General features: G+C 42.7%; 2 protein-coding genes across 4 annotated transcripts in view; one reads left to right on the top strand and one right to left on the bottom strand.

Moving 5' to 3' along the window:
- FDX1 (ferredoxin 1) overlaps positions 1–9,421 on the bottom strand; it is a 16,201-nt gene extending 6,780 nt beyond the window's left edge. The window contains exons 1-2 of the mRNA XM_033146268.1: positions 9,089–9,421; positions 3,232–3,356 (exon numbers count right to left, since the gene is read on the bottom strand). Of these exons, the coding sequence (XP_033002159.1) occupies positions 3,232–3,356; positions 9,089–9,243 (280 nt within the window). The 5' untranslated portion in view covers positions 9,244–9,421. The remainder of the gene's footprint in view (positions 1–3,231; positions 3,357–9,088) is intronic.
- An 18,306-nt stretch (positions 9,422–27,727) lies between these two features.
- RDX (radixin) lies at positions 27,728–60,053 on the top strand. Of its 3 annotated transcripts, XM_033146265.1 has the most exons (14): positions 27,728–27,830; positions 34,995–35,072; positions 41,698–41,781; positions 42,395–42,490; positions 44,784–45,058; positions 45,936–46,019; positions 47,661–47,807; positions 48,089–48,185; positions 48,748–48,911; positions 50,129–50,259; positions 53,701–53,861; positions 56,858–56,950; positions 57,659–57,907; positions 59,325–60,053. In XM_033146265.1, exons 2-14 carry the CDS (start codon positions 35,061–35,063, stop codon positions 59,487–59,489), a joined length of 1,758 nt encoding a protein of 585 aa, XP_033002156.1. In that variant the 5' UTR covers positions 27,728–27,830; positions 34,995–35,060; the 3' UTR covers positions 59,490–60,053. The 3 variants fall into 3 exon arrangements, with proteins under 3 accessions (XP_033002156.1, XP_033002158.1, XP_033002157.1); XM_033146266.1 differs by lacking the exons at positions 27,728–27,830; positions 34,995–35,072; positions 41,698–41,781 and adding an exon at positions 43,717–43,754; XM_033146267.1 differs by lacking the exons at positions 27,728–27,830; positions 34,995–35,072; positions 42,395–42,490; positions 44,784–45,058 and having other exon boundaries at positions 41,723–41,781.
- The last annotated feature ends 12,036 nt before the right edge of the window (positions 60,054–72,089 follow it).

Raw genomic sequence — 72,089 nt, 5'->3', positions numbered from 1 at the left:
GTTGGAAATGTAAACATGCGAAGGGTACCTTTTTTCATATGTGGTGGTTGTGCCCAGCGGTAAGTGCTTTCTGGGACAAGATTTACAATGAGCTTAAGAAGGTAATGAAAGTTACCTTTTGTAAGAAACCAGAGGCATTTCTCCTGAGCATAACCAATGAAGAAATACCCAGTCAGGATAGAGTGTTTTTTATGTATGCCACAACAGCAGCTAGAATTTTATTGGCAAGAACATGGAAAGGTGAAGAGATACCAACGGTGGAGGAATGGCAGATGAAGATGATGGAATACATGGAACTCGCAGAACTGACCGTCAGAGTCCGGGACCAGAGGGAGGGGAAGGCGTCGCAGGAGTGGAAAAAATTTAAAGACTACTTGGTTAAATCAGTTAAATTGAATATTTGAGCAGAATTAGACAGAACACCGGCTTTGGTAGATATGTGTTAGATATAAATGGTAAGAGGAATTGATGTTATGTGAAAGATGCATGTGTCAAAATAGGTTAAGATAGGTTGTTAAGATAAGATACATAGATACTGAGATGTTTGACTAAGTAAAAGTTAAGTATATTAAAATTTGGGTAAAAGTAAATTGAACAATATATAAAGCTACCTTGAAGAAGTATATGTTTTTTGAAGACAGTGGAGGGAACGGGGGAAGTCCCCAAACAGAGAAGCTAGAAACAAGAAATGTACAAAGAAAGATATTGGTTAAGGTTTGTATGCGTTATCGTTATGTTTTATTGTTGTTATTGTTTTGAATGTTGATTATGTTTATTGTTGATTATGTTCAATGTTGATTGTGTTTTTATTGATGCTTATGTTTTGTGTTGATGTTGTATTTTGTTTTCTTTTTGTTTTAATGGAAAATAATAAAATCTTTATAAAAAAAAAAAAAAAAAAAGTCCAGTTGCGAACGACTCTGGGGTTGTGGCGCTCATCTTGCTTTACTGGCCGAGGGAGCCGATGTTTGTCCACAGACAGTTTTTCCGGGTTATGTGGCCAGCATGACTAAGCCGCTTCTGGTGAAACCAGAGCAGTGCATGGAAACGCCGTTTACCTTCCTGTCGGAGCAGTACCTATTAACCACTTGCACTTTGACGTGCTTTCGAACTGCTAGGTTGGCAGGAGCTGGGACCAAGCAACGGGAGCTCACCCTGTCGCGGGGACTCAAACCGCTGACCTTCCGATTGGCTAGCCCTAGGCTCAGTGGTTTAGACCACAGCGCCACCCATGTCCCAACTAAGAGACCAACTAAGTTTGTTATTGGTATGAGCTTTCGTGTGCATGCTCTGGAAGTTTTAAAAAATAATTTTACTAATATTTAACAAACACTAAACAAGTATGCCATGTTAAATTATCTCAAAACTTTCCCCATTATCTAAAAGTATATGAGTAGCAGTATTTTATCACGCTAGGTGTGGTTTAAATGTTGAATTAAAACAAATCCCAAGCTTAAGGTAATTTTTTTTTAGGATTGTTTGAAAAAATAATTAAGACTGGACAGTTAAACAGCATTCATTACATTTAAAATTTTAGGAAAATATGAAAGCACTGAAAACTAGTTCTTATACTAGTTTCAGCAGACTTAACGAACTGTGCATAAGATAATAGTGAAGCTAAGATGAAAGGAATTGGAGAACCTTTGGCCAACTTTGAAAATCTTTCAGAAGCAAAGACAGAATGCAAAGCAGGCCTATTTCCTTTTCATATCATCTTATCTTAAAGAAACTAAGTATATATTTACTATTAAAGTGGAGGGCAATATGTAGTTTAAACTTGACAAGTGTGACCGAATGCAAAATGTTACAACTTGGAGTGCCTCCCTCCCTCTTGTCCCACCCAAGACAATTTGCATTCTGTTAGCCCAGTGTTTTTCAACCTTTTTTGGGCAAAGGCACACTTGTTTCAGGAAAAAAATCACGAGGCACACCACCATTAGAAAATGTTAAAAAAATTAACTCTGTACCTATATTGACTATATATAAAGTAATTCTCTTGAATTTTTCAATTTTTCCCACGGCACACCAGGCAACATCTCGTGGCACACTAGTGTGCCGCGGAACAGTGGTTGAAAAACACTGTGTTAGCCATTAACGAGACTCTGTTCTCACTGTGGAGTGTTTGTGTTTGTGTGGGATGTTTCATAGTGGTCCTGTTTTGGCTATACTGTAATTATATTGGTGCTTACCAGCTGAGTTTGAAATTAGAAGGAATGGTTTTGTTTAAGATGAACACAAGGTGTTCCTTAAACTTCTAACATAAAAATAGTTCATCAACCACAGAGGGGTTGCAGAATCCTAGCTTTCTTTCTTTCTCCTTGTTAAAGATATTTTAGGAAACATGAACTGCAACATTTATTAATAACCAAATATTAGGATAGTTTCTGTGAAATATGTGTCAGGTAATAATCGGCAACAGAAATAAAGCCAAAATAATTAAATATAAAAATGTGGTTGTAAACACCATCTTAACGGCAACAGAGCATTATGCCAATGAAAGGAAGATCTGCATGAAGCAGGCAAATATGTTTAAGTCTTTCAGGAGCAGTAAGCTATCTAAATCTGCAATGCCCCCTAGTGACAAAATTAAAGATACAATTTTCAAAAATATTTAAAAAATCAGGAAAATCATTTGTAGGCATTTTAACACTAACTTGTAACCATTTACAATAGTCAGTGAGAATTTCCAACAGGAAAGTTAACTTTTTCCTAACTTTCTAGATATTGGTTGTTTTACTTGTTTTCCCTTGTTAGATAACTGAAAATTTCATATACGTATTGGCATGTCAAACAGTACAGTATGAGTGCATTTTACGCACATTTAACTTGCATGATTTCAACCAGAGAAATTGGAAACATATCCTGAATAATGAAATACAGTTACCTTATAGTCATGAGGCAACCAATTAAATTGGGAAATCTCTTGCACTGTAGAATAAAATTAAACCAACTGATTTTTTGGGAAAAGACCATGGCTTCAGGGAAAGCTACCATTTACTCAAAGACCAATGTCAAATGAAACTCATGCCTGTTTCAGAATGCACTATTTTGGTTTACTATTAAAATTCACTGGCTTTGGAGCTCTCTAGTAAAAACTTATCTCTCCCATTCAAATCAGTAGGACCTAGAAGAAAGCAGCCAAGACTAGATCCAACTAGTCAAACCAAGTAAAACAATGTTTCATTTCCCTATGAACTCTTATTCTCTAGTTACAGGGAAGTAAGTACTTACCAAATCCATCTATATCTAGGTTGTTATCAATCACAACATCTAGAAGAGAGTCCCCAACCTTCCCTTGGGCTGTTAGCTTGTCACCATCACGATTTATAAAGTGCACAGTAACTTTATCTTCTGAGCTGAAAAAAAAATAAAGAAACTATTATCTTTAACAGCCTTTACCTATAGTAGTGTGAAGGATTCAAAAGGATCACAGAATCATAGAATTGTAGAGTTGGAAGGGACCCCAAGGATCATCTAGTACAAGCCCCTGCAATGCAGGAATCTCAGCTAAAGCATCCATGGCAGATGGCCATCTAACCTCTGCTTAAAAACCTCCAAGGGAAATTGTTCCACTGCCAAACAGCTCTTAATATCAGAAAGTTTTTTCCTGGTGTTTAGTCAGAATCTCCTTTCTTGTAACTTGAAGCCGTTGGCTGCAGCTCCCTCCTTACATCATTTATTCTCTAATCACCAGGTTGAGCATTACTTTCCTTTTGTGTGAAGACAGAGGCAAAGCAGGTGTTGAGTAGTTCTGCCTTCTCTCTGTCACCCAATAGCATTTCTACATCTTCTCAATGCAGAGGACCTACCCGGTAGCACTTTCTTGTTCTTTCTCTTACTTCGGACATAGCCAAAGAAACCTTTTAAAATTATTTTTAACCCCTCTTGCAAACATGAGCTGGTGTTGAGCTTTAGCCAGCCTGACCTTCACCCTGCAACTGTTCCCTACTCATGTATACTGCTCCCTTGTGATTTCCTCTTTCTTCCACTTCTATACATGCCCTTCTTAACTCTCATCTTATCTGTAAACTCCTTATGCAGCCACACCAGTTTCCTCAGATGCCTAAGGATATTAGTTAAGCAACCCAACAACAAACTGTGAATATTTGTGGACCACTTTGAGGAGAAAATTGGTTGAAGATTAGAATACTTTTGATAAATATAGATTTTAAAATATATTTAGTTTACTTAAACACATCCAAAAACATTTTTAGTTCTCTCAAGCACCGTGTGGCATGATTTATTATGATGCCACATTCAATATTATGATGCCATTTTCAATTCTTGTCAAATATCCCCTCATTCCATCTCCCCACTCCAGAAGACGGCGACAAGCTATTCTCAGGAACAAGGCGTCATGCCATAAGACATAATCAAAGATGAAAGAATGACCTTGTTTATCTGCAAAATTCAGTCAAGTATTTGCTAATTTGATGGTTAACGTCACAATTTTTTACAAAGCTTAAAACAATAGCATTTAAAGATAATGACTTTCTACACACAAACCCGCCAAGGTCTTTTTGCTTCTTATGTGGAATTCTATCTACAGAAAGATCATTCTCCTGATGTCTGATGCTAGGCAGGGACAGTGCCTGCCTGATTTCTAATGGCAGGGAGTCCATAGTGTTAATCACATAGTAATCAACCTGGAACACATAGGATAAGGTAGTCCTTAAGGTATCCTGGGTCTATGTTGCTCAGGGCTTTATACATTATCACAAGAACTCTGAACCTGGTCCAGTAGCAGATGGGAAGCCAGTGCAGTTCTTTTAACACTAGTGTCATGTGCTGAGGATAGTTTGTTCCCATCGCCAGTCTAGCTGCAACATTTTGCACTAGCTAAAGCTTCTGGATCAAACCCACCAGCAGCCCCACATAGAATGCATTGCAGTAATCCAGTCTTACAGTTACCAATGCATGGACCACAGTGGTGACTGTCTCTGTTTTGCAACAGCCATAGCTAGCATACCAGTCAAAACTGACAAAAGGAACTCCTAGCCACTGAGGCTACTTGTGCCTCAGGTAACAAATATGGTTTAACTTGCACAATTGTGGTTGAAAGTTAAATGCAAGTTAAATGCAAGCAAGACAAAGGAAAACTTGGTGCAAAAGAGTTTTTAAGCTCTCCGCCTTGCTGGGGAAGCAAGGCCCTCTCCATGCATCAGGCCTGGGATGTTTCCATGAGATCAAGCAGGAACTTGGACAGCTCCATGAGATATTGTGACAGCATTTGGCTCTGGAAGCCCAGAGATGCTCAAACAGGGGTGGTTTCAAGGGTCTGAGTATATTATTTTTTGCGTATACACAGAACCTTTTGAACCAACCCCCCCCCCAATAATACGTGATTGTTGTTGTTGTTTAGTCGTTTAGTCATGTCCGACCCTTCGTGAAACCGTGGACCAGAGCACACCAGAGACCCTTCATGGATCACTGCCTTGTCATGGCGAAGGGGCTTGAATAACTCAGGGAAGCTATAAACAGGTCAAGATGGACAGGTCATAGTGGAGAGTTTGGACCAAACGTAATCCACCTGGAGGAGGAACCGGCAAGCCACTCCAGTATCCCTGCCAAGAAAACTCCATGGACAAAGACAACAGGCATATACGTGATTGTACTGTACAACAATTCAAAGATGCATACAAGCAAGACTATAGTGCCACAAGTCAAATCCATGTTATGGGGAAATACCACTCTAGTACAAACTACAGCACATATTGTACTGTACTGTACTGTACATACATACACAACAGCATCTCTTGCAGTTTTGTCTCTAACCCACAAGACCGAAGAGCAAGCGATAGCATAACGTGACAAGGGACATGTGATGGGGCATTGTCATAGCTCACAAGCCTATCAGGCACAGTGTGCAACTGTCCTTGTCCTGCACAGAATGTTAAGTTCAGACAAGCATCTCGGTCAACTGTAAATATATTACACAAGCGGTTGATTATAGTCAGCTTCCTTGTAGAAGATTATGCCAGCCTATCTTGCATCACCAAATGGTGGTTAAAGAAGGGATTTGCCTCTCCCAAATGTGTCCTCTAGACTGCACTGTATGCATTAGTCCAGGCTTGAGGGGCAGTGTGTGGCTATCTCTGAGAGATAGCCTACATGTGAAGAGATGTAAAAACTGCAAAAGAGTGCGTGAAAGAAGGATAATTTGTCATGTGACAAAGACGCATGAGAGCAGGAACAGCTGTTGATGCCTAACTGTTATAACTGCCATTCTAGTCTGTAACTGTCTGCTCAGTGCTGTGTGTTACTTACCGTGACTGTGGTGACTAGTTTCTCTCAGAGTGTGTGCCAGTATAAAAAGCCTGTATTCTATATGTGATCTATTTCTATGAAGAAGTTTATTTTAAGCTTAATAAAAGTTTTTATTTGTTTCAATGAAAACTCTGCTTAAACAATTCCCGCTGCGCATCATAATTGCTTACGTATATCAAGAATGCGTCAAGGATGTTTGTGCAGGAAAAGTTCAGCCTTGAGCTGGTTTGATAGGAAGTAGGGACCCTGAACTTCTTGCTGAATCAGGCATCCAGTTCAAAATGCAAACAGTCACCCAGTGGAATTTTTTTAATGTGGTGAAGGGCCTCCTGGATGTGGACATAAGGAAGAGGCTCTAGTCTAGAACCCTCAAAAGCCTACTGTGAGGAATTAGCTATAATATACCGTATTTTCCGGCATATAAAATGACTGGGCATATAAGACGACCCGCAACTTTTCAAAGTTAAAATATAGAGTTTGAGATATACTCGACCACAGATTCTCCACCCGGCGTATAAGACGACCGCCGACTTTTGAGAAGATTTTCTTGGATTGAAAAGTAGTCTTATACGCCAGAATATACAGTATTTAGGAGATGAAGGCACTCATATCCATGCTGACATGCATGCTATACTATTGAATTTCAGAATGGTTTGGGACTGAGTTACTTCAATGAACATTTGCACCTGTATCAACCTACCTGTGCCACTTTTGGCTCTAGCTGTTACCCACCACTGATTTTAGCCCCCATCCCAGATTATGGAGCCCTCCTCCCAGATTACCCTCAAGGGACTGTGGCTTTTGGGAGAAAGAGGGTTTCCCACCCCTACTCCAACCACTACACCACAAGCAAACCTAAAACCCTGAGTGAACTGGACCTCACTGTCAAGAACTCAAAATCCTCAAGCCTCTTATGCATGGGTTTCTCAGATGACACAAGAGACCTATACCACATTCTCTCCTTACATTTGACATGGGGCACTTGTGACCCTTCAGATGTCATCAGACTCCATCAGCCCCAGAAAGCAGAGATAATGGGAACTGGAGTCCAACAACACCGGAGGGCCACAGCTTCTCCACATCTATTTTAACCCTTTCCTTCCTCTGGAAAGCTCTTAAGGCAGCACACCCATGGTTCTGGAGTCTACACCTACTTTATTCCCACAACCGCATGAGGCAGGTCAGTTGGGAAGTAAGTGAGTGTTTGTGTGTGAGCAGCGCATGTGAGTGACTGAGACAGAGGGTATGTGTTAGAGAGAGCGTGTGAGAGAAAGAGTATGTGAGGGAGAGGTGAGTGGGTGTGAAAAAGAGTGTGCAAGGAAATAAGCAACTATCTTACTTTTAGAAGATATCTGCAGTCCTGTTTAGGGAAGTTATTAATGTTTGATGTTTTATTGTGTTTTAAATATTATGTTGGGAGCCGCCCAGAGTGGCTGGGGCAACCCAGCCAAATGGCCAGGGTACAAATAATAAAATTATTATTATTATTAAATTGACTGTGCGAGAGAAGCAGAGTGTGTGTTAAGAGCGGGGAGGGGGGCAGAGAGAGTGAGAGACAGTGTGTGCAAGACTTTGCTCTTGGATAAGCCCAGCTGATAATGCCAAGGTTTCAGGCTCAATGGGGACAGCTGCCTATTTCTGCATTGCGGGGAGTTGGCCTAGAATAGATGATCCTCGGGGTCCCCTCCAACTTTATATAGTGATATTATAGTCGACAGTTACATGGGATACGGATGTTTTATGGTGGCCTATGCTCGCAATGCCTGATAAAGGTTTACTAGTCAGCACATAGTTCTATAGCAGGCATGTCCAACAGGTAGATCGTGATCTACTGGTAGATCACTGGACATCTGTGGTAGATCACTGGCTCCCCCCAAAGAAGCTCAGCAGCTTTGGCTCCCCTTAAAAAAGCTCTACATCTTTGCCCTGAAGCCCCCAAAACAGGGCTTTCCCTCCTAAAAAAAAAAAAAAAAAGCTCAACTTTGACCCGAACCCCCCAAAACATGGATGGCTTTCCTTCCTAAAGAAGCTCAACAACCTCGACCTGAACCCCGCAAAAGGGGGTAGATTACTGCCAGTTTTTAATTCTTTTTCCCCCCCTAACACAGTTTTATTTAAACAAAGTTGTAAAAATAGAAAACAAAGTACAGAAGAATTAAACTCTGAGTGCTGCGACCTCCATCCAGAGTTACTTATTTACTTTGTTTATGTCATACATTAGGACTAAAAGTGAACAAGAAAAACCGCGAGTGGCTAATACAAAGCATCCAATTACCTGGCATATTCTGAATACATAATTCCAAATATGACAGCACTTGAATGAACTCATTGTGAACTGTTGATGGTTTGTATAAATGTTTAAACTGCTCTTTTGAGACCCGAGTTTTGGGGAAAGTGATAGAACAAACTGTTTAAGGTTCCACAGTAGCTGCTCACAAAATTCTGTGAGTAGATCGCAGTCTCTTGGAAGTTGGCCACCCCTGTTCTATAGAGACAGAGGGAGAGAGAGTGTGAGAGAGGGGTCTCTGTCTCCGTCTCTCTCTCTCTCTCTCTCTCTCTCACACACACACACACACAGAGAGAGAGAGAGAGAGAGAGAAAGTGTGTGAGATTGACAGCGTGTTAAGCGCGCGCGTGTCTCTACTCCCAGGCCCCCCTCACGAGAGGCAGCCTCCCCTCCGCTCTTGAAACCGAGAGGCTGAAGCCGGAGCGACCTTCTCAGAGACTCCGTGGGGGGGGGGGGGGGAGAGAGAGAGCGGGAGAGGCAGCAGCGGGAGAGAGGCCGCGAGGAAGGGCGGCCAAGCACAGGTTTCTCGCTTACCTGAACGGCGCCCAGGCCGAGGCGTGGAACAGCCGCGACGGGCCCAGGCTGGCAGCGGCAGCCCTGCCGCCTCCGGCCCCGCGGGAGGCCGAGAGAAGCCGGCAGCCGGAGGAGGCCGCAGCCCGGAGGAGAGCGGCGGTGGTGGTAGCAGCCATCACGCGGCAGCGGCGGTAATCGAGGAAGGGACTCTCCGTCAGTCTTGACAGCAGCGGAAGAGGCTGAAGCTGCAGCTTCCTTTCACTTTCCTCTCAGGTCGACTAAAGTCCGAAGGCCGGGCCCTCCCCCTTACGCAACCGGCACCAGCTGCGGCTATTCTCGTAAGCGTTTGGTATGCGCCGCCCGGCGGCTGCCTTAGAACTAGGCCCAGCAAAATGCGCAGGGCGGGCGCTTTCCTCAGCGTAGGTAGGAGGAGCGCTCCCAAGTTGCGCAAAAGGCGCCTTCGAATTCACAGAGTTTGGTTTTGAAGGGCGGCTCTTTCTTTCCCAATTCTCCGCCTCCGCCGAAGCCGTCCTGCTGCTCGTGTCAGAGGAGCGCGAAAAAAATGCTGACTAAGCCTTGCAAGTTTGCAACCCGACACTTGAAGGCCGTTCTGCATTGTTTTATGCCTTCTGCCTGCCTGCACCCATGACCATATTATAAAGTAGTTGTGTTCTGTGTTATAACTCAAGCACCGCTATATGGGTTTTTGTTTTTTCTTTTGTTTCCCAATGTATAAGAAATTTCAATAAGAAATTGGGTGTGAATGTTAAGTCTCAATTTCGGGCACACCAAAATCTCACTCTGCCTGCCTTTTCCTTTGCAAATTTTGTCACCCATCAGGTCAAGTGCTTGGGCACGTTCAAATGATATAGTTACCAGACCAACTAGCCTCATTTTGCAGCAACATTGTTGCAAAAGAGTTTTTTAAATATAAGTTTGAGCTTTGAGATTCTGTGTTCACTGAGAGTGGAAGTGTGAGAAGAATCCTTGGAGCAACAGAAACACCAGGCACAACAGTAATAGGCAAACTATCCCCAACCCCATCCCCACTAATCCCCCTGGTGTACCACCCATTATTCCGCCACGCAGCAGAAAACCTTCAGATTAAAACCTGGCAAACCAAAGGCTTATATCGCCTAATAGACTTCTATAAAAATAACAAACCTTTCAGCACAAGAAATACAAGACAAAGACACCCAAATACCCTGGTTAACACGTCACCAACTACATGCCTTCTTAAACAATCGAGTAGTAAAATCAGCAGCAACTAGGCCCCTGACAACCTTCGAAAACCTCATCCTAACAACAAAGGGACACGGCAGAGGGATGGTATCCGCAATATACAAAATACTACTCCAAAATCCCATGAACTCCCTAGACACAATCAAAAAACAATGGGAGGATGACATAGGATATGAGCTCAACCCCACCCAATGGACCAGAATGTGGCCTAAACCCCCCTTTAAATCCATATCAACGAAAAGAAAAGAACTCACTCTGAAACTCACCTACAGGTGGTAGCTAACGCCAAGAAAATTAGTGCTAATACGCCCAGGAACCTCACCAAAATGCTGGAGAGGGTGCACCTCCACAGGCACATACCTGTACCTCCACATGTGGTGGGAGTGCCCCAAAATCCAACTATTCTGGACAACAACCATATGAGAAATATGTAAAATAACCTAGCAAGTATTAGAAATCACCCCAGAATTGGCCTTACTAAACATCTTCCAAGACAATAATGCCCACTTACACCACAAAGAACTCATAACCCACCTACTTTCAGGAACCAGAAACATCACCAGACACTGGAGAGACCTGTCAGGAGTAAGCAGGGCCGTCTTAAGCCTATCCCGCGCCGTGGTTCAACGATCCCTCCGGCGCCCCCCCCCCAAGCTTGGGACTTCCATTTTCACTCACGGACCCTTCACTGAGCTCCTGCATCTTCATCTGCTGCAAAGCAGGCAGCAGCTCGCCAGGTGCAGCTCCCCCCCTTTCCCCCATTGGTAAACAGCCTTCTCGTAAGGTGCAGTGGGCAAGATCTAGCACACACCCCAAAAGCGGGGCGAAACCAGAAAACGGCCAGATCCGCCTCAAACCACCTTTCCCGCTCACCCTCAAAATCGTCTTGGTTTCAGGAAGGGAGGAGGGGAAACTACGGCCACCAGGGAGACCTTCTCAGCGACCCACTCTCCATCAGGGTAAAAGACAGAGAGGAGGAAGCGCGCAGGCGAAAGGAAGAGATCACCCGTGGGGGAGGGGAGAGAAACCAAAAATCACACACACACTTTCTTCTTGGGTTGTTGGAAAACAGTCGTGATCTCCTCCCCCCCCCCACATGATTCCCATTTCACTCCCACCGCCAGCCTCTCCAGCGAAGACAAATAACCCCGGCACAACATCGTGCCTCTTCTCTTATCTCGCCTCTCCCCACCGCCACCACCCATAGCCGTCTTAAGGAGGCCCTTGGGAGGGGTTGGGCGAGCGGGGGGGTGAGGGGGGTGGCGCTGGAGCGGCGAGCGCCCTTCCAGTGCTCCCGGGATGGGAGGCGAGGGCGGCCAGCTCTTAGGTTCCCCTAAGGGACGAGCAGCGCGTGGCTGCCTTCCCCGTGAGCCATTGTTTTTACTGTGCCGCCTTTCACTCCCCGCGGAAAAGTGGCCCCGAGTTGGGAGGCGCCGTTCCCAGATGAGTTTGCCACCAGGATCTCTGGAGCGAGTCCTCCTCCGGGGGTGCCGCCTCCCGCGCTTGCCGCCTCTCAGAGGGGTGGGCAAGCGGGGGATGAGGGGCGTTGCGCTGGAGCGGCGCGGGGCTCTGCGCGCCCTTCCGGTGCTCCCGGGAGCGGCATGGGCGGCAGCGGCTGCACTGCTGTCGCGCGAGCGCCCGGCCGACAGCTCGCCCGTGGGGGCGGGGCTGGGTTGGGGAGGGGGGCGCTCGGTATGCCGGCGGGCTCACGGGGGCGCCCCTGGGGGGCCCGGCGCCCTGGCGCGCTGCGCCACTAGCCCCTATGAATGAGACGGCCCTGGGAGTAAGCATGGACCAATGGTACCAAATAGTATGGGAAACAGCCTTACTAGAAAAATTAACCAATAAGCTGAAAATGACACAGGGATAAATAGAAGAAGACGCCATCACCCCGGTATGGTTCCCCTTTATCACACACACAGCCCAACAAGACAATGACAAAAATCTACCATCAGCATACAAATCAATATGGCTAACCTGATCCAAAACACCCACCCACCCCACTCACACATGAAAACAAAGACCACCACAGCCAATCACAAATGAACAACCACACCCTAGGCCAGGGGTCCCCAAACTAAGGCCCGGGGGCCAGATGCAGCCCAATCGCCTTCTCAATCCGGCCCGCAGACGGTCCGAGAATCAGCGTGTTTTTACATGAGTAGAATGTGTCTTTTTATTTAAAATGCACCTCTGGGTTATTTGTGGGGCCTGCCTGGTGTTTTTACATGAGTAGAATGTGTACCTCTATTTAAAATGCACCTCTGGGTTATTTGTGGGGCATAGGAATTCGTTCATATTTATTTTCAAAATATAGTCCAGCCCCTCACAAGGTCTGAGGGACAGTGGACCGACCCCCTGCTGAAAAAGTTTGCTGACCCCTGCCCTAGGCCAACCCCAACCTCTCTCACCACCAAAGGAACACAAGCGAACAAAAGAGAACCTGCACAAGCAACGCTGACATCAGACCCTATATATATTAAGTAAAATAGAAACATCATCACCCGACTCCACCACCACCCATCTCTCCCCCCCCCCCGGTCCACCTCTTTCCCCCTTTTCTTCCCAATGTCTCAACAAATGAAACTGATTTGTAAAAATGATACATGGAAAAAATATGAGAGACATTGCACATAGGCCTACTTTTGTAAATCAAGAAATCTTTAATAAAATATTTTTAAAAGAAAGAAAGAAAAAGAAACACCAGGCACATTATTCAGAAGTTTTTGTTGCATTATGAAAAGAAGTGCTCATTGTGGTGGCATGGAAAATTCAGTGCCCAAAAGCTGAAGTCAGAGGTAGGCCTATGTTTTGGAGCCTGCTGTAGTTTATTTAATTGTGTTGTGTATATTGCATTCATTACAATGAAATATGCAATAAGCTGAAAGTTTATGTTCTGAACGTTCCTCCTGTTTCTGTTGACCTAAAGGTAACCTAACTTAAAAGCAAATGGTTGGAATTTAGCTATCTTGCAGCTTCCAGTACTTAACCGTTAAATACTGAAACCACAAGACAATGATTCCTGGGTAAAGTAACGTGATAGTCCAGGCCTGCCAGAGCACACCCTGAATTTCATCATTAAGCCTCACAGTTCTTTATCCAATTACCCCAAGTGACTGAGAGAGAACAAACACCTCCTTGCCACTCTTCTTCCACCTGGACTGTTTCCCAAGTGGTAAACTGAATCAACTGGTGTCAAGCACTATGGCACGAAGGCAAGGATTTGGTGAAAAGCCAAGCAAAACATTATGCAACTCATTTCTGCCTCTTCTTAGCTGGTACACACACACACTCATTCACTGACTCCAAAAGGTAGCCTGCCTGCAAACAGGCTTTCTCTTTGTTGGAACAGGTGTGTAGTGAATAGCTTGTAGAGTTCCAGCCAACCTCCTGAGAACGTTTTAAATTATTTTGCTGTTAACTTGTTTTTAGTACTAATTTCTTCCAACATGCCCTTGTTTGTATGTATACATATTTTTGCAAAGCAGTTTCCCCTAATATAACACATTTTTGTATGCTGTTTTCACAAATACAGACTTTACCCTAGGATTACTGTGTCTCAGTTTGTGTATTGTTTCAGAGACTGCAAATAAGATGTGTTCCCCTGTAAATGTGAACTGAATTGAATTTCTCCCCCCCACCTCCATCCCCAGTGACAAAAAGGGGGAAATGGAAGCAATGGAGGTAGCAGAGTTAGGTTGTGGTGACCTGCACCCATCTGTGTCTCCAACCCTGCCCAATGCTGCAGTCTAGGTCCCAAAGATTACCCCAAAGGCTATCTGTGGTCTCAGCAGAAAAAAAGTTTGCCTATCCTGGTCTAGTGCCTCCTATTTGATTTTTTCCCTTCTGGCTCGGCTCATATATTCAATTAATTACCATAACTCCAAGCTCTCTTTGGTTCCATCTGCTCTGTACATTTGAAGCAATGCCACACCACTTTAAACAATCTTTGCTTCCCCCTCAAGCATCCTGGGTTTGTCTGCTTGTTTTTTAAAACAAAACCATGTTTATTAATTTTCAGAATATAACTGCAAAAAATCAACAGGATGTGCAAATCAATCAAAGAAAAACAAAAACAAAACCCCATAAATATAGTCATGACCGTGACTGAGTGAAGTACAGAGATAGTTTACATCATCTTCATATTCAACAGTAAAAAATAAATATGGCGCAATGGATTGTGCATTGTTAGGGGACCCCCCTATTCCCCTCACAGACTTACAATTCCCAGAGTTCCCTGGGAAGAGTGATTGTTAAACCACTCTGAGAACTGTAGTTGTGTGAGGGGTTCTCCTAACAACTCTCAGCCCCCTTAGCAAACTACAGTTCCCATGATTTTTGAGGGAAGCCATGACTATTTAAAGTGGTGTAGCATTACTTTAAATGTACTGTATAGTGCAAATGAGGCCTGAGTTTAACATTCGGTGCACAATGAATATTAGCGCAAGATGTAGTAAGATCCTGTGCCATGAGGGGGCAGAGAAAACCAAGAAAGGACTATGTGGTGAGGGAGGCTGCACAGTTTTGCATACAATAGGAATCCTTCAAGGGTTTGTTGTATTAGAAATTGGTACGCCTGGTGCACATTGAGAGAAGTGCTCATTACAGCAGGCTAGCAAACAAGTGGCTTAAGCAAAAGAGCCTTTAAATATTTTTTTTCCAAATCATAACATGACCATAAAACAATTATAATAAAATTGACACGAACCTACACTTACTTTAAGTACCATAGGAAGCATAGGCAGCCATTGCTGGTCTGTTGGTGAGGTGAGGAAATCACAGTAGGGCAATGCCTTCACCAACTTAAATGCTAACAGATAGCAGGCTTTATGTCAGTGGTTCTCAAAGGGCACACTGGTGTGGCAGGAGAGGATGCCAAGTGTGGCGTGAAGATTCAAGGACAATCAATATATATTGGGAATGATTCATGTTCTTATGCAGCTGCATTGTTTTACACTTTCTGGATGTCCCACAATCATATTATAAAGGGGTTGTGCTCTATGTTATAAATAAAGCGCTGCCAGGAGTTTCGTTTTCTTTTCTTTTCCAATGTGTTTCTTAGCAGTAAAAAAAAATTCAGTGTGGCGCAAGCACATTTTTATTCTGAAAATGTGGCCCAGATAAAAAAGTCTGAAAACCTCTATTTTATGTTCTTCCTTCTTATACTAATGACCAGTGCTTTTTCTATTAAAAAATGTTTAGGGGTACTCTCATTTCCCTACTGATATTGAAATACTGCCCCTCAATGAGGCCAAACTTACATTCACAAAATGTTTAGGGGTATGTGTACGCCTGCATCCCCCCAGAAAACAAGCATTGATGATGATGATGATGATGATGATGATGATGATGATGATTTATTATTTGTACCCGGCCCATCTGGCTGGGTTTCCCCAGCCACTCTGGGCAGCTTCCAACAGAGATTAAAAATACATTAATGACCCATACTTAGGCGTCATCATGGCCCTTGCCTGGCTAATTCAGCAATGTGACCCTTTGTGGGGATAACCAACATCTGGGACAGCCAGTAATTCCGGAGTGCCTGCTCCCACTGGCCGTGAATGGGTCCGCTGGTTATGAAACTGAAGGTCGTGAGATTGTTGTTTGGAGTTCTGAAGGTTTTCTTGGAGTCACGAAGGCTCCTCTGGAGTTACAAAGGCTTGAGGTTCCAAAAAGGAAAGGATAATAGAGGTGGCCCAAACTAAGAAGGCGGCCAAATAAAATTTAGGGAAAAAAGAAATAAGAGACTGCAGTCAATGGTGGAGTTGCGCTCTCCTGACTACCACTCTGTGCGGCTTGGTTTCTCTTTCGCTTTCTTTCTCTCTAGGCTTGTCTCGCACGGTTGTTCTCTCTTGGCTTGTCTCACGCACTCTACACACCACTACAGAGAGCAGGGGCCTTTTATTAGTAAACTGAACAACATCATAACATCATCATTAACCAATCACAACATAGTATTCTGCTGAGTTTCCGAGCGGGAAACTGCTTCCCGATGGTTACTGAAGGCTGTTTTGGCACGCTTTGCCTCAAGCGCGGAGGGATCCAGGCAATAAACCTTTGCCTGATCTCGTTGCCTTCCGTGCATAGCGCGGAAGGTTACCATACTGCGGCAAGGTGCAGGAGCACCTGAAAACGTATTCCCACAACCCTTCATTAGATTTTAACAGTTGCTGGATCCAGGAATTAGAAGGGATTCATGTTGAACTAAGAGTAGCGAAATCGCAGCTAAGAAGCTTAAATCATATATATGACTGACACCAGTGCTTTTTTTCTGGGGGTGCTCGAGGATATGCAGTACCGGTACCATTTTTTCTAGAACAAAAGCACTGCCTGACACCCTCCTTTGGAAATTAAGCCCATGTCCAGACTAGTGGTTGCTCTGCTCTCTGTCAAGCCCTAATTGGAACACACAGGTTCTTCTGGTCAGGGATATGTGTGTAAGAACAACATGATCATCTTTATATTAGCACTTATTTCAGCCTAGGTAAGGCAATACATTTATTTGAACCAACAAAAATATCTCAAAATATTGAGCAAACTTTTGAGTTGGAGTAGCTCAGTGACAAACCTAGACAGCATCTTAAAAATGACAAACCTAGACAGCGTCTTAAAAAGCAAAGACATCACCTTGCCGACAAAGGTCCGTATAGTTAAAGCTATGGTTTTCCCAGTAGTAATGTACGGAAGTGAGAGCTGGACCATCAAGAAGGCTGATCGCCGAAGAATTGATGCTTTTGAATTATGGTGCTGGAGGAGACTCTTGAGAGTCCCATAGACTGCAAGAAGATCAAACCTATCCATTCTCAAGGAAATTGGCCCTGAGGGCTCACTGGAAGGACAGATCCTGAAGTTGAGGCTCCAGTACTTTGGCCACCTCATGAGAAGAGAAGACTCCCTGGAAAAGACCCTGATGTTGGGAAAGATGGAGGGCACAAGGAGAAGGGGACAACAGAGGATGAGATGGTTGGACAGTGTTCTCGAAGCTACTAACATGAGTTTGGCCAAACTGCGGGAGGCAGTGAAGAATAGGGGTGTCTGTCGTGCTCTGGTCCATGGGGTCACGAAGAGTCGGACACGACTGAACGACTGAACAACAACAACAACAAAGCTCAGTGACAGAGTAAGTGCTTCGTGTGGAAAAGGTTCCAGATTTAATCCCTGGCATCTCCAGGTAGGCAGGCCTCATCTGCCTTATACATTTAAAATTATATTGCAAAACAGTGAGTCCTGGGAGCTGTAATTAGTTAATGCTGGTGTTGAGAGTTGTTAGCAGAACCCTATTCTCCACACAAGGCTACAATTCCCAGAGTTCCCTGAGAAGAGATATTAATCGTTAAACCACTATGGAAACTAGCTCTGAGAGGAAAAGAGGCTTTGATTGAAACCTGTATATTTGCTTTGGCTCTGTATGTAGATCGACCTGCCGACCTGAGTGTGTCCTTTGTCTTTGTGGTTTTCTTGTTGACTTCGGGCATTTACAATAAAAAAATCCTTGATACATATTCAAATAAGGAGTTTCATTTAATCTGTCATAGATAAACATGTAGTGTTTATTTAGCAACATGTTAAGTTTGTTTGCACAAGGAAAGCCCATTCAGTAGCTAGCTTATATTTCTTATCAACTAGGTCTGGCATCATATACTCTAATATGTGCACTGCCAATTATAAACATTACAGGCTTCCCCTGAAAGAACCACACCTTCCTGCAATCTAGATATGGCCTCCGTTGGTTTTCCCACATCCAGTTAGCAGTGCCAAGACTGCAGGACTGAGGTAAGGTAAAAATAAAATCCTATACTTTGATACAACACCATTCAGTAGTCCCATTTACACATCAAACAGGAGAGGATCTTCCTCACAGGCAGGCCTGATCCACCCATGAAGCAAGGTGAGGCAACGACCTCAGGCAGCAGGATCCACTGGGGCAGCAGATCCACATGTCAAACTTTCTTCTCCCCTTATTCCCAATGTAGATCTCCCCTCATCCATTCTTCCCTGGCAGGGAGGGGAGCACCATTTTGGGGTCTGGCTCGGGTGCCAACATGGCTTGGAACGGCCCAAGAATAAGCATTAAGGTGACCATATATTGCTTGGTTGGTTTTACTTACAGCATTTTTACAGCACTTTTTACCCACGAAAGCTCTCTGAACAGCTTACAAGGATCCATAGTTACGGTAATCTTGTTTCTGTTGTTGTTTTTTTAGATTGTATAAGCTCCTTTTAACCTGTTCTTTTAAAGGCATCATATACAGATGGCAGAATATGAGTAATGAAGCCCTAAACAGCCTGGGCTTAGAATGCCTTGAGGACCTGCCTGGCTCCTGAAGCCAACTGTGGAGGCTGCACTCTCAGTTCAGTTATGTGGGGCTGGGCGTGCAAGCATGAAAGAGAAGGGGTGGGATCCACCCCCTTGAAAAAGGAACCAATTCTGTTCCAGTTCAATTCAGAATTCATTCATGCGGTCCATTCTGCTTGTGCACCAGTAAGTTTGGGAAATAACCCTGGGTCTTTTCAGTGGTCGTGCTATGGCTTTGGAATGACTGTCCAACCAGTGGATGCTGGACCATTAGGATGAATGGGACCAAACTCAAATCTGCCCTCAGCCAGCCCCCACTTGCCTTGCATCCAGTCTAGGAAGTGACACTGGCTGCCAGTTTTCTCCTCCTCGTTCTCAGTATTGCCCTTGTACTTCCAGAAAGGTTAGGGGCAAAACTAGTATAGTTTGGCTGTAATTGTCATTGACTCTGGATTCAGTTACACTTGGGCTCCCAGCTTTTCTTGTATTTCATTATTGAGCTTGTGTGTTTCTGTTTGTTACGTATGCGGCTCTGGGGGGAACTGCGGAAGAGAATATAAATAAAATGTTAGGAATGGCTTTTTTGACACTTGTGGGACATTCCAATACCATGCCAAATAATGGTTAGTGTGAAACACAACTGACCAATAAATTCTTCTCTGGCAGTTGCATGGAAATGGACAAAAGCTGGGCGAGACCACTATGAAGTTTTGTTGGGGGGAGGGGGGGGGGAGAAAATCAGCCAAACAAGACAGAAAGGCAGCAAGTTGGAATTTATTTCCTTTCAAGTCTCCAGACCTCGCCCTTGCCAACACTGGCATACGTGACTATCAATGCTGCTCCAAGTATTAACGTGGCTTTCGCTGAAGGATTTACAGCAGGTATTTTCACACACCCAGTTGCAACATGGGTCAGATAAGCCTGAACCGTGCCTGGGAACAGTTTGCGAGTCTCAGCACGTTAAGGACCTGAGTTGGTTGAAGCATCGGGGCAGATATTTAGAGGCAGCACCTTTTGCAAGCCAACCACTTGGGGCCAGGGTATCTAAGGAACTGGACTGCCTCACCTATATCCCTGCTCAGTACAGAAAATGGGGGTTTAGTGTTGCAGCTTCAGCTTTTTCGAAGCAGTCACCAGTCAAAATTAAACAGGCACCTCATATAGCAATATTGAGGTGCCTACTGAAGATTTTTGTTTGTTAAAGAGGGCTCTCTAGAGGTGTGGTCCATTCACGTATGGAACAATTATATATTGGATGAAATTGCTTCAATGTTATTAGAGTTTGCCAAACTCATTTCATCATTTTTAGAACCTGTGTTTTCGTGACTTATTCTGTTTTTAATCTTGTTTTTATCTTGTACACAGCTTTGATGGCTTTATGCTATGAAGCGGTCTGTACATTTGTTAACAACAATTAATAATGTAACAACAACAACGTCTGGAACTGGGTAAGCAGCCCTGTTGGGGCAACAATTGTTACAGAGAACGAAAAACAATTGGTACGATATGGTCTGTGACCCTGGTTTGTGGGCAAATAATAGTATCCTGGGTTCAGACAAAATTGCAAACTGTGGTTTGCAGCAAACATGGACAGGATGTTCTTTGCACATAAGGGGGAGAGGGCAGATAGGAGGAAGCACATGAGCCCAAGGCTTGCCCTTGCTCATTATCTAAACCATTTCCCCACTTTCATAATACTAGAAGCCAGGGTCATCCAGTGAAGTTGAATGGTGAAAGAAACATGGAACATGCTGCATCGAACAAGTTGTGATGGTCACTAGCCTTGATTGCTTTAAAAGGGAAATATACATACTAAAGGGAGATAAAACATTGGGTCCCTATAACGTAGTTGGAATAAAATTCCCATCATCTCCAGCCAGCTTTGACAATGGTAAGAGTTGATGGGTTTTGAAGTCCAGCAACATCCAGGGACCAAAGCTTGAAGGATACTGGTATAGATCAAGAGTATGAAATAAATAAATGCTAACACCTTCTGCCAAATGTGCATTTAAACCCATCCACCAATGTCCTGTTATAAGCTTGCCACTGAGACCTTTTTGTCCCGGCCTCTGACTCTAGTATCTCTGTTTCTCATTTCCTTATTATTTGCTCTGTGAATTTCCCCCTTCCAAGTCCCCTTTCTCTTCTCACCTTTATTTGGATGCTGCTTTAGAGGGCTCCACCCTCTTATCTCTGTTCCTCTAAATCGCTCCCTCTGCACGCAGGGTGGAATGTGTCCTGACAATTCTTTTGCTTCTCTCCAGCCTCCTGATGCTCCCAGTTTCCTTCTTCCCCACCCCAGTTCCTTATCAAACCCATGCCTCCCTCTAACCATTTCTGTTTTATCTGCATGCTGAGAAAAGGGGCCTACCCTCTAGCCTGATTTATTGTTGGTAAGGCCTCCTGCCCAGACTTGCACCGACAGAGCAGCATCACAGCTACCACCTCACACTGATGTTTCTGGTGTGAAATTGCTTCAAAGAATTTTATGGGAAGTGATTCATAAATGCAAATAAATTATGTCCTGTCCTTATCAGGAAGAATCTCCCTTGCTCCTCACCCCCAAGTTTTTTTTTCCTGAAAACCTTGGGATTCTCCAAAAGCTGTTGATATCTTCCTCTTTTGATGGGTGGTACTGTTTTGGCTATGTAAGTATTGGCATTTCGAGAATGAGTTTATAATTACTGTTATAAGTAATAAAACTGCTCCTTTCCCATTATGGGGTACCCAAGAGCCCATATAGAGTCCTTTTGTAGGTTCTCTATCGGTAGGAGATAATAACAGAGACCAACCAGAGAATATTGAGAAGCAATAAGCCTGATCTTTATTAACTGTTGCAACAGGGTGCTCCCCCACACACAGGAGAGAGGAGGGGGATGCCCTTATATAGACATTTTAAATTGCCCGCCCTGGAGTCCAAGACCACCCCCCAGAAGCATCATGCATACATCACAGAAGGGATGTAGCCCAAGACCACCCTCCAGATACATCATACCAACATCACAGAAAAGGCGGTCTACAGCAGAAATCTGAGTGCGTTGTTTATCTCCTGTCTGGCAAGTTACCTGATTGCATTACAGTGGTGCCCCGCTAGACGAAAATAATTCGTTCTACGAGTGTCTTCGTAGAGCGAATTTTTCGTCTAGCGAAGCGGCAATGCAGCACGGAGGTTTTCGCGTCAAAAAAAACCAAAACATTTTTTTCCGTCTTGCGAGGCAGCCCCATTGACTTTTTCATCTTGCGGGGCAGCCTTCCGCTAGCGAATGCCGTTCGTCTAGCGAGTTTTTCGTCTAGCGAGGCATTCGTCTAGCGGGGCACCACTGTATCTGGATTTTGGCCACTCTTTTGTTATTATAACTACTTAATTCCTGAATCTATGTCACAGGTCACAGGCTCACACCCTGTTCATATCTTGAATGTGCCCTTAAGACAGAATTTGTGAGGAAAGGGACAATGGGGAGGTTTCCCACTTTGACCTTGTAGAGAAATATGTGAGGTCAACTTGTTCAGGACCTTTTCTATGGGGTTTCTGACATGTGGTATATATATACAGTTATGAACATTTATTTTTTTATATATGACCTTAAAATTCTTATAACAGTACATATGACTCAGAATAGAGTTTTGTACACAACTTTAGCTTCCTTAGATCTGAGTTATAACAGAGCTTCAGATGGCAGTAGCTCAAAGCTCTGTTAAACTGCCTTGGTAGTTCCTTATGAATCTTAAGTACAGAGATGGACTGTTGGGGTGAGTCATATTTCCAAGGTCTTCAAAACAGATTCTTCAGCTAGCTCTGAAACATAAGACAGAATGGGCTTTAAAACTTGGGCTCCTGCCCGGCGTAGCATGGTTTTCCTAGGCAACAAAGTCAAAGGCCCAAAGACCTTTGGTCAAACAACTTATTTTCGTGTCTTCTCATTGGCCTGAACAGGATTACTCCTTTGTAAGCCAAAATGTTTTGTTCTCAGGATTTCTGACTTGCGTGTGTTCTCACACTGGGGCATATAGTCTGTGTACACACCATATATTCAAAACACAATCTCACCCAATATTGGGATTCTCAACCAAAAGAATCCCAATAGCTGTAGTTTGTTAAGGGTGATGAGAATTGTAGCTCTTGTGAGGGGTAAACTGCAGTTCCCGGGAGCGTGTGCGCTTAAAAATGCTATGTCAATGTGCTTCAAAATATCCTTTATTTCAGATTTATTATTATCAAAAGTGTTCAGATCCACAGCTTGAGAAACTAGATTGCAGAGAACAAAGTTTATCTGCGCCTTGTTAGAACAGTTTCTATAGCAGAGTCTTCCCCCACCTTTTCAAATGCACCCTTTTAAAATGTAACTTTTCAGCACTGAGCATCAAAACCTGTAGTACATAGTCAAAGGCAGTTCACAAAGAGAATTATGCGGCATGCCCACAGCAAGCAGCTACGTTTGTGTCATTAACTTTCTTACCTGGAACGATTCCAAAACATTTATTGACTCTAGATCGTTTTATTATGTTTATTACGTTTCACAGCCTTGTGAAAGGGAAGGAGGGGGGGATCCAAGGCAGATAAAGCCGCTCATTCTTTATTTACATTATCTACTTTTAACACAACTCTAAACATGTTTTATTGACTCAGGAGATTAGATCAGCCTGAGATTGCAAACATTAAAAAAGGCAGCCCAGTCCAAAACAGTATTAAAAATGATTGGCAGTGTTTGATATCTTCTGCTGCTTCTTAAAACCAGTCGAAAAATGCTGACCTATTACAAACAGGAGGCTTGCTTTCCATTCACATTGCAATTGCAAATCAAAGGAAGGCTTTTAAAAGTCATACCTGGATTTTAAACCCGGATTTTATTTTATTTTTGGACTTGGTCCAGAACTGTTGCTTCTAAACATTTAAATAAAAAGTCAAATGTCTACTAATGAGGAAGCTACTGATACGTGGAAATACGGGAGTATTTTAATACTCCAGTGCCTTTCTAACAGTATAATTCTGATCCAATGAGGTGTGCATGGGGTCTTTATTAAAAGAGCATAATAAGTGCTAAGTATTTGGATCAGTAGAGATAAGGTGTCCTAAGTGTTTGGTTCAGTAGCGATAAGGTGAATCCTGCTTCCTTCTCTTTCCTTTCCTCCCAGACAGCTGATGGGTAGATTAACCTTTCTGAAAAGGCTCTGCAATACACAACCCTGCCTGGTTGATCCGAGAGATCTGTGCATACAGGACCCATTTCAGCATGTAGTTCCCAGCTGGATTTTAAGGTACATTTAAGTAATTCACATACCATGATTTTTCAACCAGGCTTGCATATCGAGTCGCTACAGTTCCTAGTGTGATTTAACAACCCATCTCTTTTTCCAATGGACCCTGGGAATTGTAGCCCTGTGTGGGGAAGGTGGTCTCCTAAGAACTCCCAGCACCTTTAACAAACTGCAGCCCCTAGAATTCTTTGGCATAAGCCACGAGCAGTTAAAGCGGTATCATAGTGTTTAAAATGTATGGTGTGAGGGGGTTGTGCAGGGCCAATTTAGAAAAATTGAGTTCCCAGAAGGATCATTTCTGTACTTGCTGCATTTACAGCCCAGTTAATTTGGTTTTGGAACTTGCACCACCCCTAGGAAAAAGCCTATCGAAAAATATCCAACAAAATTAAAATATAAATCTATACAAACCCATGCAACCTCCAAGTTAGGAGATTTGGTAAGTGGCTTCCTGCATTGCCCTTGCTATTGTACTCTTGCTTCAGTGACCCTACCTCCCTGTCCATATATACACATTCTTCTCCCCAACTTTTCATTTTATGCATAAGGTCACACTGTAGGTCATTTGTGAATTGTGCCGATTCAGGTTGGACGGATCTGTCCATTTTGATTTCCTTGTTTTTCCAATCTCTTGTTCTCCACATTTCTGCATCAGTTTATTTATTTATTTTGAAAAGGTCCTCTCAGTTTCACGAATAAGGAAGCCCTAAATACATGGTTTAAAGTCTTTTACCATGGGAGTTTAGTTCCCTTTTATTAGAGAAATGAAAAAGACTCATTAAAATGTCTAATATATACTTGCTCTCTCCACCCCTTTTGAGCATGCAAGCATCTTCATAGCCACATATCTGTCAGTGATTTGCCCTGACTAATTTTAAATGACTTTAATTATGGAGACTGTGCAATTTCCCTAGGGACATTATTTCCATAACCGTATGCTTCCTCACAATGAGATTTTATCCCCTCCTGCCCCAATCACAGATCTTTCTCTTCTTGCTGCTTCTTTTAATTGGAAATTCTTCTCTGTTCTTCCCTCAGCATTTAGAAGACTGCCAGGGGCAAGTTATATTAATAGCTCCTGCGTGATTCAGAATGGGTAACTCAATTGGCTCACTCCTTCCTTCGTACTGAACTGTCTCTCTCCTGCTTGACTGTGACTTGAACTGTACTTTCATCCCAAACCAAAAGAAAACAAAAGGAAAAACTTGGCTTCCCCCTGTAGTACACTGCATCTGTGTGGTTGCTACCCCTGGGAAGAAAAAACAATACACAAAGGACAACATTCAACACTGGTTGTGTACGGAGTTTTAATTTTTCTGGTTCAGGGGAAGTTTAGGTGACAGGGGAAATGAAGGGCGAAGCCTGCGGCAACTCTATTTTATCTCTGTCCTGAGCAACAAGGGAAAGGAGGGGAGTAAGAAAATTTCAGTAGCTATGTTGCATGGTCTGTACAGCGTGCCTGGCTGTACCACAATAAGTGGTGACTACAAACACTATCTTCAGTTCTTGCACTCACAGGGGGTTGTACTGCATGACCATTAAAGTTTCTATTAACTCGACAATTTATTTTGATTATTATGTACAGTATTGGATTTCTTACCATATATCCAATTTCTTCACCATAATGTCTCAGGCCAGGTTACAACAAGCTTGTTCCATCTTCCATGGGACAGCCCTTGAGATATTTGAAGATGGCTATCATATCTCCTCTGTCTCCACTTTTCCAAGCCAAACATATCCATCTCCTTCAACTGTTCCTCATAAGGCTTGGTTTCCAGACCCTTTATCATCTTGGTTGCCCTCCTCTGCACACATTCTAGTTTGTTAACATCCTTCTTAAATTGTGGTGCCCAGAATTGGACACAGTATTCCAGGTGACCTGACCAAGGCAGAATAAAGCAGGACTATTGTTTCCTTGAACTGGACACTATACTTCTGTTGATGCAGCCTAAAAAAGCATTAGCTTTTTTCTGCTGCTGCATTACTATTCACTCATGTTAAGCTTGGGGTCCATCAAGATCCCTAGATCTTTTTCACATGTACTGCTAGTAAGCCAGGTGTTCCCCATCTTGTATTTGTGCATCTGGTTCTTCCTACGTAAGTGCAGAACCTTACATTTGTCCCTACTGAAACACTTTCAATTATAAAAATGCTGTTCTGTCTGTTTGTGCGCCAGTGTTGGCACTTTCCTTAATGTGTCTGGGCTAATAGCTTTTTCTGATCCAGTTCTGTTAGCTCCACACGTTAAAGTTCTGCTAGTCAACACAATCCCATACTTGCAATCCTTTGTTATTGTACGTAGAACTGTATTTATTAGTGGCTTTACCTAAGATAACCTTGCCTTGTTCATAGAGTGTGATTGTTTTGATAATGGTTACTTGCCAGTGTTTCACCTGAATTGCTAGGACAGAATTATGTGCATTTAGCAGGATCTTTTCTGACAGTTGGGGATCAAATGATTTGCAAATCAAACAAATATTTACATACTTGGGCATCTTTAATCACACAGCTGTAAGACTGCTCACAAAGGCAGTAATGTTCATTACGTGGAAATGGCTACAGGATTTGTACCCTTCTGATTTTATTTGTGTATAAATTTAAAAGACACCTTTCTACAGCATATTTGAGGCAACACACATACAAATAAACATACCTAACAGGAATAAAAATAATAAAACAACTAAGATGACAATAAAAATTGGGGGAAATCTGATGTGCCCAGTGGCCAGCAGAGTGCAGACATGATGGTAACCCGTGATTAATAAAAAAGAAATGAAATTTGTGTGCGCACAACCATCCAGCCTTTCTGCAACAGCAGAGCCTTGCCAAACTTTTAAGGCACATCCAACTCACATATAAAGCACATGGCTTTCCCACAAAGAATGCTGGAAACTGTAGTTATGGAGCATGGGAATTGTTGCCTTGCGAGGAAGCTACACCCCCCCCCCCAATAATTTTTTGATGGAAAGTCACGTGCTTTCAGCCCATTTCAGATGTGCTTTAAATATTTCTTATTAAGATTTGATGGTGCTACACTCCTAGAAAGAAAGGGGTATGCGTGTGTCCCTTAATGAAACATACAAGCTCTGCTTCTTGACTCTCCAGTTTTAGCCAAAACTTAGCACCCTGTAGCTTCCTGGACCAGCAGGTTAAGGGAGGGCCAGCCCCCCCCCCTCAGCTCCAGCAATTCAAGCACCGAGTTCTTCCCAAGTAGGGCTCCAACTTATCCACCAGTTACTTGGAAGCAATTCCCATTTAAACCATGTAGGACTTAGCTCCTGAGTAAACACGCACAGGATCCGGGTTGTATTGGTGTGTAGGTGGCTGCAGCCGTACAAAGCTGGACCCAAGCCCCGCTCCCACGTGACTCTGAGCAACGGTCCTTCTCGCGCGCCGACCTTTACCGCCAGCCGCTATGCACACCATCCCTCCCCATGTCGCGCGCGCGTCTCCTCTCCTCTCCCAAATTCAGCTCAGGGAAACAGCGGCTTCACCCTCGCGAAAAGCGCATGCTCCCCGCCTCCGTCCGCGCATGCCCGGTAGGGAAGCGGAGGCGCCAAGAACTCTGATAGGGTGGGGAGGGAAAAGAAAAATTCTAAACCGACGGCCGCCGCCATATTGCGGACCTGTCAGAGGACGCGGCGCTGCCGCTTTCTGGCGCGTCTCCGGCAGCGAAGCTGTAGTAGCACCAGCGAGGCCCTGAAGGAGAGGAGGAGGGACGGGAACGAGAGCGCGCACGGGTGCGCGCGCCTCAGCCACGCTCGGAGCGGCCCTGCAGCGCCTCCTGGCCGGCTACGGAGGGGGCTGCGCGGGCGCCGTCGTGCTGGTGCGTGTGTGGCTGCCCGTCTCTCATCTCCGGCCCCACCGCCGCTTGGGACCCAATCCGCTTTCCTGGAAGCAGAGAAAAAAAAGAAGAGGAAAGCGAAGAGCTCGCCGCCCCCGGGCTGTCTCAGCCTCCGCAGCCGCCAGGTGAGGGAGAAAAGCGGGCTACTTTCGGCCGACCCCGGCGGTGCTGCTTTGCCAGGCCTCGCCCTTTCCCACTCGCGCTCCTTCGCTTAATCTTCACGCCTCTCACCTGGGGGCAGAAGCTGAGGGAAGACCCCACCTCCGGTACGCACTAGCGGCTACTGCGCAAGCTTAACGGGGATGTGGGCGGTGGGAATCGTAGTTCCAAAATACAGTACCGTTACTGTTTATGTATATATCTGAGGGGGAGAGAAACTCTTCGCTTCCCTTCGCCCCCCTCAGCAGCTATTATTCCTCCTCCTCCTCCTCTCTCTCGCCCTCCCCCACCCGACGGCGACCCAACTCACTCCCCGCCCCCCCAAAAGGTATTTCCTTCCGCGGGGACTCCGTCCCGACTTCTTCGCCGCCTCCCCGCTTTTTCTCCTCCCGCTCACTCCCCTCAGCCCCTGAGGAAGGAAGGAAGGAAGGGCTGTTGTGAGAGGGTTACTGGTCCGGGAAGGCGTAATTGTTACTTATATGTGTATATGTGTATGCATGTATGTGTTTTTATATGCATATATATGCGTGTGCGCGCGCGTGTGTATATGTGTATGTGCACACACACGCGGGGATAGTGTCATATGCTGCAGGCTGCCTCTAATGTTTACATTTGCAACTAACGGCATTTTACAAGACCACCTTCGCTGCTGCTGATTTCCTTTGTTAGCAAAAAAAGGGGGGGGGGGGAAAGGGCAGGCAGAGCGGGGGCTCTAATGGCAGCAGCCCGGAGCGTGTTTACTCTGTAGTAACCTCCCGCTCCCACAAACGCACGCAATCTCAATAGGGTTTACGATCACTGCCTACTTAGCGCTGCTTGAGGGTTGTAGCCGAGCAACCTGAACTTAAGCACGTTTGCGTGGAATTAATTTCGGTTGGATATGCTTGGCTTAAGGGCAAGCTGTACAATCTGGAGATGGGGAGTAAGTTGCATCTCGAAGTCAGTTGTGGGATCGGGCTGCAAGTCTTTTAACACCCTAGGCTTAATGCACATCTGCTTGTAAGGAAGCTCTGTTGGAATTATTTGCGGGGCTTATTTCCCAGTTAAGCTTGTTTAGCAAATTGCTGTACGAGAAGAATCGAGTGTCATCGTTCTACCCCCCCCCCCCCGGGTAGTAATAGGGGTCGGTATTATTGGGGAGATAATAGAAGAGATGGGGTGGGAATGGGGATTGAACTTGAAGCTTCTTCTGCCATGCGGCTCAGCTACTTGTTGCAAACGGGGACAAGTACATTTTTAACACGTTCCTCATGTCGGCAGCTGCCAAACTTCTACCCAACCCCCTGCCTAGTCCATAGGAGCATGCAGCAGCTGAAGGAAATGGTGACTGCTGGAGCGCTGCAGAGTCAGAAATGATCACCAGGCTCCATATGCACCCCTTTACCCCTGTATTCTTCCCATTCTTCCAGATACAGGTTGACATTTGGATCCTAGAATCAGACCTCAGCTAGCTGCCAGTAGACCAGGAATCTGGAGTACTTGAAAGTATTCCAGATTGCATTGGGGATGATTAAGCATTTTAAAAGTAATTAAATGCAAAAGTTCTGCAAAATCCAACACAAACAGAATTTTAGCCACCCATGCGCCAATCATGTGTTCATGATAAAAGTACCCATAATAGACAAATAATGACATCATATGAAACTGATCCAAAGAATGAGGCTGTCCATTGTTGAAAACAAATCTACTTTTTCATGTTTTTTGGCTTTTTAATGTATTGATTTACATAATGAGCACAATAACTATTGTGAGTTATTTGGGTCAGTGATTTATGCAAATCTCCTTTACGGTGGTTAGCTTATGAACAAAGTAATTAAAGTTAAAAGTTAAGGCTTGAGAATTTTGGCTGTAATTCTCCACATAGGCTGCCTAAGTCCATTTGACTTAAGTGGTATATATTCAGCCTATATGCTTGCAGTGCTGCAGAGTTTTAAGACTGCAATTCCCTTATTAAGAACAATAAATTTCCAGGTTAGCATCAGTACTGGATCAGACCATGGGCCAAAGTAGATGATATATTAAATGAGTGTATGTATATAGTGTGCCCACTTTCTGTTATTTAAATAGCAGTTGGGAGGAGTGTAAGGATAGGTAAGTAAGCATGGAGTTTAAACCCTTTCCCCCGTATCATGCCCCCCCATCAGCCCCTTCAGCTGTTGTTGTTGATACTTTGATTTTGTTGTGAAGACCCCAGTTCAGATCCCATTAGTATTTATGTGGTTAGGGTATTTTGCCCCAGTGCACCTCACTTTACAGATTGTTTTGCTATTTTTTTGCCCATTCACCCAGCTTGAAGTGATTGTTTTGGAGTTCCTCACTAACTGCTTGGTCTTCACTGTCCTGAGTTACTTGTTTTCACCCATAAATCTCTGTCTTCAAATAGCTTATGAATGTGTTAAATAGCACCAGTTCCAGTGCTTTTTGGGAGACCCCAGTGCTTGCTTCACTCCATTGTCTGATTTTTCCTGCCTTTGCTCTGAAGTTTGCAAAGACATCTTTGGTGAGGAACTTCAAAGCTTTGTAGAAGTCTTAGAGTCATATTTACAAGACTACTCCTGGTTCCATGTTATTTATTATACTTCTTGCCTGCCCTTCACTGTTAGGTCCCAGGGCAAGTTACAGCAATTTAACAATAGGATATTAAAAACAGCTAAAACAAATAACAGAAGAACAGTAAAAAGAATCAGGGTGGATCTTAAAATAGATATACTGGATTTCAAAGGCCTAAAAGTCTATCAGACAGTGATTTTGTTTGCAGAAAGCTGATCCTGGTCAGTGTAATAAAGGTTTCTTCGGGGCACTTTGCATGTGGTGCCTCTGTAGAATGTCTTTAACAATTTTTGTTCTACATACTGTATTTACTCAAATCTAATGCCAGGGCTGTCCTAAGGAGATCAGCCGCCATGGCGCAATGATCCCTCCGGCGCCCCCGGCGTACCGCCTCTCCGCTGCCTCCCTCTCGCGCTTGCCGCCCCTCGGGAGAGGGGAGGGCGAGCAGGGGATGAGGGGCGTGGCGCTGGAGCGGCGCGGGGCTCTGCGCACCCTTCCAGTGCTCCCGGGATGGGAGGCGAGGGCGGCCGGCTCGCAGCTCGCTAGGGACCGGCATGGGCTGCAGCGGCTGCGCCGCCGTTGCATTAGCGCCCGGCCAACAGCCTGCCCTTGAGGGCGGGGGCGGGTTGGGGAGGGGGACGGCCGGTATGCTGGTGGGCTCGATCCTTCTGGCGCCCCCATGCGTCCGGGGCGTCCGGGGGAGAGCGCTGGCGGCGCAAGCACCCGGCCGCCCGTGGGGGCAGGGGTGAGGCCGCCGCCGGGGCCGCGCTACTCCCCCCCGCTCGCTGCACTCGAAGACAGGGCTGTGCCACCGGCGGGTGAGCGCCCACCCACCCGTTGGGTTGGGTTGGGGAGGGGGTGCTCGGTATGCCGGCGGGCTCGCGGGGGCGCCCCTGGGGGCCCGGTGCCCTGGTGCGCCACGCCACCAGCCCAAATGGACGAGACGGCCCTGTCTAATGCTCACCTTTTTTGGTCAAATTACGTTGCAAAAATTAAGGTGCGCATTAGACTCGATGGCACATTTACTTTTGCCAGCAAATACTTTTTTGGGTTTCAAGGTTCAGAAAATTGAGGTAAAATTGGGAATATGAAATATTTTTCTTATTCTGGTTAAGAAAAATTAGTTTGTATGAGTCCAGAGTAAGGAATTGAAGAAAATGAGCTACCAGCACTAATTTGCTGAGTAATCAAGTGATGCAGTCTTAATATGCTTAACTTTCTTCATGCATAAACAGAACCCGGTTTATAATTTTATAATATGTAACTGATTTTGATGAGACTTTTGTGAAGTACCGGTACTTTATCAATCTGAAGCTGGTTTGGAGAACCTTTTTCAACCTGAGAGCTGCTTTGAAGGGGACATTTGAAGGGAGGGTGAGAGCTGCATTCCTGTGGTAGGTTTAGCCAGAGAGGTGAAAGTGGATGCAACAATGGATGTGAGTCTGACCTTTGTACAGTACACCATCCTACAGGCAGGCATTGGCCAGAGGTTTATACACACACCCTTATAACAAAAAGGGATTTTTTTTGTGGGCAGGGGTACCTGTGCATCTTCCTGTGTACCTGGCCATTCTGAAGTTTGATTTTGTGTATCTGATGGCATATTTGGTATGAAGGCAGGAGTGTAAGTAGAATAGAGAAGGAAACCATTTTGGTCTAGTTCTTGGTTCTGAACCTGCCCATTTGTGACAGTGAGTGACAGTGAGTGAGATTTACTGAATGTGTTTTGTGTGCTTTTTGAACCCAAGTCTATAGCATGAGACAGAGCATCTTTCTAGTCCTTCCTGGAGATAAGTTAGCAAAGTTTGCTGATGACACCAAGTTGTTTGGGGTAGTTTTTAACTAAAGGAGGCTGTGTGGCGCTCAGAAATGATCTCTCCAAACTATGTAAATGATCATTAAAATGATAAATCTGATGAAGTGTTAAGAAAACTAAAGTGATGCATGCTGGGGCAAAAAATCCTAACATTACATATATGCTATTTAGGTCTGAGCTGGCTGTGACTAAGAACTGAAATCTTAGGGTCATAGTGGATAGCTCAGTTAAGATGTTAACTGAGGTTGGGGCAGTGGTAAAAAGGGGGAATTATTTTTCAGGGTTCATTAGGAAAAGGATTGAAACAGAACTGGAAATATCACAATGGCCTTATACAAGTCTATGGTGCAGCTGCACTTGGAATACTTTGTGTAATTCTGGTTGCCACGTCTCATAAAGGATATCATAATTCTGGAATTTTTTAAAGAAATGGTAGAGCATCACCCTGCTTAAAATAACAACAACAACAACAACAACAACAACAATGCATGAGTACTCCTGTACCATTTACAGGGAAGTGCTTTCCCTTACAGAAAGAAAATTGTTAGAACTTTGAAAATAATCAGGTTATGTGGGCATGAATGGACAGAATGAGACAAGGTCCCTCACTGGCAGCTCCGCCTATCACAGAAGCTGTGACTTTGCAAACTGAAAGAAAAAAAATTCTCCCCAGTGAGAGCCAGTGTGGTGTAGTGGTTAGAATGTCTGTAGGACTAGGATCTGGAAGACCAGGATTCAATTCCCACTTAGCCATGAAGTTCTCTGGGTGTTACTGTCCTATACTTGCCTGAATTTTAAGTTCCGCTGTGCTCTCTGTATGACCTGTTTTGCTATGACTGGGTAAAGGTAAAGGGACCCCTGACCATTAGGTCCAGTTGCGGATGACTCTGGGGTTGCGGTGCTCATCTTGCTTTATTGGCCGGGGGAGCCGGCGTACAGCTTCCGGGCCATGTGGCCAGCATGACTAAGCCGCTTCTGGCAAACCAGAGCAGCGCATGGAAATGCCGTTTACCTTCCTTGCACTTTGACGTGCTTTCGAACTGCTCGGTTGGCATGAGCAGGGACTGAGCAACGGGAGCTCACCCCATTGCAGGGATTTGAACCGGCGACCTTCTGATCAACAAGCTCTAGGCTCTGTGGTTTAACCCATGCTATGACTGGTTACAATCCTCCAAATACCACAAATTGCAAAAAGAACCAAATAAATTCTCTACATAAAGTTGTTCACAAGTTTTTAAAACATAGGTTTTGGCAAACTACCCCCTCTGATTGAGTAAAAGAGGTTTGGTTTTTTCTTTTGCTAGAATGAAACTGCAGTCACATCTTTTCTAGACTGTTTTTCCAGTGCATCTTCAGCTTGATCCCCCTTCTTGTTAAAAAAGCACCTATAATAATAATTTTATTATTCATACCCCGCCCATTTGGCTGGGTTTCCCCAACCACATTGGGTGGCTCCCAACAGAATATTAAAAACACGATAAAACCTAGATATTGTGGTGACCATAGCCAAAAGGCGCCATTTGGTTCCTAGCTTTTATATCTCAGTTTCTAATATTGATTGTCGCTTTTATGGCAGGCAGTGAAACATCCATTTTTTAATGTTTTTATTGTAGGTATGTGTTTTTTTTTTTTGCTTAAGATACTGTAAGTTGCTTTGAGTTGCCATGGCAAAAAAGTGATTAATAACTTTAATAAATAATAATACTAAAACAATTCATTAGCCTTCTTCCCATGCTCATGACTATGTAAGTTAAAAACAGATTCAACAGACATAAAAAGGTTATATTTTATAAATAATAGACTTTTGGCAAACGTTATTTGGAAATGTCTGTTAAAAATAGCATTTTCTGTAGCTTGTAAAATGACAGCTGATGAAGAGTTCAAGGGCAGAGGAATGGATTTTCTGTCTTGATTATAAGATGCTGCATTCTTACATCCACAATGTGTAGTGGATTGAATACATATAATGTAGGTCAGTCTTCCCCCAACCTGGTTCCCTCCTGATGTGTTGGTCTACAATGCCCGTCAGCATGGCCATTGGGTAGGAATAATGGGCGTTGTAGATCAAAGCATCATGCAGACATTAGGTTGTGGAAGGCTGAGGTAGAGCAAGGCACATTGTACATACTGGATATAGACACTTTAATACTGTATGATGATGCACTAACTCAACAGTTTATTCCCAGCCTGGGGTTGAGATGGGTGTGGTGGGGGAAGAAATCTGCTTCTATAGCCTGTCTGGCATAGAGGCTGTCAAAGTGTTTGGTTTTGGATTTGTTTAGTTTTTATGAACGTTAATTTGGAAGCTCCCTGTGTGATTTTCAAAACTGAAAGATGGCATATAAATGTTCTAAATAAATGCTATTATACTTAAGTAATAAGTAGACAGTGTAGATTTCCTGAAAAAGCATAGAATTCTTCCAGCAGCCTTTGCGTTTAATCTTTATGTGGATCTGTCCAGCTTCAAACAAAGAAATAATAGTGTTTTTTGTTTCGGTGCTCAGAAGCAAAAAGTTAGGACCAAGTGCCAAATGTAAGGACTAGAATTTTCTCTTTGTACATGTCTAATTAAGCACAGTCTTCTGAAATTTTCATGCACCAATTAGTTTTGCTTCTTCCATGTAAAATCAATGTAGCTCTGCAAAGCAGATGTATATTTATATACTTAACAGCATATTGAACATTTATAGTATTAATGGGCCAGTTATCTTATTAGTGAAATGTGAACTGCATGTAGTTATAAATAATTACTTTGTTTCAACAGAAAAGTACAAAGATTGTGGTACAGCAGATGATTTAACTGAACCAGAAACACAGAAAAGGGGAGAAAATGCCGAAACCAGTAAGTAATCTATTTCTTGTACTTGATTGGCTTTCAGCTCAGTGTGTTGTCTGCTACTCGTAGCAGATGTTTTTGTAAGGTAATAATCAGTGGTATTTTTCTAGAAAAAGAGGTCTTGGGACCCACAATGAATGCCTCCCTTGTTCTCTTATAATGGCAATGGCACCCACCTGAGAAGTGCCAGAACTGAGTTCCAGTGAGTTCCAGGTGGAAAAAAAGCCCTGCTAACAATCACTACTAATTACTGCTGCTGATATCTTTTCTCTCAGTTGATATATAGAAACACCATAGGAGACTTGCAAAGGGAGGCTGTAATCATAGAATTGGGAGGTACCCTGAAGGTGTCCAGTCCAACCTGCTACAATGCTGGAATCTCAACTAGATCATACATGACAGATGGCTGCCCAACCTCTACTTAAAAAGGTCCCTGGAAGGAGAGTCTACTACCTCTTGTGGGAATCTGTTCCATGGTCGAACAGCTCTTACTGTCAGAAAGTTCTTCCTGATGTTTAGTCGGAATCTCCTTTTTTAAAAAACTTGAATCCATTGGTTCAGGTCCTAGCTTCTGGAGCAGGAGAAAACAAGCTTGCTCCATCTTTCATGTGACAACCCTTTAGATATATGAGAAGAGCTATCATAGCTCCTCTCAGTCTCCTCTTTACCATGCTAAACATACAGTCACAAACCAGATGACTATGGGAAGCCTGCGAGAAGGCACTGAACTTAATGAAGCATGGATCTGTGTATGTGTTGTTTGGTTTTCTAAATGATTAGCTCTTGGTCAAGATTTGTGTATGTGTGAGAGGGGAAATTATTCATTTAGACACAATTTTCTGTAGCTGTGGGGTGGTGGTCAATTAAATCTTACTTCGGTCCATTAATTTCAATAGGTATACAGTACTAACTTAGTCACACTCATTTACTTTAATTTACTTCAATGTGCCCTGTGTAAAACTTACTTTAATACCACACTATGTAATCTGATGAAAAACTATGTGGTATTTTGCAACTACTTCCTATGAGTGCTGCTTCTTGGCATTGTTTCTGATACCTATTTTTTGTTTCTACGTTTGCTTACGTGCAAGTCTGGTTTGATAATATTCTTCCATGCCTATGGCCTTGAATCACCCATTCTGACTGCAGCTTCATTTTCTTTATATTTAAAAAGCAGTTGAACAATATTATTGTCTGGGTGTCATAAATGCACTTTTGTTCTAATCTGTAGATATAAAGGAGTCTTGCTGTTGTTTAGAGTACAGACTTGTTTTGTTTTCCTCATTTAAGCCTATATCCAAATATAGTGAGCTAGTTTAGAAAGACTTGTATTCAACCCGATGAACTGTAGTGATGATGCATGGATCTGTGATGAAGATTGCAGCAGAAAATGCGTAGCTTAGAGAGTAACACTAGTAGCACTGCCAGAGTGCAATGAAGTGTGCAGCTTTCATGAGTATGGTGGGTTGTAGCAGCTGCACAATTGATAATCTTTTACAGTTTGTGTGTGCCTGCATAAGATACAATCTTTTTCTGATCTGCTTTCCTACCTAGCATCATTTAGAGCTGGGGTGGGGAATCTCTTTTGGCCTGAGTGCTGCATTCCTTTGTGGTCAACCATTCAGGGAGGGGGCACATGCCAGTGGTAGGTGGGACCAGAAGCAAGAGCAGGTTAACTTTGTACAGTGGTGCCTCGCAAGACGGAATTAATTCGTTCTGCCAGTCATTTTGTATTGTGAAAATTTCGTCTTGCGAAGCGCGGTTTCCCATAGGAATGCATTTTGCAGGAAAAAAATCGCAAAATGTTTTCATCTTTTGAAGCATGACCATAGAAAAGTTCGTCTTGCAAGTCACCTAAAAAACCGCAAAAGCCTTTCGTCTAGCGAGTTTTTCGTTGCGCGAGGCATTCGTCTTGCGAGGTACCACTGTACTGTAGGCAGTGGTGATTGGTAACATTTTGACTTGGTAGGGCTGCAATTTTTAACCTTGCTGTTTTCATCACAATGATTTTCAGGCAAGAGTAACTCCATGCCTCTTGTTTAAAAATTAAGCCATACCACACAACATCAGTTTTTTTTATTCATGTATTGATTATACCTACACATCCATTGTAAAAAACAATAATACCTAAACACAGAAATATGTTAAAAATGTGAGGAGCGCTTGCTTTCAGTTGCATTCGGTTTCTCCCCAATTTAAGTTTTTATAGTCTAAAACAGTTTTTCTCTAGATTAAAATAACACCTCTAAATTAAAAGATCAACGTATTAAATTAATAGACAAAAAATATTGTTTCTTTTGAGCCAATTTACATAAGAAGGTACCCTGTAATGTATGGCTCAGTTCCGAAAATGTGAAGTAATAATCTCTGTTCAAGTGCAGAGTACATCACACCAGAGTAATTATAATCAGCCTCTTATATCTGACATTAGGGAGAATACCTTCCAGGTTAAGGAAATGAAGTGAAGTCAGTGTGTTATCCAGAGACATAGACCAAAACCTTTCATTTTAGAAATTCACTGACAGACTCACAAAAAGCAAGCAATAAATAATAGCAGCAGCATTTTCTTTCATTCTGCATTCAATTGTAATTGTTGACAAATAAATGTTTCTATTGCTGTTAAAGGATTCTCAGGCTTGAGGCTTGAAGGGCTCAATCTACTGGGCACTATAAATTAAATAAGTACTTCTGCATTTTCCAAAGGCTTGTACTATTCAGTATATAACTTTTCTGTACTAATTCAAAGCAGAATTTTCAGAATCTAAATGTCCTACCACGTGTCTGCATTTTGTGTTTTGTCTGGTATGTTAATCATTTCCGTTTGAGTCTCAACCATACACAAAAAGAACATTTAAAGCACACAGTGCCTTCTGGAATGCATGCATTTAAAATGAGTTCGCATACTCCTTAAATACATGCTAATTAAGTCAAACAACCCAGTTATTAAAATTAAAAATCCTTTTCAGCTTTAGCAGTGCATCTGTTTCCAAATACTATGTTGCTTGTGCACATTAGATAAGTGTTTATATCAAAAAGCATTGCAATTAATGTAAGCCAACAATTAAATGCATCAGTTAATGTAGGATTTCTTATGAATCCTGAAGGCAAAATATCACTCTTTGATAAAATGAATTGTACTAGAAAGTAATAGTCCCAAATATGAAAGATTATTTTGTGTTATAAATATTAGCACACAAGTGTTCAAGGGAGAATCATTGGCCTGATTATTAACACATAACTATGGTTTATTAGGGAAGTGGGTGGCACTGTGGTCTAAACCACAGAGCCTAGGGCTTGCCAATCAGAAGGTCGGCGGTTTGAATCCCCGCAATGGGGTGAGCTCCCGTTGTTCGGTCCCAGCTCCTGCCCACCTAGCAGTTCGAAAGCTCATCAAAGTGCAAGTAGATAAATAGGTACCACTCCAGCGGGAAAGTAAATGGTGTTTCCATGTGCTGCTCTGGTTCGCCAGAAGTGGCTTAGTCATGCTGGCCACATGACCCAGAAGCTGTCAGTGGACAAACGCCGGCTCCCTCTGCCTATAGAGCGAGATGAGCGCCGCAACCCCAGAGTCGTCCATGTTTGGACCTAATGGTCAGGGGTACCTTTACCTTTACCTTTACCTTTACCTTTACCTTTACCTTTATGGTTTCAATCAATCAATTTATTTATTGCATTAGCCATATGGCCATAGCACTTAGTAAAAGACCAGGCAGTGGCCTGGCATGATTATACAAAGAATAAAACAGAAACAGATAAAACACTGGAGGTAAAATCGTGCTGGGTAAAACAAATAACATAAAAAGCACAAGCAGGGCATGACGACAGTGTCCGTGTCAGGAAGATACATAAAACTAAGGCTATGGGAAGTTAGCCAGAAAGATGGTCCTGAGTTTCAGGGCCTGTAATATGTAGATGGCCGCTCCACGTTTATTATGGTTTATTAAGCAATGAGTAAGAGTTATGTCTCAGGCCAGCAGTTTAACTATGGTTTATTAACTATGGTTAAAGGACACTCATTAATCAAGGTTTGTAATTGTGTTATAAACCTTAGTTAAATTTAACCATAACTTATTGTTATGTTTGAATACATTCCGTCTTTTAACTATGGTTAAGGAGTCAACAGCGTTCCAAAGCTACAGAGCTGCAAGTGAAGGGTGACAAAGAATTCAAACCACTCTCAAGGTTCAGCTGCTCTTGTTGTTGCTTTTAATTTTTCTGTGACACAATGAACCAAGTTACAGATAGGTAGCCATGTTGGTCTGCCATTATTTTGTTTCGACAATGAACCAAGGTTTAAGTGATCATCTGTCAGATACCTCAGCTTTAACTATGGTTTCTGCAATTGTCAATCTTTTTGTATCAGTGGGCACATTTTGAATTTTGAGAGCATGTTGTTGACACTAGTCACAGAATGACTTTCCCAGAGGCATGTGATAATACAAAATAGCTGTCATGGTGGGCATGAGATAAAACAAAATTAGAGAGTATAGTCATTGTGAAGTTTTCTGCTTAACTATTTCATGCTAGAAAGGGCTTTCCTTTTTGAATTTCTTACTTCACTGACAGACGGGAGCAGCCAGCCTACCTCATTTAATGTAAATTATTTATAAGGATATGTGCACATTCTGTTTTGTAACCTTTTTAGGAGGGCTAGATACTTATTATTATTATTATTTTAAAATGAAAGCTCGGTGTCGGGCCCCCCTACCCAGGGTTGCCAAGGGAGATCAACACAAGCCATGGTGCTTGTGGGTACTGCATTGGTGACCCTTGGTGTATATTAACTACAGGCGGTGGCTATAGGTGTGTCCAATTGACACACGATCTCTGACACGCGGGTTCTTTTGGACATGGAAGAGAGCAGAACGGGGGTGTAATGGGGCATAATAGAGGCGGGGCTCAGTGGGGTGAGTGAAGTGCTAAGTGAGATCCACATCCACTCACTATCTTAATTTGCACAGAGGCAGTTGCTCAATTTTAGTAGGTTGCAGGCGCAGTGTACTGGGCCCAGAAAATACTGTTGACACCTCATAGCTATAAGCCCTGACTGCCAGTTTTATCCCCCCCCCCCAACGTTTGCCTAAATTTGAATCTATATATGTATATTACCTTAGCACATGAAAAAGTTTTTGTCATAGGTCTATGCTCCAGAAGTGTTAGAAACACTGATGTTTCTGTAAAGAGTTCAGAATAGGAGAGCATAGCAGGGCTTTTCTGTGCCCTACCACTGATTTTTGAATGCAGCCTGTGGCCTCTGATACAGTACATACAGCAAGGGGGCTGTAGTTAAAACCATGGAGGCTCTGAGATATGCACAGTAAAAGGTGTCTTTGGGTCCTGGTAGCAATACTGCTGGGTATTATAAGGTCAGCAAGAAATTCCTATGCTCCTGTCAGAATAGAACAAAATATATCCTCATGGCTGTTGTGAGACATTCTGTTGGGAAAGACAGACAGCTTACAAAGCTTATGCTAGTCTGCCGAATTAAGTACAGTATGACATTTTTGTGGTTATCACTGAAGGGAGCCTATTCCGATAACAACAACTGAGAACCATATTGGAGGCTGGGCTTAAACCCCCCCCCCACATGTTGCCATAGTTCAAAGAGACAATGTACGTACAGTGCATACATGCACCCTGCTAGATCATTAGAGACAAAGGCATCTAATTTACAATGGGGGCAGAACCTTGACGCTCTTTGTACAACACAAATGATCTGTTTAAGGCAAGCTTCTTTGACTTCTGCTACTAGAAAGCAAGTCATCATTCTCGACTAACTGAGGCAAGCTAATCCTAGAGTGCAGCAAACTTGGACTGTGCCACTTCTGTCTAGTCATTTACCACTCGATTATCCTTACTATTTTATCTCATTCACTGAATTGCCATTTTAACTAAAATGCATGGCTTGTGTATTTGCCTGTTTTTCAAGGCATAGAATGTCCTTTTTTAAAGATATCTTTAAAATCTAAGCATCTTTTTCCAGATACTTTCTTGGGCTGCCACCTGTCTCTTCAGAGATTAAAATTGGCTGTAAATTAATCCCCCAGAATGCAAAACAGAGATATTATTCACAATTTTTAAACTCTTCCAAGCATAAGATATTGTGCTCAGTGCTTGTTGGGAGTACCAGGGTTAATATCACAAATGATATTATGATACAGCAATCTAGTTTATTGTCCAAAATGAAAGCTTATTTCAAGCTTAATTTCAGCGGTGGGAGGGATGAGCAACCTGCAGGTAGCAAGGAAGCTTTCGATGGGTACATTTGTGCCTATGAGAGCTGAGTTGGTGACCCCTGCCACAGAGGGTGTTCATTGCAAATCTGAAAGAGTTGGCGCTATCCTTTAAAATGAGTTTGGATAGATCAAATAGATACAGTAAGTTTCCTGGTGACAATGGAATTTAATTGTTGCATATCAGGTTGCAATTTTTAACTCCTAGCAAAAGTCCCAAAACTCTGTGTTGTTTTTTAAAAAACTTTTCATTCTTACCAGTTCTTAGTTTGGTTGTTTAACTTTTTGTTTAGTTACATGGAATGTGTGAGATGTTGTGTCAGTTCATAATTCGGCACGGCAATGCTGATCAAAGCATGAAAATCTATTTAGACTTAATACCTTCTTGTTCTATGCAGATTAATGTAAGAGTCACCACAATGGATGCAGAGCTGGAGTTTGCCATCCAGCCCAACACAACAGGAAAACAGCTTTTTGATCAGGTAAGTCTTACTATGGGCTGATTTAGACATGACATAGCAAACTGTGACTTACGCTTAGAATGAAGAGGTAAAAACCTCTGACCTATGTCATACTTACAGCTTCATGATTCCAAGTAGCCATTGTTCCACTTAAACTAGCTTGCCTGTTCCATCATGTACAGCATCAGTGTACTAGCACTTACTGTACAGCTAGTCATGGATCCTTGGCTGATAATGCTGCACCTGTAGATACTAGTGTCCTGGTTTAGACACGGCAGGCTTTTACACTGGGACGTTGGGGGGTCACATTTTAACCAGCACTTGCTGTTGCTGTCTGCAACAAAATGGCTTACTGCTGTGGTCATTCTTGCCCTTTAATAACCATATTGCTGTGAAGTTGGCTAGCCATTTACTTATTTAGCTGTGGCAGCCCTTACTACCACTCTTTCTCCCCCATACTTGAGATTCCCTTAGTTTTGGCTTAGTCTCATATAGACTTGGTCTTTTTTTACCTTGAAGTAAGAGGTAGTAAGTCCAGGGAATCATAGGGTGTCTAGCTTTCCCTGATAATACAATGAAGGGTTAATCATGAAGCTTTATGTGATTAGTATTGATGTCATTCTTCTTTTTTAAGGTTGTAAAAACAGTTGGCCTACGGGAAGTTTGGTTTTTTGGACTACAGTATGTAGACAGCAAAGGATACTCAACTTGGTTGAAGTTGAACAAAAAGGTAATGTATAATTTGTTTTATTTAAAATAATTCAATTTGCAATGAAGGAATGGTAGGTGGTGTTAAAAAAAGTATTCTAGTTTAGATTTCACTTTCATTTAGAAGAGAGATGCATATACGTGCTGTGATGTTAGTTGACCAATTTGACATCTTCAGTTTAGATTTATTTCTTCAATTTTTTTCTTCAGTAGAATAAGGATTTTTAGTGATTGAACTGATGTACTCTGTGAAGGCCATTTTACAAGTCAAGCTAATTTTGATATGAAGTCAGATGCCCATTTTCTTTTCTTTCTTTTTATGGTGGCCAGCTATAAAGAAGCCCTGCTCTGAATGATTAGATTGCTAAACTGATTGATCCAATTTCTTCTGTTTATATGGAGAATTTAGTTCATACTTGAAATCTTAAGAGGTCTCTGGATTTGTTTCCTGTAGGGTGGTATTAATATTTGTGATGCACAACAGGGAATCAGTGTTAGAAACTGAGATATGAAAGCTTGGAGCTAAATGGCACCTGAAACCTAGGTTATGGATGCAACAACGGAATGTCTAGGCACACTTTTTATAACAAGAATACAAAGCTGAAAATGAATGAACTGCAGCTAAAATATTACATTCATTTTTCACATCGTCTAGTGACCTTCCCCTGCCCACTCCCCTAATATTCTTAAGAGGGTCTCTTCTCCAGTCTTGAGAGAGTAGCTGGAAGTGGGGAGGCAGAAAAAGGTCCTCCTTTCCTTCTACTCTGAAATCTTAGCCGCTGTACTGTGCCTACAGCACAGAAACTGCTCGTGCTAATGAAATTCCCTGTCACAAAATGTGCCTAGAACAACAGGAGTTTCGAACACTGCATGGAATACATTGGAAGTGGATAAGTTATAGAACCCACTTTCTTTGTCTCCTGTAGAAATGGTTTCATTCAGATCTTAATCTTGCTGAGACTAACCCTGGGAATTTATCAGAGAGGGTTTTGCATTGGTGCAACTTCACATCTGCCTGATGTGTCTCTCTGCAATCTGGAAGAGCTATGTTCTAATAAGTGTGGGATCAGTTTAATCAAATATTTCTCCCTGCAGTGAGAGGAGCTGAGGGTGGAAACAGAGTTTGGACAGGGATCTCCTGTGGGTGTGTTTGAAGCCACGTAGAATAACGTCCATTCAGGTTCTTGAGTTCTTTCTACTTTGCTCTAGGGCAATAATTCTAGTTGTTTTTGTCTTTCAACTCATTAGTTTTTTTGAGGCACTTGAGATGGGGTGCAGCAAAAATGGTAAGAGAAGGGTTTGACATTCTTCTCTCATATGTTACAAATTATTTCTTCTAATGCAAACATAACTGGTTAGTGCTGACAGGATTGCAGCCCTGTGCAGGGGCTTCTGCAGGATTTTTGTTATAGAGGGAGGGGCAAACTGGCTGGTTTCTCACAGAAAATAAGAAGAATAGCTCCAGTACATTTTGTCATATGCCAGGTTCAAGTTGCTCTTTTTAAATGAAAGCAGAGAAATGTGAGGTGATAGCTCTTTGGGCGGTAGTGGTGGGGATATTCCCCCTTGCCCCCCTCTAAAAATGAGCACTCTACTGAGAAAAACAGGATGGGAGGCATCCACTAGTTTGGAGGAACCCCAAAGTTTGCCATAGGTTTTTTTTTAAAGGAAAAGTTGGAACAGAGAACCCACTGATTGTCTTTTTTTGGGGGGGGGGGTTAGTGGAATTGGAAATCCTGATGTGCCATTTATGAAAAAGCAGACTACTTGAATATAGACTGCAACTATTATTCCTTTTCTTGCATTGTTACCAAACATTAGGATTTTTAAAATGTTTTTGTGCAGTTCTTGATAAACCTCTCAGAGATATATGGAAGCTTGCCAGATATCAATTAGTGCACTTTACCTGAGAAATCTGGTGTACATGATGCTCATTAGCTCATCAATATCTGACAGTCCTGTGCAAGAGACTTTTTGCGGATAAACTTTTAAAACCACTGCTATATTGTGTACATCCTTGAATGCACAGTTGATTTTCCTAAATCAACCTGCTGTGTAGGTCTTCAGAACTGAATTTGTATAATGAAAATTGGAGTAACACAGGGATACAATAAGGACTTTAAATGGCTTTATGTAGCCTCTGAAAGCTGTCATGTTTTCCTAATTCACAATTAATTATTTAGATGTCTGTGTGAATCACAAGTCCTTCAATGTTGTGCTTCCTAGAGTTGAATTACAGTATGTAACAACCGGTGACTAGATTGCTTTCCCAATACTCTCATATTCTCTTTACCCTTCTGCAAACTCCTTTTCAGGTAACACAGCAAGATGTAAGGAAAGAAAATCCTCTTCAGTTCAAATTCAGGGCAAAGTTTTTTCCTGAGGATGTGTCTGAAGAGTTGATTCAAGAAATAACCCAGAGACTGTTTTTTCTGCAAGTAAAAGAAGCCATTTTAAATGATGAAATCTATTGTCCTCCTGAAACTGCTGTTCTGCTAGCTTCTTATGCTGTTCAAGCCAAGTATGGAGATTACAATAAAGAGATACATAAGCTAGGATATTTGGCCAATGACAGACTTCTTCCGCAGCGGTAAGAATATGGTGCATAAAAAGTCTGTCAAATTCTATGGGTACAACGGATAAGTTTAATAGGAAAGATTGTCTAGTGGCCTACACCATTGGTCTTCAACTTGGAAATTGAAAAATATGCATCTTCATCCCAGAAACTGGGCAGTATCCAACTAAAGACTTCTGCTACTGCAAGGAATGTTGGCAGAGCAGTGGATATTCCCCTTCTTCTCATCTCCCTGTGCGGCCTCTAAATAGGTTCCTGGGGTTCGTATGACACTCCCAAGCAGATTTATGGGGTGTACAGGCAGAGGAGAGAGCAGTGAAATTCCATTGCACATCTGAAACTTCTCACAATAGTGGAACTTGTTGCACTAGATACTACCTGATTTCCTTAACTAGCTTGACTAGTAGCATAAGTCAATGCCCTGCCAAGCCAGTTGTCAGATGGGCAACCCCCAATCTAGCATTCACACCTAAAGTACAGAGTTTATGACTTCTTTGGTTGTTGAAATTTGTTGGCATTTTTAAAGGAATTGAATACAATTGGTGATACAGTACACACATTGTTCTTGTTTAATATTGCTGTTTATAATTAGTTTTGTTCCATTGTGGTCTTCAGTTTAGTATTTTTATTTACTTAATTGTTTTTTAAAAGTTGTAAGCTTCCCTGCAGGCTGTGAATACAGTGAATGTACAGTGAAAGGGAAGGGTATTGCAACATATTCAAATTTACTTCTTGTAAACCGTGTAGATGTTTTACTACAATCAGGTGGTGTATAAATTTTGTAAAATAAAAATAAATTTAAATCTAGAAAGGTGCCGCTGATTGTAACTTTTGTGTAAAAATAAAATAAATAGTAGGGTACTCTTTTCATGATGATTCTTTATTTTGACAGTGTTTTGGAACAGCATAAATTGACAAAAGAGCAGTGGGAAGAAAGAATACAAAACTGGCATGAAGAACACAGAGGGATGTTAAGGTAAGTTCCATGGTATAGTTAGCCCTCCTCTTTTGAATTTAGCTTGCTTTTAATTAATTAATATATCCTACAGACAATAAGTGCTGATAACTGAAACATATTACTCCAAAGAGCCATTTTAGCTTACTTCCGTACATAACTAGCTTAACTTTTTACCACTTTCCCCTGCTTCTGTTTTAAATCTATCATAAAAATATAAATAAAAGCACAGTGGGTCCAATCTATTATTTAGTAATCGGCCTCTGTTAGGGCTACAGTTCTATTAGGCGTATGTCCCATTGAAATTGGTGAGACTTCCAAATTATAATGTATAGAATTGGGCTGTAAATCTGATTGGAATCAATGGATGAAAGTGCACAGTTAACCCACTTAAGACTTACCGTATTTTTCGCTCCATAAGACGCACTTTTTCCCTCCTGAAAAGGAAGGGGAAATGTTGCTGCGTCTTATGGAGCGAAGGCTTCGCTCCCTGCGGCCTCCCCCCACCCTGATTTCGGGCACTGGGTGCTGCATCGGCGCGGGGAGCTGGGCGGTGGGGAAAGCAGCCGGGATCCCAGCTGCTTCCTCCACCACCCAGTGCCCGAAATCAGGCTTTCTGCATCGGCGCGGGGAGCTGGGTGGTGGGGAAAGCAGCCGGGATCCCAGCTGCTTCCTCCACCACCCAGCACCCCGCGCCGATCCAAAAAGCAGGCTTTCTGCATCGGCGCGGGGAGGTGGGCGGTGGGGAAAGCAGCCGGGATCCCAGCTGCTTCCTCCACCACCCAGCACCCGAAATCAGGCTTTTTGGATCGACGCAGGGCGCTGGGTGGTGGAGAAAGCAGCCGGGATCCCAGCTGCTTCCTCCACCACCCAGCATCCCGCGCCGATCCAAAAAGCAGGCTTTCTGCATCGGCGCGGGGAGGTGGGCGGTGGGGAAAGCAGCCGGGATCCCAGCTGCTTCCTCCACCCAGGATGCAGAAAGCAGGCTTTTTGGAGCAGCGCTGGGTGCTGGGTGGTGGAGGAAGCAGCTGCTTTCTCCACCACCCCACACCCTGTGCTCATCCCACTTGCTTTGAAGGGAGCTGGGGACGAGGGGTGAACGCTCACCCCTTCTCCCCTTAAAAAAAACGGGGATGAGCCTTTTTGAAGGGGTGCATTGTGCCCCTTCAGAGGCTCATCCCCGCTTTTTTTAAAGGCAGCGGGGGAGAAGGGCTGAGCGTTCACCCCTTCTCCCCAGCTGTCTTTAAATCTTTAAACCTCCCCAACACCAGCGAAAGTGGGGTGGGAGGACAGGAAGCCCTACAGCATCGCTACTGGGCTTCCCCTTTCTCTGCCCCACTTTCGCTGGTGTCGGCAGGGTGGGAGAGGCAGGGGAGGCCCGTAGCATGTTCCTCTCCCAGTCCCTCCACCGCTGCTGCCTCCTTCGGTCCCCCTCCCAGCCTTTTAGAGGAGGAAAACCAGGAAAAAATATTTTTCCCTGGTTTTTCCCCTTTAAAAATTGGTGCGTCTTATGGTCCGGAGCGTCTTATGGACCGAAAAATACGGTAGTTAAGGATACAATTGGTAAGTTTGGGTGCATGATCCTTACTACTTCTGCCTATACAGTGACTATAGAAGTTTGCATTTTATCTGGTTTTCAGTTATGTTCTTTTCATTGATCAGGGAAGATTCTATGATGGAGTACCTCAAAATTGCACAAGATTTGGAAATGTATGGAGTCAACTATTTTGAAATAAAGAACAAAAAGGGAACTGAATTATGGCTTGGTGTCGATGCTTTGGGTTTAAATATTTATGAACATGATGATAAGTAAGTAGTATTAAAACTGTTTCAGTATTCCTGAAGAACTGTTCATGGATCATCCTCCTTAATAGAGTTTGATGTACATTGTTTTTAATTGTGTGTTCTTTGGAAACTGAGCTGTAGATGTTATTGTGGGTAGAGAAGAACCTGGTAAATAAGTGGTCCTGCCTGTTGGACAGAGGTAGATGAAATTGCACGCTGTCCTTTCGCCCTATAACAAGTTTGCTCTTTTACTGTGGTTGTTCACAAAGTGTGTGTGACTAAGGATTCTTTTGTGTTCACTAAAGGTTGACTCCCAAGATCGGCTTTCCTTGGAGTGAAATCAGAAATATTTCATTTAATGACAAAAAGTTTGTGATAAAACCCATTGACAAAAAGGCCCCTGTGAGTAAATCTTTTTAATTCCTTGTTTAGACCTGAACTATCTGTAACCCCTTCCTCTCTAGCTCTTAACTCTCCAAAGAGTTTTCTTGCTTAACTAATGTAACTTTTGCTAATATTTGTGTTGGAATTTCTCACTTACATTGGTTAATTGTTCACGGTAGGGTTGGAGCTAATCTATGCCTGGAATTTTATTTTCCCCGCCTCCAAAGTACATAACTTTCAAAATCCTGTTTGGGTTTCCTCTGCCAGCCTGTTACAGTCACCAAGTTCAAAGAACCTTTTAGAGTTCTTCCCTGTTTGTTGGGATTTAATCATTCTTAATACTTTGGTGTCAGTTCTTTCACTGATCACACCTAATTCCAAGTCATTTATTGATCTGTTCTGGAACAGCTAATGACTAGTCCCAAAGATTGCTTCATTGGAGGGTGGTTAGTGAAAGTGTTAAGCTATCTATTTAAGAAGTTAGAATCTTATTAAGAAGAATCTAAGAGTGTCCGTATTCTTAATAAGCATGTGTTTCTAGAACATAAATGGGATTTCAATAACTTAATGTTTTTATTAGGATTTTGTGTTTTATGCACCACGTCTAAGAATTAATAAACGGATATTGGCACTGTGTATGGGAAATCACGAGCTGTACATGAGGAGGAGAAAGCCAGATACAATTGAAGTTCAACAGATGAAGGCCCAGGCTAGGGAAGAAAAACACCAAAAACAGATGGAGAGGTATGATGTTGACAACTGTGTATGAACAGTAGTTGGAATTCTTTTGTCATTCATAACTTCAGACAAACAAACAAAAACACTCTAGCACACATGACCTAGAGGCAGACTTAAGGAGGAAAAAATAGTAAGTTCTATTTTTGCTCTCATGGACAGAATTCTCTAAAAACAGATATTACTCCTATTAAATCAGTGCCAATAGTGGAAACTGTTGTTGTCTTGGTATTGTACTTAACACCTGTTACACATGGATGCACACCAGTTCTCTGCAATGACAAATTGGCTTCATGAATTATATATAGAGAAAGAAAGGATGTTTGTCAAAACCCCTGGTTTTCTTTAGCCCTGGGTAGTGTCTTATGAAAGCTCATGTCCTTATCCAGCTTTGTGTCACAATTGGATTTGTCCTCCAGCAAAGTGCACTGACAGCAGGCTGCCTGCTTAATTGGACTCTGCTAGAGTACTGATGCTTTGGGGAAAAACAAGCGGCATGTACTGGCATGTTTACCGCATGTTTCCACAGTGATTTCAGAAGATTTGCACTAAGTAAACTAAATAGTAACACTGCAACTGCTGTTAGTTAGTGAGTGCAGACAAATATGCAATTGCCACTTGGATGTTACCATGAGTTAGCTACTATATACTGCCAGTGTGCATGAGTCTCGGTAGAGGTGAGGAGCAGATACTTAAGCATCACAGTTTTGGGTCAGATTGTTTGTTGTCTTTAAAATTATTTTATGAAGTACCTAATATTGTGTTATCCTATGAGTTACTACCTGATAGATTGAAGTTTTGTAGGTACTTGATTGTCATGTAGAACACAAGCACCCTGGTGGATCAGACCAATGACTCATTTAGTTCAGCATTATATTCTCACGGTGGCCAACCAGACGCTCATGAGAAGCGTGCAGTTTAGAAGCACTATCTTACCCTACTCGATGCTGATCTTTAGCTAGATTGTTTGCCTATTCTGTTTCATTACAGCTTTCACCTTGTTTTTTTGAGACACTTATACAACTTTGAGATCATCTGCCAGAACAAACCTATTATTGTTATTGTTATTGCTGCAGGGCTTCCACCTAGCATATCATGTTGTGACTTGTATTGTGAGAATAAATTTGGCATGTTTGGGTAAATGGATTTCGATGGATGCGCTGTAAACTCAGAATGAATATCACTTGCTCCTCTGCTATGTTGATGCTGGCATTTATTTAATTTAGGGCACAACTAGAAAATGAGAAAAGGAAAAGGGAAATAGCAGAAAAAGAGAAGGAAAGAATAGAGCGTGAAAAGGAAGAGTTGATGGAACGGCTAAGACAAATTGAAGAACAGACGATGAAGGCCCAAAAAGGTGTGCATGTTCATCACAGCTATTTCCTTCAATAAATATTAAGTTTGTGTGTCTGTTAGGTTTATTATGTTACATTGCTTGCCACATCATGTAAGGAAGTTAGCAGCTAGCTTAACAATACACTAATTTAACTTGCATCATATTTTACAACTACAGGCAACTTTCAAAATACGTGATTTTATGAAGCCAAAATCATGTATAGTCAAGACACATTGGGTTCAATGGTGGGTGGGATTGCCAAAGTCTTTTTTCCCTGGATGTCTGCCCCCCCCCCCCAAAATAAAACATTGGCAAGCACATAAAGCTGAATGCATGCAACTTAAGTGAACGTTAAGTTGTGAGTTACCTGTACATTGTTGTGTCCCTTTTCCCTTTTGTTCCTTTTTGCTTGAGCGCAGTTTACGGACAGTGGCACACAGACCTTATGTGACATTGTGAAGAGTACAAATTTGTAGTGTCTTAAACCTTATTGCAGACCGTCACATTATAAGAAATAGCAGCTTAGATTAAAATCAAATTCAGTTATGTAGTGGTAAATCATTCATATTCTGCCACTAGGTGTGCGGTAAGCTTCAGTTTCAGAACTAGCTGTTGGCTCTGTCAGGAAAAACAGATTTGTCTATAAACCACCATTGTAGTAAAACTGAAAGAGGCCCATTTTTATTAAGATACCTTATTTGATACTGAAAGTATTTCATAGCTATTTGATACTGAAAGTATATCATATCTATAGGTCAGGTATCTAAAATAGTAATAGAAAATTATGTGGAACTCCTGAAGGAAGGGGAAAGGAAATGAAGGGAAGAAGCATGCAAAAATGTAATAGATATAAACCCACTTGCATAGTGAGGTGTTCTATTTCACAGTCTGCTAGAAAAGTACAGTTAAATTGGATTTACTTCAGACGTGTTTCTGCTCTTTAAGGTTAAATTCTTTATATCATTAAACATAATAGCTTTTGCAGGATTTTGCATAGATTTCTCTAGCACAGCTAATTACTCTTTTTGTGCTTGACTTTCTGAATCATAGCACAGCTATTGAATGGAGTGACTTCTTGCAGTTCCTAACATTTTAATGTTCATTCATCTCTTTTAATAGTTTGCATTAAGACACTGAAGGCCGTGATTCCCAAACTGGGTGCTCTGTGAGAACTGCAGTGTGCTGCAACAAATAAAGGATGTAGTGAATGCACCTGGGAACCCAAAGAACTCACCCCCAAAAGCCAAATGCATACTATGGATGTGCCCAAACCATGTTGGGGAGGGGATCTGAGTGCCTAAGGCTTATACTTTGCACAGTGCAAGTCAGAATACTGGGGAAGATTACAAAAAACTAAGTCTCCCCAAAAAATGTAAATGAGAAAAACCCCAAATATCTTAAAGCATTTTTCCAGAAACATGTGCAAATCTAGGGACTTTAAAATTAGACACAGATGCCTGAGAATGGGAGGAAGTGTTTTTGAAAACCTTGATAGAAACATGAGAAGCAACTTTTTTCACGCCAGACTAACTGTTCATTTAGCCTAGTACTGTGTATTTTGACTGATAATGGCACTCCAAGGTCCCAGAAAGAGGGTTTATCATCTGCTTCATATAACTGGGGTTGCCTGGGGTTGACCCAGGGACCTTCTTGTGTGCAAAGCATGTTCTTTGCCACTGAGCTTTAGTCCTTACTGCTATGGTTTGTGTGCCTACTCAGCCATTACGGCTGCCATGTATTTGGGAAACTGACTTGCATTTGAGTTTTCTTTGGCTTTTATACCTGATGCTTTTATAATTCCTCCTGAGAAAAATGTGAACAGTTTTGATGGTTAGTGGATTTGTATGAGAGCCAGTTCTTTTTGCAGTCTGGGCAGTGAAGTATTGCTCTGTTCTCTTGAATATCTATTTTAAAAAAAATTAAGTGACATGCATCCTTTTGCATACTTTCAGAAGAGTACCGTATTTTTCGCTCCATAAGACACACTTTTTTCCTCCTAAAAAGTAAGGGGGGATATCTGTGCGTCTTATGGAGCAAATGGTGGTCCCTGGAGCCGAATTGCCCAGGGGCCAAAAAGCAGGTTGTGCTTTTTTTTTTTTTTTTACAAAGAGAAAAGGGGGTGTTGAAAGGACCCCGCTCAGCAACTGATCAGCAAGAGATCAGGAGAGAGATAAGAGTCCCTGGCTCCCTTTTGGCCCCACCCCCTTGCCCAGGCCTCCATTGTTGAAAGTGCTGCAGGGGGAGGTTGTTTGTTTCCCCAGCGACATGTGACTGGCTGATTAGATTATCTGTCTGGAAACTGTAGAAACGGCTCCCTTTCCTTAAGAAGCTGCAGAAATGTGAGTTGAACCCCATAAAAACGGGGCTTTCCCCCCTTTGCAAAAGAAGCTGCACAAATCTGAGCTGATCCTCAAAAAACAGGGCTTTTCCCTTTGCAAATAAGCTGCAAAACTGAGCTGATCCTCAAAAAAACAGGGCTTTTCCTTTTGCAAAGAAAAGATTCACAAATTTGAGTTGATCCTCAAAAAACTGGCTTTTAGAGGAGGAAAACCAGAAAATTGTTTTTTTCTTCTTGTTTCCTCCTCTAAAAAGGAGGTGCGCCCTATGGTCTGGTGCGCCCTATGGAGCGAAAAATACGGTAAGTTTCTGCCAACACGGTCAAGTGGAGAAAACATTGGAATATTCCACTACAGTGGTACCTCCGGTTGCAGACGGGATCCGTTCCGGAGCTTCAGTCAGATCCTGGAGGTGCCGCTTCTGTGCATGCGCACGGTGCATAGAGCGCTTCTGTGCATGCGCGCACAGAGAAACCTGGAAAAATATTTCCGGGTTTGCCGCATACGTATCCTGAAGGATACTTAACCAGAGGTGAATGCAAGTAGAGGTACCACTGTACAATGTAAAATTGACATTAGAGTATAATCTGATGTGTTGGATGGCCATCTTACATGTATGTTTTCGTTGAGATTCCTGCATTGCAGGTGGTTGGACTAGATTACCCCCGGGATACCTTCCAACTTTATAATTCTATAATTCTGTGTATGAGTTGCAGTGTAAAACAAGTCTGAAGACATGTAATCCTAGGTCTGTTGAACTTATCAGAAATCAGGATTGAACTCGTCTCTCCATTGGTTGATGGCTGGGGAATTAATTCCTGCTTGGTTACTATCTCTTCCAAACTCTGCTGCGAACTGCCTCTCAGAGCTGATCCACGGGGTTTAAGATAAAGATCTGCCCACTGGGTCAAAAAGGGTCCCCACCCTTGTCCTAAGCAATCTCCATTGAAAGCAAACGAGACCTTCTGTTCTTGCTCTTAGAAAAATAACAGAGAACTCCTTAATATTCAATGTTGGAAATACCTAGTTTTATTGACTATGCAGTCCAGCCATTGAACTTAGCAGCTCGGTGTAACACAGTCTGGCTTCCTTTTAGTTATCTGATCTTTTCTAAACTTCTGCATAGAATTGGAAGAGCAGACAAGAAGAGCCCTAGAGCTGGATCAGGAAAGGAAGAAAGCAAAAGAGGAAGCGGAGCGCCTGGAAAAGGATCGGAGAGCTGCAGAAGAGGCAAAAGCTGCTCTGGCGAAACAGGCTGCTGACCAAATGAAAAATCAGGAGCAGCTGGTAAGAAGTTACATGCAGCCTGATTATATTAGGATGTATTGTTTTCAAGGAGTTTGTTAAAATTCTGGCATCCAAAGAGGAAACCATATTAAGGCAACCCTGCAGGTTCATAATTGCATGATGTCATCCAAGTACAAAAAAGGTAGATGCATGTACTTTCTCTCCCCATATAGTTACTGTATATTCTGGCGTATAAGACTACTTTTTTTTTTTTTTTAAGAAGAATTTATTAACATTTTCATAATACAACACATACCCAGACCCACACCTACAAATACAAAACAAATACAAATACACATAATGCCAGGATTCTTCTTCTTGTTTGTATACCTTACAAAAAAAAAATTTCTATTTCTGAATCTTGACGTTTGACTTCCCCCGCCTTTTCACCTTCGGTTTTAAATCCATATTTTACTTTCTTAACAACTTTTCTCTATAAATTTTTTTTAACTTCAATTAAAGATAACACAATTCTCTTAATCATCCTATTATAACATAAATCTTAGCAGAATATTCTTATAAAAACTAAACTTATTTCTTCTGTCCTTTATCATGCTGCTTTTAACTTAAAATCCAATATCTCCTTGCTTATTCAAAATAAACTTATAATTAACAAACTTCACTCTCCGATTTCAGATACCATAACAGACCATTTGGGTTTTACATTTAATACTTCATCCCACACCCCCTCTGTCCATTGTCTTTCTCTGTCTTTCGCCAGAACCAATCCTCCAGTTGTCTTCTTTTCCCAGATGTCCACAGATCCAGGCAGCATTCACAACAGACCTTGCATCGAGCTTCAGGGTACACATCACATCCTTCCTGGGCTCCTCCGCTTCTTTGTACCATACTTCTACTTCTTGTAAATATCTTAATTCCATGTCCCTTGCCCCCAAGCTCCCACCTCGGGGTCTGGATATTATAATTTTTTCCGTTCCAGGGCTGCCACCCCCAGAAAACGGTTCCTTTTCCCGGAGTCGCCCAGCCATTTCAGACCATCCTTCAAGCACCCCTTCCAGCTCTTTGCCAAGGTTTGCTTCCATTGTGTAAAACTTTTGAAAAGCCTCCTCTGTGGGAAATAGATTCTTTTTATTTATAATCCCACTCAAGACTTGCAATTTCCGATTAAGCAGTTCCAGCCTCAAGACAGTGAGCATTTCTTCATCCTTTAGACCAGAGTTCAAAACAAGTTCAAACACAAAGTCCAGCATTTTGAAAGGGAGGGTGAGTGTCAAATTTCAGTTCCTGTCTCTTCCTTCCTTTGTTTCAATTGTTTCCCACGTCAGTCCAAATTTTCCATCGCCATTTTTTCTGAAGCCAGAGTGTAAAGACCAAAACTTTAAATGGAGATATTTTCTCCCCACTTAATCCCCAAAGGGAAAACTCAGCAGTCTCAGTTTTCAAATTCCGAGCACTTTGTATCCATTATTGTAGCAGCAGTCACTTAAACTGGTTACTTTCTTTCTCTCCCGAAGGGAGGGAGGCAGGCTCCCTTTCCTCTTCCCCCCGGATCGTTCCAAAAATAGAAAAGTCAGTCAAATACTCACAACCACCGGGTTCTTTCAGATCGTTAAAGACCGGTAGAACTTAGACGCTCATCACAGGATTTTTCGCCACATTTACATCCCGGTTGGGGCATGTCCCCTATAGCCCGGCTCCGTCGTCCCTTCACCCCCACTCCCCCTTTACAGGGGGAGCGAGGGAAGGGTTCGGAGCCACAACGGGCACAGCCGGGGAGCCCAGGGTGCGGGACGCTCTTCCCGCACCCCACCGGAGCCCCGCTTTGCGGTAGCGGGGCTCCAAACCCCCGGGATGGACTGGGCGCTTCGCGGCTGAAGCAGCCCACGACCACCCGCAATGGCGTTGCCGCCGGAAGTCTATAAGACTACTTTTTAATCCAGGAAAATCTTCTCAAAAGTCGGGGGTCGTCTTATACGCCGGGTGGAGAATCGGCGGTTGAGTATATCTCAAACTCTATATTTTAACTGGAAAAGTTGGGGGTCGTCTTATACGCCCAGTTGTCTTATACACCGGAAAATACGGTATGTACTGTGCTGTGGGGAGAGAAAGGTGTATGTTGCATTTTGAGTCAACAATCCACTAGGTTGCAGTCAAACCAAAGCACACACAACAGGGTGGGTAGAAGCTGACTTCTCTCCACTCACCAAGGTTGCCTCCCTGTGCTATAGCTCACCACTTTTGGCAAAGTACCCCAACCTTAGGGGAACCTCTCCAACCAGGTTGGGGGAGGACTGAGGAAGTCTGTTTCCACCAACTCCCATTACATGTCTCTGGATCCATTCTACCATCTTGTTAATATTAAGTTCAGATATTCTTTATACCACCACCATCCAAATGGTGACACTATCCTTATGAAATACTTTCTCCAAAGGATGCCCTCATGACTCTTTTTTTCTCTCCAAGTTTTGGAGTCACATGATAACCAGGCTCATTTTTTAAAATTTATTTTTATTATATTGCTATTGGTGAATTAATATTCAGTATTAAGGGAATCGGCCCTGAGTGCTCACTAGGACAGATCCTGAAGTTGAGGCTCCAGTACTTTGGCCACGTCATGAGAAGAGAAGACTCCCTGGAAAAGACCCTGATGTTGGGAAAGATGGAGGGCACAAGGAGAAGGGGACGACAAAGGATGAGATGGTTGGACAGTGTTCTCAAAGCTACTAACATGAGTTTGGCCAAACTGCGGGAGGCAGTGAAGGATAGGCGTGCCTGGCGTGCTCTGGTCCATGGGGTCACGAAGAGTCGGACACGACTGAACGACTGAACAACAACAACAAATTAAGGGAATATTAAGTGGCTTTATAGTATGATTATTTCCTTATTTGTCTAGCTATTTTATTTTTGAACGGTTTCCTGTTCATTATACAAAGTTGATGAAAAGGTGACTAAGATTTCTTTACAGCTTCATTTTTCATGCAGACCAATACATGATGTTGCCTTAGAGCTAATAACTTTTTCTTCTTACTTCCTAGGCGGCAGAACTTGCGGAATTCACAGCTAAGATTGCACTTTTGGAGGAGGCCAAGAAGAAGAAAGAAGAAGAAGCTTCAGAATGGCAGCACAAAGTAATTATTTTTAATGTACCAAAGCTGGGATTTGTGAATGGGCAAAGCATTCTGAACTGCATGCTAGAGCTGAGAACAAGGCATTTCCCAGCATCGGGTGTCAAATTCTCTGCTGGAAAATGCTTTTTAAAATCTTCTGCAAGTTTACAATACTCCTTGCCCCAATGTGAGATGAGAGCTATACTTGGACTTGCATATGTCCTGTGCTTTCTACTTTCTCTGGCTAGAAGGCAGATTGACTTGATGCAATATAGATTCATCCAAACGCAGGAGGGAAACAAATGTCTTCATGAGCTTATCTGTACCTACTTCTGATGCTTTTCTGAAATCTCATCCTAAATAGGTATCCTACTTTTCTCCTAGAGACAAGGAAAGCTGTTAAGAGTCTTCTGAAAATGCTGTTTGGTCTAATCATTTTAATGAGTGTTTGGGGTCGAGGGATGTATCACAATTCCTTTGTATTAGTTGACAGCAGCTGACTTGGTATTCAGAAAGATGTGCAGAGCTGCTTGAGTTGACTTCTGGTCTGCTCTTGAGACTTTCAAAATAATTTAAAGCATATATTCTGTGGCTCGTAAACATGTTAAAGGAATGACAGGCTAAGTTGGTTCAATCTCATTGACACCAATCTCATTAAAGTATAAGGCTGGGAGATTTTGGTTGTTTGTGGAGCGCAAGTGTTGACTAATCCTCATTACCACCTTTTAGGCCTTTGCAGCCCAAGAAGATCTGGAAAAGACCAAAGAAGAGCTGAAGACTGTGATGTCTGCTCCTCCTCCGCCACCTCCTCCGCCTCCCCCTGTAATTCCTCCCACAGAAAATGAACATGATGAACAGGATGAGAATAATGCAGAGGCCAGTGCTGAATTGGCTTCTGATGGCGTTGTGAATCACAGGAGCGAGGAAGAGCGTGTAACAGAAACGCAGAAGAATGAACGTGTAAAGAAACAGCTCCAGGTAATGAAGGATTACAGAGGCATATAATTTAGGCCACAAACCAAAAAGCTCTCTGCTGGTTGAGCATGCTCAGCCTTGCTTTGCACAGTAGTCCCCTGCAAAGCATTTGAAACAACTCCTATTGATCCCATCTTGGTGTGGGTGTGAGGGGACATTCCTGCTCCACTTGCAGAGGAAGTCATTTGGTTGAGTGGCCCTGGGCACAGTACATACTGCTTTGCAAAAATTCATAATATATCCCTCCACACATCTAGACATTCTCCTTCCGATTAAAAGAAACATATTTTCGTGATGTGGCCTATATTTTGGAAAATGCAGTCAAGAGAACAGTGTCATTCGGTTTGTCTCTTGTGCTGTTTTACAAATTTTGTTTCCTAACTAGGTACTGCAGCCCCAAAATGCTGGCAATGTCCAACACAAGCAAGTTCCTTTATATGAAAATTCATACCACAGAGTGCAAATGTTGCTTTTATTCTCTTTGGATTTTGAGCATTAAGCTAGTTAACACAGCATTTTGAAAGCTAAGATCAGATTCCATCTTAATTGAAGCTCTTGGAGGGGGCCATTCTGCTGACCTTCCTTTCCAGCGGCCTTTAGGCCCCTTTAATAATGCATGAAGAGACACCATTTACTTTGGAAGGCAATCAGAACCAGTAAGTGAGTTTCCTGGCAATGCTGTTGTACAAATCATCATTCTGAAGGATAAATCCATACAATACAGAAGCAGATGATTCCTTCATCTGATGGGTAAATAAGTTAGTTTAGTAGAGCATGATGGGTAGTCAGCTAAGGTGTCCCATCAGAGCAAGGATTCTGTAATAAGACTTCCCCTCCTCCTCCCTGTGCATGCTCCCTTCCCAAATTTGTGCCAGAGGATTAGGGGAACTTCTAGAACATATTTAGGGGCACACAGGAGGATTGGGGGGGATGTTTTATTGTGCAAGTAGAAATCTTTGCACTAACAGAATGTTCACTAAACCCCAATGTAATTAAAAAAATAATAATAAAATCTTAACCTGCCTATGTTTTGCTGTATCATAGGTTGGCCTGAGCAGTGAATCTGGCAAACAGTGAACACAAAAGTTAATACAATATGTATGCTTCTCTGTACCACGTTATGTCCCCTTCTATTGTAATTCTTTCTAAGAATATGTGATTGAGGAGCTATACATGTGAGACTGATAACTGTTCTCCAGAAAAAAAATATTACAAACCATGTTTTAAGTTGAATTAACTGAAAATATTCCACTAAAGGAACAAGACTATATCATCTCCCCTTTTGCCCATGTATACCCCTATGTTTTTTGTATGTATACATTCTGGCTGTTTGGTTGGAAGATTAATCCTGTACTGCAAATGAAACGTTGAACTTGACAGAACTGGCAGCGTCTAAACCGGCAATGCTTTTGTTCAACAGGCCCTGAGTTCTGAGCTGGCCCAAGCCAGAGACGACACCAAGAAGACCCAGAACGATGTCCTTCATGCAGAGAACGTTAAAGCCGGCCGCGATAAATACAAGACTCTTCGACAGATCCGGCAAGGCAATACGAAGCAGCGCATTGATGAATTTGAAGCAATGTGAGAGCTGTTACTTTGCATATATGTTCTTCATTAAGCTTGAACCACCAGCAGAGAAACGCAGGCCTTTCTGAAAGGAACACACCCCACCTTGCCAAAGCATTTATACCAGTTTGTGGTTAAAACTCATTTCATGAAAGCCGTTCAACAATAAGGCAGCCTGTCCGCTCTGGCTCTCTGGGAGAAGTGGTGGCCACATCTCCATGATCTCATATTACATGTTTGTTTGTTTGTTTTTTTAATTCTTTGTCCTCTGGAGGACTAGCTCCATCTTATACTGACAAAGCTGTTAACCTAAACAGGAATGATTTGAAAGAACACTAGCTTTTACCTTATAACTGGCCACAGTTTTTGGCATGGGTGCACTTTGGATTTTTCTTTTCTTTTTTCATTTTAGTGAATTTGCAAGAACTTGCTTAATTTATCAGGGGTTTAGGGGTGTGGTTTTTCTTCTGTTAGGTGGAGTTCTTTGGTGTTTCACGTCCTGTCATCATTGATGGTTTTCTTTGCCTGCCTGTTCACAAAGGTCTAGATGGCAGGTAGCTGTTCCAGCATACCCCCCCCCCTTTTAAAGTGGAACATTAACCTGTAGAAAGTATTTTGCTTTTGGGTCTGTTTTACTGAAGTCTTCAGTTCTTCAGATAAAAGTAGGAAAAATGAGAGACTCTTTAAGACAGGGATAGGTAACCTTTCGCCCTCCAGATGAACTACAATTCTCATCAGCCCCAGCAAGCATGGCTAGGAAGGATGGGAGCTGTGTAGTTCGATAGCACCTGGAGGGCTCAGGTCCCCCACCCCTGCTCTAGGTTCTCCTTCCCTTGCATTTTGTTAGCTGTCACATGAATTGCAATGTCGGAAACCTGGACCTTTCTGGCAAGGGAGCATATGAAAACATCAGTCCCATGGAGGGGACAATAGCCTACCTCACTACGATATGCATGATGACTGGTCTTTCAAACACCATATAGAAACGCAAACTGCATTATGCTAGGTTTCTGCATAGCTAAACACTACACAAATCTCAGAGCCTTTACTCTTTAAATATTTTGTTCTATTGCAGCATAGATTTGTAGTATTCAAACAGTGTTCAGCTGCCTTTTTGTTGAGTAAAATTCTGCATCATGTATCTTCCCCCCCTTTTAAAAATGTAACCTGGAACTGGTATACGATCCACTGAGAGGGTGTGAAACATTTGAGCATGTTTTCTGGGTCTTGGGTTCCTTTGTACTAAATTAACGTTGCTCTGAGGCTCATTTCTTAATGAAGTCTACATAAAACAATGCTGCCTTGTACTTGCTTTGGGGACCCACTTGCACATCAAAGTTTTCCTGTTCCTTCCATGATAACTGAAGATGCAAGGGAATGGCACATGCATATGCGCGCGCATATATATATATATATATATATATATTATATGCATGCGCTCTGTGCTTTTCCTTGCTTTTCAGGGAGTCCATTCACAGGAATTGTGGCAGAACAGGGGCAGATGAGTTGTATGAACATACATTTAGGCTGAAGTTCAGCATACAGTCAGTTAATATTGAATGTATGTTTAGAACCACCGCTGAATCACCCTTATCTAATGCTCTTTGGGATGACTAATTGGCATGTTGAGTTTTGAGGACCATGTTATGAATTTGAAATTACGCACCATTTTTAAAATAAATCTTTAATTAGTAGTTGGGAGAAAGAAGCCCCGATTTCTCTGAGGATGGTCCAGCTAACCTTTTGTTATTATGCACTCAAAATTTACACTTCCCTATTAAAATTGCCATTTTATTAAATATCCTTTAATAAGGATTCCTTAATCTTCTTGAGGGTTGTCCCACACTGCACCCTTAAATTTAAGGGAGATCTTGGAGAGAGGGCATCATGAAAGGAACACAGACACACTGGTAGCTGATTTTCCTTGCACGGGTGTGCAAAAGCTGTGCACATGCTCAAATGTTTGCCCTGGGCACTTTTGCTTGCAGTCAGAGAAATTGGGCAGATGCCTTGCACATTTTCATGCAGCAAATCATGAGACCTATATGTCCAAAGTGTTCAAAATATTTTGCCATAGCAAATGGAATGCAGTGTATGGCTCTCCCCTGAAATGTGTGTTCGTGCATTGACAATGCCAGACTATCAGTGTAAGGGGGGGAAATACGAGTTAGATTTGCTGTTCATAATATACAATGTATAGATTAGAGTTTAAAATGGATCTAATCCATATATAAAACTGTGTGACTTTTTTCTAAGCAACCAGGAATTAACATCTGTAATGAGGTTTTTCACTGTGAATGAAGTGATGGTGATGGTTGTCACCAACTGCTGAGGAGACATATTGATGCAGAGGCATTAAGAAAATAACATGGTGAAGAAATTTTCAACACGCTTCCCCTCTTCTTCCCCCTCCCCTCCTTAGCATCTTTTGTGTTGTAAAATTAAGCTACAGTTAATAACACCTATTATTTTGGATAACGTTCATTGGCTAACAATAAAGAGACTACAGTTCATTCTTCTGAGATCCATTGTTGTTATTTAATCTCATATTTCCCAAGCAAAATTGTTTGTTTTGCTGGAAAAAAAATCACAATTTGCTTAAGACTAGTGAATGGATGTCTGGAACATAGATGACAAATCTTGTAATGGGAATTCATTTAAAATGTAAACAGAAATGACACTCCTATGGAGGGAGGGGGCACTAACTGCTCACTACAGATACAAGGAAAAAGGGTAGATGCAGGTTCAAAAAAGAGGAATCACTGGCACAAAATTGCAGTTGAGGACGAAGAGCTTATTGAGGCAGCAGGTGCTCATATGACAAAAGTTGAGGCTTTTTCCTTGATGTGTCTCAAGAGGTGATCTGAGTGCCTGCCTGCTTAAATATGCTCCAGCTTTGTGACATGGAGATGCATGAGTAGCGTAAGATCTCACTGCTAGCATCACACACAGATTTGAGAGGGAGCTCATTTGAACACCATTGACTTAATGTTGCATATAAAATGGGACTTCACTTGTTCATTTTTTTTAAAGCTGTGTAATTCTGAGAAATCCAGAATGCTCAAAATACTTTTACCGTTTCATATATGCAAGCCGGTTTGGAACTTAGGAAGTTGCCTTCTATTTACTCTGGTCCATCCTGTTCACTATTTTCTACACTGGTTGGCAGTGGCTTTGCAGAGCACTGTCCTAGTTGGAGATTGAACCTGGGACCTTCTGCATGCAAAGCAGATGCTTTATCACTGATCCATGTCCCGTCTCATGCTCGTCTGTTTTGTAATACATCAACAATTCTCAAGTCCTTGCAGTTCCAAGTGCACAAATTAAAGCTGTTCACCATGGTTGTGACTTAATTCTGTTCCCCAGGTAGTGTGCAGGAGCACTCCAAAATAGGACTTTTCCACTGCCTAGGAGATGCGGGGGGAGCACAGGATGTAAAGCTGAATACTGGGAAGTTCCCTAAGGTTGCTGCTCCAGTCCCCCCCCCCCTTGCTTGTTTGCAGAACAAGCAGTCCATTTGGCTGTCCTGCACTGATCATTGAGCTAGCCAAGGCATTGGCTTTTATAGCTGACTCTCATCTTGGATTCAGTGTAGTTCACTGCCAGGGCCCCGGCTGGTGGCCAGCAGTAGCAAGGCAACTATTTGGCTCAGTCATTGGACGAGAGAGAAGAAATAAATGAGGCTGAGGATAATGATGATGATGGAGGCTGTAGTACTAGACTAGATTTTCCACAGGCCGTCTTCAAACAGAAAATCACCACATACAAAACAGCAGGCATGCATACATTTCTATGGCCCTTTGTGCAATGTATTTGTTGTTTATCATTGTGGACTGGTGTGTAGGTTTTCGTTGTTCAGATCCTGGCTCCTCAACCCATGCACTGCATTTCACACACGTTTTCCACCTAATGGGTTAAGATGCATGTTCTCCGCCCCCCTTTCCTCGCTGAAATTGAATCAAGGTAAGGCTGAAGAAATGTCCTATGTGTATTTTATGTTCTTAGTTTCAGAAGCCCTTTCTTTGGGCGGAATCAATATTTGAATCCACTAGGCCAGTGATGGCGAACCCGTGGCACGCGTGCCACAGCTGGCACGCAGAGCTCTCTCTGCTGGCACGCCAGGGGCGGGGAAATGGCGCCGCCGCGCTGCTCTGCTCATGCGTCCTGCCAGCGCAGGCGCAGCAGCAGACAGCAGCAATTTCCCTCCTTGGCGCCTGTCCCAGTGGTGTTTGGCTGCTGCTGCTGCTGCGGAGGATTCGACGACGACGACGACGAGGTAACAGCAGTGGGGGCTGGGCCAGGGGCGGCGGGTGAGGGGGAAGCCCTCCTTTTGAGCGCTGCGAGCGGGGGGGGGGGGAGCCGCGCGGCTTCGCTCTTCCCTCTCGCGCCTCCCTGCCTCCCTCCCTCCATCCGCACCCGGCCGTCTCTCTCTCTCTCTCTCTCTCTCTCTCTCTCTCTCTCTCTCTGTTGCCCCTCCCTCGGGCACCTTCGCCCCTTCTCGCCCTTTTTCTCTCCCCTCACTACTCATATTCCCTTCCTTTTACGCTGCTGGTCTCCTTCAGCCTCCTCCTGATTCTCGTTCGCTTTCTGTCCCTTTCCCTTCCTCCTTTCCTGCTCCTCTTTGCGTCCTTTCCATTTCTTCCACCCCAGCCCCAGATATATTTCCTTCAGCCTTCTCCACTCCACTTTTCTTTTCTTTTCTCCCCTCCGCATTGCATATTCTCCTGATGGGATGTGGGTTTGCATTGTAAAAACATCTCTTCTTGCTGGGGGCAAAAGGGATATTTATGAAGGACACAGCAGGTATGGAGAGGCAATTTAACCATTTCCTCCCATGCTGCAGCCCTAAGGACTGTTCCTCTTCTGAGGTCAATTCCTAATTTGCTTTGGAGAGAGCCTCCCGTGTTAACATTTGCATTTCCTACCAATGCAAATAGCAATTTCAAAGGGGTGGTTTTCATAAGGACCACAACAGGTGTGGAAAGGGTTGAACTCTCCATCTGCTGTGGCCCTGATTATTATCAACTGCCCCAATTGATGCTATTTGCATTTAAGACAATAACAGCAAGCCAGCACACTGGATGCAAATACACATTTAACATCACATCTTGCTTGCCCCTAGAAATGCTTGTAAGGAAAAAGAAAAAGAAAACCTTTTGGAGCAGCACTATAAGCTCTATCTGTTACTGCTATTCAGAGACTGTGCATAAGATGAGTTATTTCCACTATGCTAACACATATATCTGCCTGACCAGCAGCTTAATTTTAGCACATATTCTGTTAAAGTGATCCATTTATTTATTCGATATAAAAATTCTGTCAATGTTCTACTTCTGCCTGTGTCTCCATCTGTTCACGAAGATCCACAAATACCATTTGGACACAATTTCAGATGCAGTGTTCAGAACTGGGCTCTATCAGTACTTGACATCCTGATCATATGCATATTGTTTCAGTCTGAATCAAAGTTGAAATAGTAACAAACTATCTAAATATCACCTCCTGGCAAATAGAAGGGGAAGAAATGGAGGCAATGAGAGATTTTACTTTCTTGGGCTCCATGATCACTGCAGATGGTGACAGCAGTCACGAAATTAAAAGACGCCTGCTTCTTGGGAGAAAAGCAATGACAAACCTAGATAGCATCTTAAAAAGCAGAGACATCACCTTGCCGACAAAGGTCCGTATAGTTAAAGCTATGGTTTTCCCAGTAGTGATGTATGGAAGGGGGAGCTGGACCATAAAGAAGGCTGATCGCCAAAGAATTGATGCTTTTGAATTATGGTGCTGGAGGAGACTCTTGAGAGTCCCATGGACTGCAAGAAGATCAAACCTATCCATTCTGATCCATTTCCCCTGATGTTGGGAAAGATAGAGGGCACAAGGAGAAGGAGACGACAGAGGACGAGATGGTTGGACAGTGTTCTCGAAGCTACTAACATGAGTTTGGCCAAACTACGAGAGGCAGTGGAGGATAGGTGTGCCTGGCGTGCTCTGGTCCATGGGGTCACGAAGAGTCGGACACAACTGAACGACTGAACAACAACAACAAGGCTTGTTCCATACAATGTCAGTCTGGCATATAATCATTATTACAAGTTGAGTATCCCTTTGTCTAAAATACATGCACATGTAGAGTTTATGGGGTTTTTTCAATAAAAAACTGTAACATTGAAAACTTTGTTATTGTGTTTTACTTTTACTTTTAAGACTGCAAATGTTTGGACAACTGTAGGAGTTTTTTCTAACTAAAAACCTCGATATTCAGGTTTAATTGCAGTGTTGGCACTTTGAAATAAAAAAGTTGGTTTTCCGCTGCAGTTTGGGCACTCGGGCTCAAAAAGGTTCGCCATCACTGCACTAGGCTCTTACCTACTGTTTATATTTTGAGGTGGAAAAGTCACATTAAGATGACTTCTCCCACTATTCCCAGGGGGAAGCAAAAAAAGGGGGGGAGGGCAATGTTAATTCATTACCAGGAGAAGACAAGGTGAAATAAAATGATTTGTTCATAAAACAACACTGATTTTCTGTTTTGCCTGGTGTGTGCAGTTGGTTACTCCTAGTTGCTCTGCTGGACAGAGATACACAAAATAACCTGTGGGCAAAGAGTATATCCCTCTCCTTTTTCAGCCCTGCCGGCTCTGTGTTGGACCTCTGTTCCCTTTTCCCTTGGGGGCCATTTCTTGCAGCGTGGATGTGCTTTCACAAAGCCCCTTGCCTTATCGATAGCAGCAGGCCTCGGCTTTGTCTGCAATGCACCCCTTCTATCTCCATGATGATGCCCACCCCATGCAGGGTCTTTTGTCTTCTTTTCTTTTTTGGCCATCGTACAGGGACGCACCTGCTTTTCAGTCCACAGGATGCCTTGTTGCAACACTGCATCCATTACATTGGTTTTAAGCCCTCAACATATAGTAGGTCTTTCGGGAGAGAGACATTAAAGTGAAGCAGCAATATGCACCTGTCTATGCGTAATAGAAATATAACCATACTTTTCACCTATTAAAGTATGTACAGTCCACCTTTTGTGCTAGCAATGTTTCCATACAGCTGCTATAGTGTTTAAGAGGAAAAGCAGCAAACGATAACCAGCCCTACCACTAAGGAGGAAAAATCATTTTCACATTCAGGAGGTCTCCAATGTGTTGCTTCCACGTGCCAGCATACTAGTGTTAAGAGATAGGGGCTCTTCAAAATGCCTTTTAAAAATCACTTTTCATAGGGCTTTTAGGAAAGCAGAAGTGTTCTTATAGAGCTGTGTCCAAGAGATGTTGCGCAAGCAAAAGGGAGCTCCCATCTCATGTCAAAGAGATAAACAACTACCTTACATTCAGGGAAGTTTTTAATGTGTGATATTTTCATGTATTTTAATCTCTGTTGGAAGCCTCCCAGAGTGGCTGGGGAAACCCAGCCAGATGGGCGGGGTACAAATAAAACATTTATTATTATTATTATTATTATTATTATTATTATTGTTGTTGTTGTTGTTACTATTATTATTTTATAGTGATCAGTACATTGGTATGACCGATAGGGTGCTGATGTCATGAACTAGCACCAGAAGCTGGTATATCTTGGTGCCCCTTTACCAGCCAATTGCTGCCATCAACAGAAACAGCAGAGCTTTTGAGAAACGGGGCAGTCGACAATGATCTGATTGTCAAACTGAACTTTTTTTTAGGCAATAAGGAAAGTGGAAAACAAAAGGGTGAGTACTAAAAGAATAGTTCTGGAGGGCTTTAAAACTTACCAGTGGATATTTCCAAGACTCTCTCATATTTAGCTTTTTGCCTGTCCATAGCTTGATCAGTGTTTTTGTTGCATTTATAAGGTTCGAGGTACAATCTGAGTTCTGCCTTTTATTTTTTTTTAAAAAAGGGTTTTGAAAACTGGAAAATACCCTGAATAACCACTGTCAGCATACCAAGCTGCTAGCTAACCTTCGAGGCACTTTAAATATTTGGCAAGGACAGTCAACTGTTGGTATGTGTGCTAGTATAGCACCCTGTTCAGGTTTTCCAAAAACTTTTGGAGGGGGTTCAGGGCTGTAAATGCCCACCCCAACCCCAAATCCCCACTGGCTCTGCTGCCAACTGTTGCACATTGAGGTCAAAGTGGTTGGTCTTTGAGCGTGTTTAGACTCCTCCATGCAACAGAGTTTTCTGCACCACTGGGGCCCTGATCCTTGGGAGGCTTCTAAGTGCATTTTCCTGAATTCTTGAATAATCCCCCTTGAGACCTTTGGATTCAACTCACAAAGGTTAGAGGTGAAGCTGGTGCATCCTTTGAACATGTGAGTAGGGCTTATGGTAGCTCCTTGCACTCACTAGGCTAGTCAAAACGTAGGAGAGCCTTCCAAAAGTCACACTTTTATTGTTAGTAGTATTGCTGATGTTTGGCTGCATGCCAAGTCAATGCACATTTTAGCTGGAATGCAGTGTAAATTTATGAGCTCTGACACCCTCTTGGTTTCAACGGGACGCCCAAGCGCATACAGAATTGCCACAGCTGCCAGATAGGCCTCACGGTCTAAACTTCTTCACTCTTCTTTTGAAAAGCAAATTTCTAACTTTTTTGGGGGGAAACCGATCTCTTTTCATTCTAGGCGCTTCTGCAGCTATAAATGTGGGTGTGGCTCTTTTCTGTTTCCTTATTAAATCTGCTTGGTTTTTCTTCTTCTGTGTCTTTGTGCAGGTTACAAAAGTACGATCTCTTGCAACCCTTAGGATAGAGCAGCAGAAGAACCGGAGGTCTATCCAGGCCTGCCTCTGTGCTTCTGTTGTTTGGGAAAGTTTACAATCCTTTAAACACACAAGAGGTGCAAAGTATATGTCAACTTTCTTGATGGAGAGCAACTCATGCTTTGGAGATCTCTTGGTTCAGTTCTCTAACTGGGTTTTCCCCAAAGTGTTGGATCAGGGGCATGTTTTTTTCCAAAATATGGCTGTGACTATTTCCTCAAAGGCCGAAGAATTAGAAACTTTGTTTACTATGCAGCTACAATGGAAATAAATATAGCAGACAACAAGCTGTTCTTTAAAAGTGGGATCTCTGCATGAACCCTGGCAGAATCAGAAATGTAAAAGTAACTGCTGTTTCTGTTACCTTTACATTATTCATTTTTACACATTTTATATTAAGCCTTGATGGCATATAAAAACCTAAATCAACTGATAATTTGTCACAGCCAAATGAATCTTTTCAGTTTTCCTCTTAAGGTGCTACAGCCGATTGATTCCCCTCCTCACTATCGCTCAAATGGGCATTATATGCATATATTGCAAATTGTCTCTACCTATGTAATTGAATAAATGCATCTTTGATGCTTGTGTGGCTGCTTGGTGACTTTAATTCTTCCTTATCTGTGGCTGTTGTGCCAGGAGTGGGAAACCTACAGCCCTTCAGATGTTGTACCCCAACTCCTACCAGTCCTAGCCAGAGATGTGGGTCTCAACAGGGCCCTAAGTGACCCATTCCTGTTATGCAGTTGTTAGAAACCTTGCTAAATAATTGTCCAAACCTCAGCAAGCGACAAGAAGCAAGGAGATGACTCTGCTTGTAACATTCACCTTTGGCCTCTGCTTGTGAATGGTCTGCCCCTACGCGAAGGAATACAATTACATGAGAGCCAGAGTGGTGTAGCAGCGTACAGATTGAAATGGCTTTTTGAGCAGAAATCTCTGGCCTGCCAATCTCCAGGTAGTGAATAATTTGTCTTCAGCTTGTTTCCTCCAATATGAATACCTCGGCATCCTTCGGGCAAGCCAGAGGCACAACCATAGTTCAAGAATATATTCCAGCCACACAAAAACTGGGTGGTGGTGGTGGGGAAGGTGTTAAGGAGCAAGGCTGCAGAGGATGTAGGGAGAATCCTGAGGCCACGGGTTCAGATTCCTCACCCTTGCTGAAAAAAAGGCATAGCTTGCTCCAAGGTCACACAATGAGTCCATAAAAAATAAAAAAATCCTTCCAGTAGCACTTTAGAGACCAACTAAGTTTGTTCTTGGTATGAGCTTTCGTGTGCATGCACATTTCTTCAGATACAATGAGTCCATGATAGACATAGTGCATTTCATATATGTCAGCAGCACAGAGTAATGAAAAGGTGATCTCTCTAGCCTAAGATGCTCATATAGGATCTCCTACTGTGTGGTTCACCTCTCATTTGAAATGCCAGGATATACTTTTTGCTACTAAAGAAGTGAAAGTGTCAAAAAAATTGACCTTAAAATGATCCAACTTTCTCCTAATATCATGCAAAGTGTTCAAAATCCTTTTAGCTCTGTGGAATTTCTTTGAGACAACTCAAGCAAATACCGGTAGTTCTTACGATTTCATGCTGTTCTGGAGAGAGCATCAGTATGAAATAAGGAGAGTCTAAAAATGAAGGGAAAAGGGACGCGGGTGGCGCTGTGGTCTAAACTACAGAGCCTAGGGCTTGCCGATCAGAAGGTTGGCGGTTCAAATCCCTGTGATGGGGTGAGCTCCTGTTGTTCAGTCCCTGCTCCTGCCCACCTAGCAGTTCGAAACCACGTCAAAGTGCAAGTAGATAAATAGGTACCGTTCCGGCGGGAAGGTAAACGGCGTTTCCATGCGCTGCTCTGGTTCGCCAGAAGCGGCTTAGTCATGCTGGCCACATGACCCGGAAGCTGTCTGCGGGCAAACTATAGAGTGAGATGAGCGCCGCAACCCCAGAGTCATCCATGTCTGGACCTAACAGTCAGGGGTACCTTTACCTTTAACCATGAAGGGAGGGGGAACCTAATAATCTTTATTTTATTTTTGTAGAATCCATATACATGCTTTGCAAAAAAAATTGTCCAAGAATAGAATCCATGTACATGCTTTGTTGATTTCTGTAATGCCCATGTACTGCTTTATTTGATGTGAATAGCCACAGCTTAAGTAAAGAACAGCCAGTGAAGAGAGTACACAATTGCTGCACCAAACTTTTCATAGACATGTTTGAGCCTCTTTTTTTACAGATATGAGTTTCCAAATAGACAAGATCCCACCAGTTCAAATTGAAGGGAACATGCAGGGACGACAATGATGACGACCCCAACCCCAAAGAACCCCTTAAGAACACTTGTAACTAAAACATCTCATCATCACCAGAAGCAATTCCTTACATTTAGCTCCAGGATAATTGCAAAATGCCCAACTAGGAATACAAGTACTGTAAATGGAAAGAAAATTCAAACTACTGCTATACCAAATAGTTAAGTATTTTAAAGCTGTACAAATACAGAACTTCAGTAAGTCTGAAGGCTATTATTTTGTAATCTTGGGGAACTTCACTGGGCTTTGTTCTAAACATTCCTCCCCCCATAGGCACACAACATGTACATTCCTAAGGTCATAAAATGTTCTCCCATAAGCCTACACTATAGCCAATGCCCCAAATGTCAATACTGTTGATCATCGTGAAGAAATTTTGATAAATATCACATACCTCTGAAAGTCCAGTAAAATGTTGGCAAACATCCAAAAGTCTCGAGTTATCAACACCTCACTAGTGCAATTCCATAATTTTGAACGACGATGTTTCAAGTCTAATTAAAGCTCTATTATCAAGCAAAGTTTCATTTAGAACTGATGAGTGCATATCCATCTGCACTCAGAATAAGGGGTGTATGTGTGCGATATGGACATTTCTGTCATTTACAAAGCATGAAAAATGCAAATCACTTTTTGGATTTTAACCCTTTAAAGATGTATGGCCAAAAAGGTTTGTTTTAAAATGGTCTATTAAAATACGTACCTCCTTTCTGCTCTTCCCACAATTTTAAAACAGAAGACCAAGTTCTTCCATTATTCTCCCTCAAAATGTTAGGATCAATAAATTTCCCAGATAAATATACGCAATATATCAAAATAAATATTCCCCCAAGCTATTTTTAAAATACAGATGAATAATCAGATTAACATACTGGATAGTTACCATTCCAATTCTACTAAGAAATATCCACTCAGATTTATCCAGTTATTTTCAAAAACTTACAACTGTATCTCCTTCAGGAAAAGGTTCAGAGGCCACAGCAGTGGTTGGGATGGGAAACAGCAGAGAATACTCTATTTGAGAAGCAAGGGGGCAGAAAGATCTCCCAAGAGAGGGTGGATGAGGGGCAAAAAGAAAGTCAAATCCTTATGGGAAGCTGGAAAAAAATAATGTGGAAAGACTGAAAAGGAAAACAGGATTGAAAAGTCTGAGAGTAATAAAAACAGCAAAAGCCATAAATACAGAGAAACAGCAGGAGGTGAAAGAAATGGTAGGAAGGGGAAAATTTAAATAAAAGGCAGAATAAAGGCACACAAGGAATGAGTCCTTAATCACGTTCCATTTTAATTTACACTTAAAATGCAATATAACACATGCAACCTTTGCATTGTCTCAGAGATTTGGGAAGGATTTAAACTTGCTGACTCACCAGGAAGTGTTATTTATCATGGATGCTGCAGAAATTGCTAGTCTCCAAAGATGCCACAAACCCCCTTGTTATGAAAATCCACATTGTGCATATTCTAATTTATTCTGGGGGGGGACCCCACTACCATCTTTTAGACTGGGAGAGGCAGTAGGACTGGAAAGTGAAGAGCTCCACTTTCAGAAATG

This window comes from Lacerta agilis, chromosome 4 (genome assembly GCF_009819535.1).
Source record: "Lacerta agilis isolate rLacAgi1 chromosome 4, rLacAgi1.pri, whole genome shotgun sequence".
NCBI lineage: Eukaryota > Metazoa > Chordata > Lepidosauria > Squamata > Lacertidae > Lacerta > Lacerta agilis.
Note: the sequence above shows the minus strand (reverse complement) of the source record. Positions and strands in the feature narration are given on the sequence as shown.

Excerpts from the sequence above, each read along its gene's own strand:
- RDX (XM_033146265.1), top strand. Across the intron at positions 48,912-50,128 it reads CACCAAAAACAGATGGAGAG|GGCACAACTAGAAAATGAGA; the intron begins GTATGATGTTGA and ends TATTTAATTTAG. Across the intron at positions 53,862-56,857 it reads TGAAAAATCAGGAGCAGCTG|GCGGCAGAACTTGCGGAATT; the intron begins GTAAGAAGTTAC and ends CTTACTTCCTAG.